This window comes from Taudactylus pleione, unplaced genomic scaffold (assembly GCF_031769625.1).
Source record: "Taudactylus pleione unplaced genomic scaffold, aTauple2 ptg000117l, whole genome shotgun sequence".
In the NCBI taxonomy this organism is placed as follows: domain Eukaryota; kingdom Metazoa; phylum Chordata; class Amphibia; order Anura; family Myobatrachidae; genus Taudactylus; species Taudactylus pleione.
In genome coordinates, this window is record NW_028284519.1 from 17,578,768 (window position 1) to 17,650,856 (window position 72,089).

The 72,089-nt window shown below is 44.6% G+C and overlaps 1 protein-coding gene across 1 annotated transcript; it reads left to right on the top strand.

The window, feature by feature from the left end:
- Positions 1–22,812: 22,812 nt before the first annotated feature.
- On the top strand, positions 22,813–52,332 carry CUNH16orf78 (chromosome unknown C16orf78 homolog). Its single transcript, XM_088471961.1, has 5 exons — positions 22,813–22,917; positions 26,025–26,165; positions 36,248–36,383; positions 43,857–44,223; positions 52,174–52,332. The coding sequence occupies exons 1-5, from the start codon at positions 22,813–22,815 to the stop codon at positions 52,325–52,327; spliced, it is 903 nt and encodes a 300-aa protein (XP_088328087.1). The 3' UTR covers positions 52,328–52,332.
- The last annotated feature ends 19,757 nt before the right edge of the window (positions 52,333–72,089 follow it).

The following is a 72,089-nucleotide window of genomic DNA, read 5'->3' on the forward strand; positions in this document are numbered from 1 at the left end:
GCGTCGGCGCCATTTTCTCACTCGGCTGTGGACAGTGAAGAGGGAGGGTGGGAGTTAGGGCTGGCTGGGCTGTGTAGTGTAGTGTAGTGCTGCTGTTGTCCACTACTTCAAAGTCCATAGGGGCTGGCTGGACTGTGTTGTGCAGTCAGTTCTCCATAGGGGCTGTGTCCACTCCAAAGTCCTGTGCAGTGTCACAGTCCTAAAGGGGTGCTGTAGTGTTGTCCAGGGGGTGCTCTGTCCATCAGGGGTGCTCCCCCCAAGTGCTAAAAAAATAATATATTTTCTGTGTTTGTGAATTGTGTGCGCAGTAGCCGCACGTGCATCAACGAAGTAGTGCCAAGCGTGCGCCTGTGTCATAAGTGAAGGGCCGGCTGGCTTGACCGTTAAAGGGTGCTGTAACCCCCAAAGTACACTCCAGTCCAAACCCAAAAAAATATATTTTCTGTGTTTGTGACTTGTGTGCACTGTGGCTGCACGTGCATCAACAAAGGAGCAGCGCCAAGCGTGCGCCTGTGTCCCATAAGTAAAGAGCCGGCTGGCTCATTTCTTAAAGGGTGGTGTAACCCACAAAGTGCACTACTCTCCAGCATAAATAAAAAAATATTTTCTGTGTTTGTGTGCGCTTTAGCCGCACGTATATATCAATATAACATAAATGGAGGACCAAACTTTCTCCGATAAAAATAAAATAGGGAAAGATCAAGAACCACTTCCTCCTAGTGCTATTGCTGCTGCTGGGAGTTGTTCATCATCCCAGAGAGGAAGTAGGAACATCACTACTTTTACTAAACAATTGACTCTCCAACAGTCCCTAGCGATGAGGATGAAGTACGACAGCAGTCATCCTGAAGCAAAACGTATAACTGAGGCCTTGACTGCTATGTTGGTGTTAGACGTGCGTCCGGTATCCGCCATTGGTGCAGTGGGATTTAGACAATTGATGGAGGTAGTGTGTCCCCGGTTCCAAATCCCGTCTAGATTCCACCTGCATCCTCAAAGCAGCAGCAACAAGCGTGCGTCTGTCTGTTAAAGGGTGGTGTAACCCTCAAAGTGCGCTCCACAAACAATAAAAATATTCTTTTTTTTTTTTTCTGTCTTTGTGAATTGTGTGGGCTGTAGCCGCACTTGCATCCTCAAAGCAGCAGCGACAAGCGTGCATCTGTCTGTTAAAGGATTACATCGGTGACAGCATCCAAGTAGGCATGTCAGACAGTCCGTACCTGTACTGGCAGGAAAAAGAAGCAATTTGGAGGTCCCTGTACAAACTGGCTCTATTTTATGAGTTGCCCCCCCTCCAGTGTGTACTCCGAAAGAGTGTTTAGTGCAGCTGGGAACCTTGTCAGCGAAAGGCGTAGGAGGTTGCTTCCACAAAATGTGGAGAAGATGATGTTCATAAAAATGAATTATCAAGTCTTCCAGGGAGACCAGCCTCCAGAACGTACAGAGGGACCTGTGGTTCCAGCGGGGACAAATTAATACTCTGTGAGGATGAGGATGTACACACTGAAGAGGGTGAGGAATCGGTGGATGAGGAGGATGAGGATGACATCTTGCCTCCGTAGAGCCAGTTTGTGCAGGGACAGATTAATTGCCAGCTTGTTTTGTGGGGGCCCAAACGAACCAATCATTTCAGCCACAGTTGTGTGGCAGACCCTGGCGCTGAAATGATTGGTTTGTTAAAGTGTGCATGTCCTGTTTATACAACATAAGGGTGGGTGGGAGGGCCCAAGGACAATTCCATCTTGCACCTTTTTTTTTCTTTGCATTATGTACAGTTTGGGGCCTAGTTTTTCAAACTGCCATCCTGTCTGCCACTGCAGTTTCACGCCTAGATGGGTCACGTGTTTGTGCCGCCCACTCGTGTCGCTTAGCATAATCATCCAGCTACCTCGGTGCAACCTTTCGGACATAAAAACACTATTGTGAGGTGTGAGGTGTTCAGAATAGACTGGAAATGAGTGGAAATTAAGGTTATTGAGGTTAATAATAGCATAGGAGCAGAAAAACCCACAAATTCTGTGATTTTAGCTGTTTTTATGCTTTTTTTCAAAAAAATACAGATCCAAAACACAAAACCCAGAACCCAAAACACGGAAGGGTGGTTTTGGCAAAACCAATCCAGATCCAAAACACGAAGAAAGATCCAGATCCAAAACCAAAACACGAAAAGTGGCCGGTGCACACCCCTAGTATGAAGAACTAGGGGTGTGCACCGGCCACTTTTCATGTTTTGGTTTTGGATCTGGATCTTTCTTCATGTTTTGGATCTGGATTGGTTTTGCCAAAACCACCTTTCCGTGTTTTGTGTTTTGGATCTGTATTTTTTTTTTTAAAAAGCTTAAAAACAGCTAAAATCACAGAATTTGTGGGTTTTTCTGCTCCTATGCTATTATTAACCTCAATAACCTTAATTTCCACTAATTTCCAGTCTATTCTGAACACCTCACACTAGTGTTTTTATGTCCAAAAGGTTGCACCGAGGTAGCTGGATGACTATGCTAAGCGATACGAGTGGGCGGCAGTAACACGTGGCCCATCTAGGAGTGACACTGCAGTGGCAGACAGGATGGCAGTTTGAAAAACTAGGCCCCAAACAGTACATAATGCAAAGAAAAAAAAGAGGTGCAAGATTGAATTGTCCTTGGGCCCTCCCACCCACCCTTATGTTGTATAAACAGGACATGCGCACTTTAACAAACCAATAATTTCAGTGCCAGGGTCTGCCACACAACTGTGGCTGAAATGATTGGTTCGTTTGGGAACCCACAAAACAAGCTGGCAATTAATCTGTCCCTGCACAAACTGGCTCTACGGAGGCAAGATGTCGTCCTCATCCACCGATTCCTCACCCTCTTCAGTGTTTTGTACATCCTCATCCTCAGAGTATTAATTCGTCCCCGCTGGAATCTACCACCACAGGTTCTTCTGTACGTTCTGGAGGCTGGTCTTCCTGGAAGAGTTGATAATTCATTTTTATGAACATCATCTTCTCCACATTTTGTGGAAGCAACCTCCTACACCTTTCGCTGACAAGGTTCCCGGCTGCACTAAACACTCTTTCGGAGTACACACTGGAGGGGGGGCAACTCAGGTAAAATAAAGCCAGTTTGTACAGGAGCCTCCAAATTGCCTCTTTTTCCTGCTAGTACAGGTACGGACTGTCTGACATGCCTACTTGGATGCTGTCACTGATGTAATCCTTTGAAAGACGCACGCTTGTCGCTGCTGCTTTGAGGATGCAGGTGCGGCTACAGCCCACACAATTCACAAAGACCAAAAAAAAATTAAAAAATTCTTCTTTTTTTTCTGAGTGCACTTTGGGGGTTACAGCACCCTTTAACGGACACGCCAGCCGGCCCTTTACTTATGACACAGGCGCACGCTTGGCGCTGCTTCTTTGTTGATGCACGTGCAGCCACAGTGCACACAATTCACAAACACAGAAAATAATTCCTCCACCATTCTGTCAGTGGTGACAGTATCATATGCAGTGACAGTAGACATGTCAGAAATTGTTGGCACGTCCTTCAGTCCGGACCAGATGTCCAAACCGGCCCTTGACTTATGACACAGGCGCACGCTTGGTGCTACTGCTGTGTTGATGCACGTGCGGCTACTGCGCATACATTTCGCACACAAACACAGCAAAAAAAGAATTGGTTGTTTTTTGTGGAGTGCACTTTGGGGGTTACACCACCCTTTAACAGACTTATGGGACACAGGCGCACGCTTGGCGCTGCTCCTTTGTTGATGCACGTACAGTCACAGTGCACACAATTCACAAACACAGAAAATATTTTTTTATTTTGTTTGGAGTGCACTTTGGGGGTTACAGCACCCTTTAACGGACGAGCCAGCCGGCCCTTTACTTATGACACAGGCGCACACTTGGCGCTACTTTGTTGATGCACGTGTGGCTACTGCGAACACAATTCACAAACACAGAAAATATTTTATATTTTTTTGCACTTGGGGGGGAGCACCCCTGATGGACAGAGCACCCCCTGGACAACACTACAGCAGCCCTTTAGGACTGGGACACTGCACAGGACTTTGGAGTGGACACAGCCCCTATGGACAACTGACTGCACAACACAGCCCAGCCAGCCCCTATGGACCTTGGAGGAGTGGACACAGCCCCTATGGACAACAGCAGCACAGCACTACACTACACTACACAGCCCAGCCAGCCCTAACTCCCACCCTCCCTCTTCACTGTCCACAGCCGAGTGAGAAAATGGCGCAGGCGCGGGTACCTTATATAGAATCCAAAACCTGCGATACCCGGAAGGCGGGATGATGACGTTGTGCCTCGATTTCAGATCCTAGTCAGGCGGGAAAAGTCGAGCCTGACTCGGATTGGCCTCGGCTCGGTGGTTCGGATTTCAGAAATCCGAACCCACTCACCCCTAGTATGAACAGCGCTAGGATACCTATTGGTATAACATAAATCAATAAATTTATCAATGTTGTAATAAACAGATACAAATATAAATATAAAAAATCTACAGCATCAAGATAGAAGGAATAATTTTGTAAAATCTATATAACATCAATACATATTGTAATTAATCATAAATATCTATATGGCTTGATTGAAAATATCAATTTATTAAAATATAAAAATATGTATAATAGGCGTATATTTCATAAATAATGAGCATCACAGTATAAACAATGAGAAAGTGGAGAAATTAACTAATAATACATATTAATATAATGACAACAGTCACAAACTAAATAATAAATTTAAATGATATAGTCAAAAAAAAATCCAACAGAAAATGTGCATATGAGTTTGATGAATGGAATAAAAATACATATTAAAAATAATTGAACATGAGAGTCTTGATTGAGAAATTGATAGATATATAATGTAGCAACAGTCACTGGCCTACATGTGTGGATCCAGAGTATTATCCAGCTAATAGTATTTACCAGACTTTGTTAGGTGCCCACAGCCTAAAAACGATGCAAATGTTCCTGCACTGGCGTGCTGAAGTTTGAAGATAAGGGACTGGAAAGCAGTGAAAGGTGCTGTTCCGGAAACAGGTCCACATAGGAATCCAAGTGCTGTATAGAAGATAATGGGGTGCTAAACGCGTTTCGCTGTGATAGGTCCCACAGCTTCCTCAGTAGCAGAATCCCGATATTTCAATACAGGGCTTTATATACCCTTATGCAAGCATTGATGATGATCAGCTGTGACTCACAACAATATCTAATCAATCAAGTCGTATAGAAAATCTAAACCTTCTAGATCTCAAGTGTTAAAATACAAATTAATACACATTAATATTTCTTAAATAACACAAAAAGTATTAATTAATAAGATTAGAATTTAGAATTACCTGGTCTCGTTAGACACAGGGGATAGCGTCCGATCACGTGATGTCAATAAAGGACACACGTGACCCAGTGTAACTTGTAAAAGCTTTTATTTAGCTTCCGTATCAGATCGTAGTATCTAGTCATGTGATGTAAACACGCATCACGTGACTAGACTCTGTAGCTCTCAATATACTTATATAGCTTGTAAAAGCTTGTAATAAGCATAAGAATAAATAATCACATTTTATTTTATTCAATAACCAGTCTTAGACTGGGTACATATGGTGGTAGTACATCATAAATTTTGATCCACTATATATTCTTTACAACTGTTAAATGGTTGAAGTAGTGATGAGTTCCTATAGATAACTAGAATGGATCAATAGTGAATGTATAGTCCACCATAATATATGAAAAGCCATCTATTAACAAAACCCCAATAATTATTAAGGTTTGCTGATATGACTATAGTCAAATTTAAGTACATAATACACAATGATTAGTAAATTATTAATCATATAAGGATATGTAGATAAAAAAACATCATAAATCCTTCAAACACTGTTGTATGGATATAAAAGTATAGTTGAATACCTAGGATGTTATTGTGAAGATGAGTACATGCATCCCATATTCTGGTGGGGATATAGATGATGGGGACCCTATCTACCTATTCCTAACTAACCAGAACTAGATGAATGCATTTAATTCTAGACTCATTGAGGCCCTCTGGGTGCAAAGAGTTTAGTCTGAACATCCAGAAGACCTGAAGAGAGGTTCAAAACTCTATCTCCACCCCTCTGAGTGTTGTATGTGTTCAAGTCCTATGATATTAAGGGATTGTGTATCACTATTCTGTTTTCTCAAATAATGAGAGGATAAGCTATGTGTAGTGACTCTATTAGTGATGTTACAATGGTGCTCCATAAATCGTCTCTTTAGGGGTCTTGTAGTACGACCCACATACTATAATCCACATGTAAGTAAATAAATTACATAAGTGGAATCACAATTCATAAAATTGGTGATTATATGTAGATCTTTTGTGTCTTTAAGAGTTATAGTGGTTGTTTTTTTATTGGTATAAGAGCACATGGTACACCTGGCCTTCCCACAACGGTGAAAACCTGGTGGTCTATAAGGTAACCAGTGTTCGGAATTAGTAATCGTGTTATCAATAATTTTATTGAATTTGAGATGGCTAGGCGCCAAAATGGATTTTAAGGATTTGTTTTTCCTATAAATTATAAATGATAAACGGTTTGGAGGGTAAGATATTTCTCAAGATATTATCTTGCTGGAGAATACGGTAGTTCCTATAGATAATTTCCCTAATTTGCTTGTGACAGGAACTATACTTGCAAATAAAACCCCGGTACTTACCTTTGGCATGCCAATGCCGGTATTCCGATAAGAGTTATTCCTTGTTGTAGAGTTATGTAGTCATACACCAGTGGATGACACAAACTATGAACAGCCCAGGTACTTACCCAATGGTTAGTTTATTTGGCTATAGCAGGTACAGCAGTACTCAGAGCAGTACACAAACTGGTGATGGAGCGGAGCTTGAGCAGAGTTGGGGAGATATACAGCTCACACTCTACTCGTGTTTGGCTGTGTCAAGCTACCAGATAGTTGCTCCTGGGTTCCACTCAAGGGTCCGCAACCTGCGGGGATACTGCTGCGAAACCAGTACCCCATTAAACTCTGTATCTATGGGTTATTCCTAGTGTGTGATGATGACACAGAATCCTATATAATTCCAGTGAATCCTAACACCTATCAGGCTGGACTACACAGAATCCTATTTGATTCCAATGATCCCAACAACTATCAGGCTGGATAGCTTAGCCAACAAATAAATAGACTGCTAATGGCCTAATTAGTGTGACACTTGTTTGTTAGGGGATCATATATTTATTTCCTGTCACTCTATGGAGCAGTGTATAATGTACAGTATCGCTGTTACCAGGGTGTGGGGAGTAAACACAGGTTGTGCATACTAGGAATTTTTTAGAACCTAATCTCCCTCTCTGCTGAAGTTTAATTGTCCAGAGTCACAGTCAATAGTTTTCAAGGGCATGCACAATTGACTTTTAAAGCTGCACTTCTCAATTTCTGTACCCTCATTAAATATACCCTATTTCGGTTGATTTTAAATCGACACAGAGGACTATACTAATTTTAGGAAGTGGATCATCCAATTTAAACATACATGGCACTTATTAATGTGATATGATGAATGTCTGAGACATCCCTGAATCTGAATGAACAGCCTCACTTTTTCTTTTAGATAGAGGTGGTACTGGGGGTCAATAAATAAGACCTTTGGATACTATTTGCACTTATATCTGTTTATTGGAGTAAGTGTGATAGGTCCTCAGTTCTACAGACACCCAACTGACATTATCAATTATGGAATATTGATTATATCTAAGAAGAAATAAAGCACACAGGAGATAGTGGTCGTTCAACTTTAATTATTTGATTTTCTTTTGGATTAAAATAATTTTTATTGATTTTCATATGATTACACATTATTCTTGTTTATATTTCGGACAACAATTTTATTTCAAATATTAATAAAGGTTCTATTTTAAAATTTGTCATAATCTCCTCAATTTAGTTGACATAATTACTATCATATTGTATGCTTAATTGGTCCGAGCGTGCCCTATAAAGTAATAACCTTTTTTCTTTGTGCTATTTAATACTGTTAACTGTATTTCAGGGTGTACCTCCTTGTTGAATTACTTTATGTCCTATATTCTAAAAGGATACTATTAATATAATTTCCAATAGGAAGGACTTATGATACACTTATCTGTGCAGGTAGTTCAGTTCTTTATGTTCTTCATAATGGCAGAACCTATATATGTTGATAGGTGTCAGCGGTATGCGATGGATGTCAGTCCACGCGATGAGTAACTTAACCAGGTTTTTTTATATTACCTAGACGATTACAGGTGCAGGGTAACAGAGTTAATGTAGCTATAGTATGCAGATACACAATACAGATGCCCAGATGCAGTCTGGAATGTATGAGGTTAGTCATATGTGAACAGTGGTGAAGCACACTTATATACACAGTACAGCCAATGGTGACAGTGGTTTATGTACATGCAGCAGTGGTGACACAGAATATAGCATGGCCTTTATAATATATATATATATATATATATATACAGTCTCCATTACAGGGGGCACATCCTCTTGAGGACAGGGGAGAGTAGACGCACAGGAGAGCACACATACGCTGTAGTGCATTCTCGGTCTGGGCCATAAGTCTAGCTGTGACTCAAACAGTGTCCGGATGTAAACTGAAGGGAGACAGCGTGGAGTGCTCCTCTGTCAACACTACAGCTATTAATCCCTCTTTAAATGCAGCAATGAACCTCTGTAAACCAGTGAAAAAGAGGATGTTGGCAAAAACAGAGAATATATATTTTTAAAAATATGGGGGTTTGGTGCAATATGTTAATTAGAATGGCTGGTAATTTGTCTTTGCAATATGGCTGTCATTGAGTTATGTTACATTGTACTATGACACTGTTCCCTGAGTAATATGGTAAAGATCCTCATTATAGTCCTGCATAAGCAGATTTGTTTATGTTTTTGCTTTCATTATTCTCAATCAGAATTGTTTCACATTTGGCTAAAAAAAAATTCTGTTTTTATGTTGACAGAAAGTAACAAACATGAACCATACCAAAATGATTTTTCCTTCTATCATGAAAGTTTATCCTTTTAATTCAGTTATCGCTTACTGCAATTATTCAATAATAGCAGTTTCCCTATAGAAAGTAATGGATAAAGTGTGGCCTGGGATATCCTTCTGACTGTAGGTCAAAAGGATATCCCAGAGATTGACTTTGATATGGTCTATAGCCAAAAACATAAAGGTTGGGATAAGTTCTGTTAGTGCTTTGGAAGCAGGGATGTGCAGTCAGGGTAGGCAGGGGAAGCAGAGCAACAGTTCAGCCTCACTTCTGTATAGTCAGACACTGCTTGCAGAGCTGGGGGTGGGGCCACACCATGGGCAGGCTCACAGCACTCAGACCCATCTCCATGTGTGCCTCCCCAGCCATTGACCTCACTGCAAGTCACTGTTTGACAGGATTCAGTATGTTTTACCGCCGGCCGCATGGCCCGACAGCGCCATCTCAGCAGTTGTGAAAATCCCGATCGTCAAGAGGTAAGTATTGACTAACCTAATCTACCCCCTAACCCTCCCTTAGGGGTGCCTAACCCTATCCTCCCCCCCCCCCCCCCCAAGTGCCTAAACCTAAGTCTCCTGTGGGGGAGCCTAACCCCTAACCTTTCTCCCGGGGTACCTAACCCTAAGTTCCCCCCCGGGAACCCTAAACCTAACCCCCCCCCTTCCCGCGGCTGCCCGCATCCGGCGCCCGGCTTACCTTTGATCGGTACTCCAGGTGTCGGGCTCCCGGCGTAGGTAAAATGACAGGCATCGGGATTCCGGCGCCTGTTATTTAGCCCTTGCCGGGATTAGACAGTAGGGAAGCCGACGGTCGGGATTCTGTCCATCGGCTTCCCGACTGCTTCCCGTTTGAAAGCACGGTGTAAAAGGCAGATAACATCCAAAACACAACTTAACTGTGTAAAGACAAATGTGATCACAAAGAATGACTAAACAAAATTTTTAAAATTGATCTGTCCTTGTTACTGAGAAATGTCTGGCACTCAAAGGTGGTCATTTATGGAATGAACCTAATGTACCCTGCAGAAAGCCTTTCTATTGCATCAGTTTACCCTGAAGGTCTGTATCGTGCATATAATTTCACGGTACATACCTTTCCTCCACTCATGGGGGACACCTACCTAACTGGAAAAAAGCTAAGTACTTGATCTTTGGAGAGGTGGAAAAATAAAATAAACCTTTCTACATTGCTTGGTTTAGAGCCACTCATGGATTCCAAAAAGCACATGGGTTAGGGGACACCAGGGGGTAAATGCGAACTGTAGGCAATGACGGGTTTGCAGTGAATCTGGCCGATGTTTTAAAGTACCAATAATTTAAAAGTCAAAACCAGGTTGTCTGTTAAATGATTGCTATTTTAAAACATTGGTCAGACTCGCGGCGAACCTGCCAATGCCTGCAGTTCACAGGCTATTACATTTACCCAGAAGTCTTTGTTACATGTGACATCTGTGTGTTTGTAATAAACACTTTGTGACATTTCTTGGGGCCCTGCATAACCACTTCCATCTTGCTCAATGATTCTATTTTCCTCCTTACAACTCTTGGTGCCATTGGAAACACTGAGGGCCTGATTCAGAGCCGGACGCTCTGACCAGAGCGCTCGCTCTGAATCAGGGCCCTCCTCCATGAAAATGGAGCGGCCTCCTGGCCGCTCGCATAGCTGTGGGTGACCACCCAGAGCATATGCAAGCGGCCAAAAAGATGGTCGCGATGGTCTTGACCATCGCGACCATCGGACTTGCAACAGAGACCCTGCGGTAGGGTCTCCCTGCCACAAGCCCAGGAGTGATTTTGGCTCTAGCAGAGCCAAAATCTCTCCCACTGACATCACTAGTGATGTCAGTGGGGCCGGCTTCAGACGGTAGGCGTTCCCATGGGAGCGGGTCTGAATGACCCCCTTAGGCATCTAGTGGGTCCAAAGTCACTGTTGCTCTGCATCCACTTAACCATCCATTAATGATCTCCAAAGTGTTAATGACGTCACAGGGCCTGGTTCAAAGAGGAGCACAATGGCGATTTTTACGCAGATCGCGTGATTGTTTGCTAATGCGCATTCGGGAACGCTGTACTGCACTGGTGCAGTAATTGCATTGTGATTATGCACGCACTGAGTAAGCACCCGCAAAGTGACTGACAAGTAGTTAGCATTTGGGGGTGGTAACAGGAGAATGGTTATATAAACGCAGGCATGTGACCGTTTAAACGCTGTTTCATGCACATGCATAAATTAGCCATTGAGATCGCTTTAGCAGCACCAGAGCTTTCAGCGTGTCAGGAGAGCTGCCGAGTCTGCGGCTGGTCAGACCTGCCACAGATGAAGCATGACTGCCTGCTGTGCGTCGATGGTTCCGATGTTTGCACTGTTGCACATGGTCATACGGATGAGAAGGCAGCAGTAGCAGTAGGCGTCCCTATGCTCGGATGTGTTTTGAAAAGCATAATTTAGCAACTGCGATCCGTGAGAGTATGCAGCTGCGATTGCATTACCGCGTGTCTCTGAATCAGGCCCATAATCTTTAAACTTTTCCTTCTTTTCCTCGTTTGATGTTTTAAAAAAAAAAGTGCTGTAAAAATAATAAATAAATGTAAATACAAATGATATATATACATACAGGTTGAGTCTTCCATATCCAAATATTCTGAAATACGGAATCTCTTTAGCATGGCTGAGAACAATTTTTGATGGTTCAATGAACACAAGCTTTGTTTAAGGCACAAAATTATTAAAACCATTGTATAAAATTACCTTCAGGCTTTAAGGCGTATATGAAACATGAATGAATTTGATGTATGTACATGTACACAAACTTTGTTTGAGCCACAGAGTTATTGAAAATATTGTATAAAATTACCTGCAGGCTGTAGCCCTGATTCAGACCCGCTCGCTGCCGGAGGCAGCTCGCAGGGACTGATGGGCATGGTTTTTTTTTTCTCTGGCCGCTCGCTAAGCTGTGGGAGACCTCCCACAGCTTGTGCGAGCGGCCAGGAGGCCGTCATGATTATCGCGACCATCGACCTTGCGACAAGACCCTGTGGTAGGGTCTTGGCTACCGCAAGGCCGAGTGGACTTCCTGCTCTAATAGAGCAGGAAGTCCACTACTGACATTAGTAATGATGTCAGTAGGGCCTCCCACAAACAGCAGACGTTCCAGCCTACAAAAGGGGGCGAGCTGTCACTCACCATCGACAGCCGCCCCGTCTTGTAGCAAGCCCTGCAGCGACTGAAGTTCAGTCGCTCGGTGGGGCTCAATATGCGCACAACAGATGTGGTGCATGCGCAGGGGTGATACATCTAGCCGTTTGCGAGCGCTGTGCGCTCGCGAGTGGCTCTGAATCAGGCCCTGTGTGTATAAGGTGTATTTAACACATAAATGCATTCAGTGGTTAGATTGGGTTCCCATTTCCAAAATATCTCATTATGGTATACTAATATTGCAAAAAACAGAATATTCCGATATCCAAAATACCCCTGGTCCCAAGCATTTTGGATATGGGAGACTAAATCTGTACATGAGGGAGTGGTGCTGCGAACGCAGGCGTGTCTGGGCGTCAAAATGGAGTTTTATGGGTGTGCATAATTAGCATGGAAGCGTCATTGTACACGTTACTTGGATTTCAGCCTGCAGTGCTTGCGGTGGGGTAGGGGCCCAATGATTATTTTATTTTTGTATATATATATTAGGGATGAGCGGGTTCGGTTCCCTGAGAACCGAACCCACCCGAACTTCGGGGATCCGGGGCGATCCGAGCCCAAGCTCGGATCTCCCTGTCTGCCCCGGATCCCTCTCCCGAGGCAAAACCTCGAGATCTGCTGTCGGATCTCGAGGTTTTGCCTCGAGCGGCCATTTAAAAAAAAATGCCTTTGCCTTTAATGGGCAAAGTGCTGATTGGCTGACAGAGCCGTCTGTCACGGCTCTCAGCCAATCAGCATTATGGTGCTCATTTGCATGTAGCACGGACTCGTGAGATCCGTGCTACATGCATCTGTGTGATTGACAGTGACACAGAGCACAGATGGGTCAGTGAGACCCGTCTGTGCTGCTGTGTATTTCAATGACACAGATGCACGCACGGACCAGGAGATCCGTGCTACTTGCATCTGTGTCATTGACACAGAGCACTAACGGGTCCGTGAGACCCGTCTGTGCTGCTGTGGTAAATAAAAAAAAAAAAAACCTGTGTAAAAAGAGAAAAAAATGGCGTGCCCCCCCCCCAAAAAAAGAGCAACCAGCCCCGGGCATTAGTGACCCAGTGCTGGGTGTGCTTAAATACAGGGGACAAACGACATAGGGGTCCCCTGTACTTAAACACAACCAGCACCGGGCTAGTCAGAACCAGAGCTGGTTGCCAAAATACGGGGGACAAACGACGTAGGGGTCCCCCGTATTCTGCGCAACCAGCTCTGGGCTCTGATCCGGTCCTGGTTCTGGAAATACAGGGGAAAAAAATGAGTAGGGTTCCCCTGTATGTTCCAGAACCAGCACTGGACTTTTTCTAGCGGGGGGCTGATGCCACAGCCAGGGGAGCCCTTTCACCGGGCCCCCCAGCCGCAGCATCAGCCCTGACCGCTAGTCAGCCCAGGCCGGGGATCCCTGGAGAGCTGGGGACCCCCCCAATAAAGGGGTCACCCTCTCCAGGGCACCCCAGGCCCAGGCTGATAGCCCGGGGCTATCCCCGCCACCCCTGGTGGCGGTGGGTGGCGGGTTGATTGTGTGGTGTGGTGTAAATAAAGAATATCAAACATTGTCTTTACAAGTAGAACTGCAAGTCCCAGCAAGCCTGCCCCGCATGCTGGTACTTGGAGAACCACAAGTACCAGCATGCAGGGCATTAAGGGCCCACTAGTACCTGTAGTTCACCTCTAAAAAAATGTTTAAAAAAAACACAGGACACACACACCGTGACAGTATAAGTTTATTAAACATACATACACACACACACACACACACACACACACATGTACACATACTCACCTATGTAACCCTGTAGCATCGGTCCACTTGTCCGGTAAAGTATCCCTAGGGGACCTGTGAAAAAAAACATACTCACCATCTCCTATGCGAGGTTCTGTCCTCTTCGTTCCAAAGTAGGCATCCCCGGACTTGGCAAAAAAAAAAAAAACGAAAACGCGATCCACGAACTTAGTACCGTTCTATAGAACGGTACTTCCCGAATGAGAGCTTAGCGGCGGGGTATCACCATGGAAACCCCGCTGCTAAGCGTTCATTGGCTGAGAGAGGCCATCTCCCGTCTCTCAGCCAATGAACGGCTCCCTCCATTGTAGTCAATGCTGGGAGCCGCAAGGTTATTAAAGTTTACCCTGCGGTTCCCACCATTGACTACAATGGAGGGAGCCGTTCATTGGCTGAGAGACGGGAGATGACCTCTCTCAGCCAATGAACGCTTAGCAGCGGGGTTTCCATGGTGATACCCCGCCGCTAAGCTCTCATTCGGGAAGTACCGTTCTATAGAACGGTACTAAGTTCGTGGATCGCGTTTTCGTTTTTTTTTTTTGCCAAGTCCGGGGATGCCTACTTTGGAACGAAGAGGACAGAACCTCGCATAGGAGATGGTGAGTATGTTTTTTTTCACAGGTCCCCTAGGGATACTTTACCGGACAAGTGGACCGATGCTACAGGTTACATAGGTGAGTATGTGTACATGTGTGTGTGTGTATGTATGTTTAATAAACTTATACTGTCACGGTGTGTGTCCTGTGTTTTTTTAAACATTTTTTTTACAGGTGAACTACAGGTACTAGTGGGCCCTTAATGCCCTGCATGCTGGTACTTGTGGTTCTCCAAGTACCAGCATGCGGGGCAGGCTAGCTGGGACTTGCAGTTCTACTTGTAAAGACAATGTTTGATATTCTTTATTTACACCACACCACACAATCAACCCGCCACCCACCGCCACCAGGGGTGGCGGGGATAGCCCCGGGCTATCAGCCTGGGCCTGGGGTGCCCTGGAGAGGGTGACCCCTTTATTGGGGGGGTCCCCAGCTCTCCAGGGATCCCCGGCCTGGGCTGACTAGCGGTCAGGGTTGATGCTGCGGCTGGGGGGCCCGGTGAAAGGGCTCCCCTGGCTGTGGCATCAGCCCCCCGCTAGAAAAAGTCCAGTGCTGGTTCTGGAACATACAGGGGAACCCTACTCATTTTTTGTCCCCTATATTTCCAGAACCAGGACCGGATCAGAGCCCAGAGCTGGTTGCGCAGAATACAGGGGACCCCTACGTCGTTTGTCCCCCGTATTTTGGCAACCAGCGCTGGTTCTGACTAGCCCGGTGCTGGTTGTGCTTAAGTACAGGGGACCCCTACGTCGTTTGTCCCCTGTATTTAAGCACACCCAGCACTGGGTTACTAATGCCCGGGGCTGGTTGCTCTTTTTTGGGGGGGTGCACGCCATTTTTTTCTTTTTTTACACAGGTTTTTTTTTTTTTTTTTTACCACAGCAGCACAGACGGGTCTCACGGACCTGTCATTGCTCTGTGCCAATCACACAGATGCATGTAGCACGGATCTCCCGGGTTCGTGCTACATGCAAATGGGCACCATAACGCTGATTGGCTTCCTGTCTGCCACTGCAGTGCCACTCCTAGATGGGCCACGTGTTTGTGCCGCCCCCTTGTGTCGCTTAGCATAGTCATCCAGCTTCCTCGGTACAACCTTTTGGCCTAAAAACAATATTGTGAGGTGTGAGGTGTTCAGAATAGAGTGGAAATGAGTGGAAATTAATGTTATTGGGGTTATTAATAGCGTAGGAACAAAAAAAGGCCCATTTATGTGATTTTAGCGTTTTTTTTTTATTTTTTAAGAAAAAATCCAGATCCAAAACACAAAACCCAGAACCCAAAACACGGAAGGGTGGTTTTGGCAAAACCAATCCAGATCCAAAACACGAAGAAAGATCCAGATCCAAAACCAAAACACAAAACACGAAAAGTGTCCGGTGCACACCCCTAATATATATATATATTAGGGGTGAGCGGGTTCGACTTTTCCCGCCTAACTCGGATCTGAAATCAAGGCAAAACGTCATCATCCCGCCTTCCGGGTCTCGCGGGTTTTGGATCCTATATAAGGTACCCGCGTCGGCGCCATTTTCTCACTCGGCTGTGGACAGTGAAGAGGGAGGGTGGAAGTTAGGGCTGTGTAGTGTAGTGTAGTGCAGTGTAGTGTTGTGCTGTGCTGCTGTTGTCCATAAGGGCTGTGTCCACTCCTTCAAAGTCCATAGGGGCTGGCTGGACTGTGTTGTGCAGTCAGTTGTCCATAGGGGCTGTGTCCACTCCAAAGTCCTGTGCAGAGTCCCAGTCCTAAAGGGGTGCTGTAGTGTTGTCCAGGGGGTGCTCTGTCCATCAGGGGTGCTCCCCCCAAGTGCAAAAAAAATAAAATATTTTCTGTTTGTAACTTGTGTGCGCAGTAGCCGCACGTGCATCAACGAAGTAGTGCCAAGTGTGCACCTGTGTCATAAGTAAAGGGCCGGCTGGCTTGATTGTTAAAGGGTGCTGTAACCCCCAAAGTACACTCCAAACAAAATGAAAAAAATATTTTCTGTGTTTGAAATGTGTGCACTGTGGCTGCATGTGCATCAACAAAGGAGCAGCGCCAAGCGTGCGCCTGTGTCCCATAAGTAAAGGGCCGGCTGGCTCATTTCTTAAAGGGTGGTGTAACCCACAAAGTGCACTAGTCTCCAACAAAAATAAAAAATTATTTTCTGTTTGTGTGCGCCTTAGCCGCACGTATATATCAATATAACATAAATGGAGGACCAAACTTTCTCTGATAAAAATAAAATAGGGAAAGATCAAGAACCACTTCCTCCTAGTGCTGAAGCTGCTGCCACTAGTCATGACATAGATGATAACATGCCATCAACGTCGTCTGCCAAGGCTGATGCCCAATGTCATAGTAGAGGGCACATACAATCCCAAATGGCAAAGTTCAGGAAAATTACCTTGAAAAAAACATTTAAATCATCTGAAGAGAAACGTAAACTTGGCAATATGCCATTTACGACACGGAGTGGCAAGGAATGGCTAAGGTCTTTCCCTATGTTCATGACTAGTGGTTCAGCTTCACATGACGATGGAAGCCCTCCTCCCACTAAAAAAATCAAACGAGTTAAGCTGGCAAAAGCACAGCAAAGAACTGTGCGTTCTAAGAAGATATCACAAATCCCCAAGGAGAGTCCAAGTGTGGTGGTGGTTGCGATGCCTGACCTTCCCAGCACTGGACGGGAAGAGGTGGCTCTTTCCACCATTTGCACGCCCCCTGCAAGTGCTGAAAGGAGCACCCACAGTCCACTTGCTGATATGCAAATTGAAGATGTCACTGTTGAAGTACAACAGGATGAGGATACTGGTGTAGCTGGCGCTGAGGAGGAAGTTGGCGAGGAGGATTCTGATGGTGATGTGGTTTGTTTAAATCAGGCTCCGGGGGAGACAGTTGTTGTCCGTGGGATGAAAAAGCCCATCACGGTCATGCCTGGGCAGAAGACCAAACATTCCACCTCTTTGGTCTGGCAATATTTCTATCCAAATCCGGACAACAACTGTCTTGCCATATGTACCATATGTAAAGGTGAAATAAGTAGGGGTAGGGACGTTAACCACCTAGGAACATCCTCCCTTATACGGCACCTGCAGCGCGTTCATAAAAAGTTACTGTCAAGTTCAGAAACTTTGGCTAAGACCGTAAGCAGTCCAGGGACACCTAAATCCCGTTGTCCTGTTGTATCCAAGCGCCTGCAAACCACACCGTCAACTCCCTCCTCGTCAATTTCCTCCTTAGTCAGGATCGGAAGTAGTCCTGCAGGCCATGTCACTGGCATGACTGACTCTCCTATCCGGGATTCCTCCGGAGGATCCTGCATTGCTACGCCTCCTGCTGCCGCTGCTGCTGTTGCTGCTGCTGGGAGTCGTTCATCATCCCAGAGAAGAAGTAGGAACACCACTGCTTTTACTAAACAATTGACCCTCCAACAGTCATTAGCGAGGAGGATGAAGTACGACAGCAGTCATCCTGAAGCAAAACGTATAACTGAGGCCTTGACTGCTATGTTGGTGTTAGACATGCGTCCGGTATCCACCATTAGTGCAGTGGGATTTAGACAATTGATGGAGGTAGTGTCCCCGGTTCCAAATCCCGTCTAGATTCCACTTCACTATGCAGGCGATACCAAGAATGTGTACAGAAACGTCAGAAAAAGTGTCCTCGGTGTCCTGAAAAATGCCGTTGTACCCAATGTCCATTTAACCACGGACATGTGGACAAGTGGAACAGGGCAGACTAAGGACTATATGACTGTGACAGCCCACTGGGTAGATGTATCACCTTACGCAGCAACAGCAGTAGCGTCACCAGTAGCAGCATCTCAGAAATGCCAGCTTGTTCCAAGGCAGGCTACGCTGTGTATCACCGGTTTCAGTAAGAGGCACACCGCCGACAACCTCTTAGAGAAACTGAGGGAAATAATCACCCAGTGGCTTAACCCACTTAGACTCTCCTGGGGATTTGTGATATCTGACAACGCCACCAATATTGTGCGGGCATTACATCTGGGCAAATTCCAGCACGTCCCATGTTTTGCTCGCACAATAAACTTGGTGGTGCAGAATTTTCTGAAAAGCGACAGGGGCGTGCAGGAGATGCTTTGGGTGGCCCGAAAAATTTCTGCCCACTTTCACCATTCAGCGACTGTGTGCCGAAGACTGGAGCGCCAGCAAACACTCTTGAACCTGGCCCGCCATCACCTGAAGCAAGAGGTTGTGACGTGGTGGAACTCAACCCTCTATATGCTTCAGAGGATGGAGGAGCAGCAAAAGGCCATTCAAGCCTATACATCCACCTATGACATAGGCAAAGGAGGGGGTATGCACCTGACTCCGCAGTGGAGAATGATTTCCGTGTTGTGCAAGGTTCTCCAGCCCTTCGAACTTGCCACATGTGAAGTCAGTTCAGACACTGCCAGCTTGAGTCAGGTCATTCCCCTCATCAGGCTTTTGCAGAAGCAGCTGGAGAAAGTGAAGGAGGAGCTAAGACGGAGCGATTCCGCTCGGCACGTGGGACTTGTGGATGAAGCCCTTCATTCGCTTTGCCAGGATTCCAGGGTGGTCAATCTGTTGAAATCAGACCACTACATTTTGGCCACCGTGCTCGATCCTAGGTTTAAATCCTATGTGGTGTCTCTCTTTCTGGCCGACACAAGCCTGCAGAGGTGCAAAGACCTGCTGGTGAAAACACTGTCAGCTCCTTCTTCATTTTCTCCCGCAACTGGGGCTGCCAGGAAAAAACTTAGGTATCCTAAGCAACCCGCTGGCAGTGATGCAGGGCAGGCAGGACCAAGTTTGGACATCTGGTCCGGACTGAAGGACCTGGCAACAATTTCTGACATGTCTACTGTCACTACATATGATACTGTCACCATTGACAGAATGGTGGAGGATTACATCGGTGACAGCATCCAAGTAGGCATGTCAGACAGTCCATACCTGTACTGGCAGGAAAAAGAGGCAATTTGGAGGCCCCTGTACAAACTGGCTCTATTTTACCTGAGTTGCCCCCCCTCCAGTGTGTACTCCGAAAGAGTGTTTAGTGCAGCCGAGAACCTTGTCAGCGAAAGGCGTAGGAGGTTGCTTCCACAAAATGTGGAGAAGATGATGTTCATAAAAATGAATTATCAACTCTTCCAGGGAGACCAGCCTCCAGAACGTACAGAGGGACCTGTGGTGGTGGATTCCAGTGGGGACGAGTTAATACTCTGTGAGGATGTACACAACACTGAAGAGGGTGAGGAATCGGTGGATGAGGACGACATCTTGCCTCCGTAGAGCCAGTTTGTGCAGGGACATATTAATTGCCAGCTTGTTTTGTGGGGGCCCAAACGAACCAATCATTTCAGTCACAGTTGTGTGTCAGACCCTGGCACTGAAATTATTGGTTTGTTAAAGTGTGCATGTCCTGTTTATACAACATAAGGGTGGGTGGGAGGGCCCAAGGACAATTCCATCTTGCACCTCTTTTTTTTCTTTACATTATGTACAGTTTGGGGCCTAGTTTTTCAAACTGCCATCCTGTCTGCCACTGCAGTATCACTCCTAGATGGGTCACGTGTTTGTGCCGCCCACTCGTGTCGCTTAGCATAGTCATCCAGCTACCTCGGTGCAACCTTTTGGACATAAAAACACCATTGTGAGGTGTTCAGAATAGACTGGAAATTAGTGGAAATTAAGGTTATTGAGGTTAATAGCATAGGAGCAAAAAAACCAACACATTCTGTGATTTTAGCTGTTTTTAAGCTTTTTTTAAAAAAAAATACAGATCCAAAACACAAAACCCAGAACCCAAAACATGGAAGGGTGGTTTTGGCAAAACCAATCCAGATCCAAAACACGAAGAAAGATCCTAACACAAAGTGGCCGGTGCACACCCCTAAAATATATATATATATATATATATATATATATATATATATATACGGAACTTCCCTAGTTGAGCAATTTCATGTTACTTGTGTATCTGGACAGAGTATAATATGTTGCATGTGTACAGTATGTAAGCTGTTAGTGGAGAAAAACACTTCTGCTTACAATATCCTTAAAATTAACGTTCATTCTCAACCAAGTCAGTTTAATCAGTAGTATTTGTTAGCATGGCCACCAGTTTCTAAATGAACCTCTGGGCCTGATTCAGAGCCGGACGCTGTTTGCGCTCGCTCGTTCAGAAAAAGGGGCCGAATATTTAAATAGAGCGCTCGCTCTGTGCGTTCTGTTGACGCCTCTATGTCTGAACGAGCGAACGAAACATGCGCTCGCTTTTTTTTAAGAAACACCCCCTGGCTGCTCGCATCCTACGTCATCTCTGCTATTTATTAGATTAATCGAGTACATCGAAAGGTGTATGAACTGCTCGCAGTGCTTGTGGTAGCATTTTCCTACCGCAATCATGCGAGCAGTTCAGGCTAAAAGACAACCAAGTGACGTGGTCGATGACGCTGCTTTGTTAATTATGCACACCCTTAAAATGCCTGTTTTGACTGTTTGGCACGCATGTGTTCGGATCTCCACTCCCCGTTTTCAAGCACCTTCCCCTGTTACCTCCCACAAACGCCTCATTCTTTCACTCAAATTAGCAGGCATTCGCTATTTTGCGAGCACACAATTTCCGACCGCAATGACTGGTTCGCGCATGCGTATTACAACCCATACACATGCGCAGTTGTGCGAACATCACTCGGAGCGAACGAGCGGCCGCTTACAAGCGGTTCTGAATCAGGCCCTCTGTTGTTAGCAAAAGGAACTGTGGAAAGTACTGAGGGCCTGATTCAGAGCCGGACACTCTGAACGAGCGCCCGCTCTGAATCAGGGCTTTTTTTTTTTTTGGTGCATCCTCCTGGACGCTCGCATAGCTGTGGGTTACCACCCACAGCTTATGCGAGCGTCCATGATGATGATCGCGATGGTCAAGACCATCGCGACCATCGGGCTTGCGACGAGACCCTGCGGTAGGGTCTCGCTGCCGCAAGCCCTGGAGTGATTTTGGCTCACTAGTGATGTCAGTGGGGCCGGACCCAGACGGAACGCCTGTCTGGGCAGCCACGCCTCGGCACGCTCACCAAAGGGGGCGTGCTGTCACTCACCATCGACAGCACGCCCCCTTTGGTGCGAGGCCCCGAGCGACTGCTTCCCCGTCGCTCGCCGGGTCTCGCGCACGCGTACGACAGAGCAGCCTCCGTCGTGCGCATGCGCATTTGGGTACCATCGACCCGCTTGCGAGCGTCCTGCAGTTCCATCTGGATATACACAAGTGGACAAATTAAATTGCATTATATATATTGAGGTGCAGATGTACTCAGCCTTGTGGGCCTATTCATCAACACAAGAAAAACTGTTTTAAGGACATTTTCCTTAATTACCATTATCTTAGTATTCATTAACAAACTTAGCACAGGAGATATCACTGATTACTGTGAACATAACTGCGCATGCGCAGCACTGATTACAGCTGTGGTAAGGTAGAGTAGAGAGGGGAAAGTATCTATTTTCGGAAAAGCTGTCATCGCAAAAATGACAGCTTTACAGAATAGATACTTATGGAGAGGAGGAATGATGAAATCCTCCGGTAATTAGGTTTAGAACTCGCATGGAGTTCTACCTAATTACCTCCATCAATTTGTTTAGTAATGATGAATAGGCCCCTTGGAGAGAGAGAAAGTGATCAAGATGATGAAAATCAAGTACCAACCAATCAGCTTCTAACTGACATTTTTCAAACACAGCCTGTAAACTGACAGTTAGGAGCTGATTGGTTGATACATTGGGGTATATGTACTAAGCTGTGGAGAGAGATAAAGTAAAGGCCAATCAACTCCTAACTGTCATTTTACAGCCTGTTTTTGAAAGTGACAGTTAGGAGCTGATTGGTTGATACTTTACCTCTCTCCACTTTATCTATCTCCGAGGCTTAGTACATTTCCCCCTCGCTCCCTCCACTAAACCTCTCTCCAAGGCTTAGTACATCTCCTCCATTGTGAGGTATAAGCTACGAAACAAACACTCTCTGATGTCACAATCCATTGAACAGTATCTGCAGTATGTGTGCATATCAGTTGCCATGGTATCGCATCACTCCACAGCTCGTGTACTAATGTGTCACCTGTGACTCAACTGCTGCACAATGAACAAAACATCAGCAGCCCTTGCCATTAAAATGTGATTACAATATTCATTGTCTGTGCAAATGGCATCTTCAGACAGCTGATAGATGTCTAGTGAAAACAAGACAAAGGTGGGCAGTGCAATTATAGACTGGATAGACAATAAAAGAGCAAGAACTCTAAGGGTCTCCAATGACAGAGAGTCGTTTCAGGTAAGTAATATGCTGTTTCATATTACAATTTTACTGTAGAATAAATCTGTATCTCCAATTACTTTTTTGCAAAATATATATATATATTGATGTAGTCAGCACCCTGGTGTGCAGGATGCCGATGGTCAAAACACTGGTGCCGTTAATCCCGAAGGTAAGTACAATATCAGGGGAGGGTTAGGTTTAGGGGTTAGGGTTAGGCACTAAGGGGGGAGGGTTAGGTTTAGGGTGCAGGGAGGGGGAGGTTATGTTTGGACACTAGGGAGGAGGTTGGGTAGAGGCACTGGGGAGGGTTAGGGTTAGGGTACTTACCTGGTAGTGTCGGGATTCTTACTATTGGGATGTCGCTGTCGGTATTCTCATAGGCAGTATCCCGACCGCCGGGACCCCAAAACCAATCCTACATTTCAACTCGGGTAACGAGCAGGGTTGGACATGTGTTCAACCCGGCTCGAGGTGCAGTGTGAACAAGTAACCCGGGTCGAGGCAACCCGGGTCCTTTTCACTGCATAGGAAGAGGCGGCAATTGGAGATGATCTCATGTCCAAGCGCCGGCTCGGCAGTGATGCCGGGTCGTGAAGCCAGTCTGAAAAGGTTCTCAGCGGGGTCACACTCGGGATGGACGCGTGTAGAAATCCCACGTGCGACCCGGCATTTGCAATGGGAAAGAGGTATCAGACATTTTGAAATGTTACTCCTTTCCTCCACCTTACCCGAATTATGGTGTTTCCTCTTCCAGACTACTTTTCTCTTACTCGTTATTATCTATGATTCTACTGAGTCATTACAACAGAGAGCCCGTGTGAGAGCTGGGTACAAGCCATGCGGTGAGATGGGGTGGAAAACATTTTAAAATATCTATTATTAAGATGAAATTAGCCATTTATGATTATTGGCAAAAATAAAACAATCATTTTAGTAGGGCATGTTAGTAAATAAGGTTGTTTATAGGACAGTGGGCCTGATTCAGACCTGGACCCTAAGTCACGATCGCTCGCGGCCAAAAGGGGCCGGGTATGCAAATTCCGCGATCGCACTGTATTGCGTAAGGACGCCCTCTACATCTTATAGAGCGACGGCAGTGAGCGAAGGCAGGTGTCTAAAGACGCCCACTTTCCTTTATTAGCACACGTCATCTCCAGGAAGTGTGTGATTAATCAGTAACATCGAGAGCCATCGGAGCTGCACGCAGCGCTTGAGGTAGCCCCTACCCCACCGCAATCACTGCGATCACTGCAGGCTGAAATCGAAAGTGACGTGTACAATGACGCTTCCATGCTAATTATGCATACCCATAAAACTCCATTTTGACGCCCAGACAAGCCTGCATTCGCAGCACAACTCCCCCATTCACAAGCACCTTCCCCTGTTACCACCCACAAATGGCACGATCTGTCACTTGTCACTCAAAGTAGCGCTCAGTCTTTCAGCTACGAGCGCACGATTCCCGATTGCAGATACTGGCTCACACACGCGCACTGCAATGCATGCGCAGACGGGCGATGATCGCCCATAGCGAGCGAACGCAGCTTAGCGTCCGGGTCTGAATCAGGCCCAGTGTGCGCCAAGTAGCAAGATGGCTGCATATGTGACCACTTTAGCCAAGTAATCAGCAAAGTTGAATCTACCAATCAACAACAGCCTGGAAAAATAGGGCCTAATTCAGAGATGTACGCTAATGCATTTGCAGCTGCGATACCGCACGCAGCTGGTGTGAGCACATATGCTAATGCTGTAGCCGGCTGGAAATGTATTGAGACACCCACTGTAGGCTTCGTAATCCAAGCAAGTGCGTACGTAGCCATCGGCGTAGACCATTCGATAGTCGCCCATCTGAGTAACCATATTGTCACGCAGAATGGCTGCCTGTAATGAGATGTCGGAACTACTTTATCTGTGTACAGGATTGCAGGCGCAGGTGGAGACATGCCTGAGTTTTTTACCGCCCACTCCACGTTACCTACCCCAAATGGTCCCTGACTATCAATTACTTTGTGAAGAAATCCTCTTTGCAAGTAACATGGTGCACAGTGCGAGCATGACGTATGCGTAGTCGACCAATAATCGCTCAGCTATGTAAATATCGGAATAGTGTACATCTCTGAATCGGGCACTTAGGGCCGTATTCACTTAGAGGCGAAAAGCCGTAATCGGCGAAAAGGTTTCGCCTATTGCCGCTTTTCGCCTGGTCGGAACTTATCTCCAAATTCATGAATAGCAGTTGAAAAGAAGTGCAAAATCTTTATTTTGGGGTGCAAACATGGGGAAACGACCCAGAACCCTTGGCACAGTCCCCCCAAAGGCCAAATCTTGAATAGAAAAAAAAAAACCTAAGAACACCCCAAAAAAGTGCTTTCATTTTTGGGGCGAAAAAGTAAAAAGTGGGGGGGACAAGCATAAAAACAAGCAAAATAGATTTCTGGGGGGTCTGCAAGGATGGGTCAGGTGTTTTGGGGATTGCAGGTGCATGTAGCAGGTGTGTTTTTGACATTTTTTAAAAGTACACTTTAGAAACAATTAAATATGCTAGCACCCATTTTCAAGTAACCCAAATGTGACTGGACTACTTATTTTCACCAAAAAATACTACTTTATGCCATTCTTCACCACTTTTGCATAGACGTTTTAACAAGCAATTTAAACTACTTAAGTACCCCAAACACTTTTATTAGGGCCATGAGTACACTACATTGGTTCCTTATGTTAATGCATCTCTTTTTGGGGTACAGACTGATTTCCCCACTTCTGACAGTACTTTCTGCCTGTTCCGCATTCGCCACTTTACGTTTCCGCGTGGTTTGGAATTGAGTAGGGCGAAAAGCAGGGACGCGCATCAAAAGTTTTCGCCTCTGAAACAGGTGAAGGAGGCTGAAAGTCGGACAGGCGAAACCTTTCCGACTTTTCGCCTCTAATTGAATACGGGCCTTAATCAGAGTTGATCATTCGAAAAAATGTGTTAACAGTAATTTTGACTAGAGATTAATTAATTATTTGATTTTGTTTGGCCAAGTTACCAATACATATAAATTATAGTTGCAGCAGATTTAATTGTCTTTAGGTGCAAGTCATTCTATTTTGTGTGGTAATATACAATGCTTGTTTTCCAGCTTAAGAAGCTTAGTAGCTCTATAGACACCATGAAGTCTGTCAATGATAATCTCCTGATGCACGAACAGAGAAAAGTACAACGGAACCTTGTAAAACTGACGGATGTCTCCTCTGCAGGTACAAGCAGCAACATTTACCAGGTAAATTATAAATTCAGTTTTTTTCACTGCAGCTCAATTTATTTTGCACCAATGCACCTGTTTAGCCACAATACACCCACATTCAGTTTTTTTCTGAAATATAATATGAAACTTTTACTTAGAATAATCCATTGACATAACCATTTTGGTTTTATTCTAAGCCTGACCCAGGTCAGAGTCACTTCTCACATTAATAAGGTGCGTGAGCTGAATGCTGAATGCAATTGTACGTGAACAGAATGTTGGGCCTGATTTATTACGGATCACACAGTCAGCATAGAGACACCCACTACCGCTATCTTACATCCATAATACTGCAGTACTGCGTATACATCAGGAACATCGAGTAACATTGGCCTCTCACACACAATTACAACAGGGCTGACCTTACTCAGAAATGTCGCACACATTGAGTACTCAAGCTGCATATGTTGTCGCTGCGGCTAATTTATGCACTTTCGTGCAGTAGCATAACTAGGGTATTTGGAACCCAGGGCCAGGTGAAAAACGGAGCACCCCCCTTTGTGCGTGTGCCGAAAAGTGGGTGTGGCCACATGTCACAAGGGGTGTGGCTATTGAAAATGAGGATTGTTTCTCTTCTCTCTGGGAACATTCCTTTCCATTCCATATGCACCTTAATGCCCCCAGTTGTAGTGCCCCTCTTGCAATGCCCACTGTAGTAGTGCCCCTTATGCAATGTCCCCAGTAGCAGTGCCCCATGTAGTACTGCCCCAGTAGTGCCATTATACAGTGCCCCAGTAGTGCACCCTTATACAGTGCCCCCAGTAGTGCCCTTTATACAGTGTCCCCAGTAGTGCCCCTTATACATTGCCCCGAGTACTGATCCTCCCTATGCAGTGCCCCTAGTAGTGGTCCCCCCTATGTAGCACCCCAGTGGTGGGCCCCCTTATGCAGTTCCCCCAGTGGTGCCCCTTATACAGTGCCCCTTATATAATCCCCCTATGCAGTGCCCCCAGTAGTGGTCCCCCTTATGCAGTGCCTCCAGTAGTTCCCCTGATAGTGCCCTCAGTAGTGCCCCTTATACAGTGCCCCTATGCAGTTCCCCCAGTAGTGGTCCTTCTTATGTAGTGCACCTTATACAGTCCCCCTTATACAGTTTCCCCAGTAGTGCTCCCCCCTATGCAGTGCCCCCTGTAGAGGTCCCCCCTAACAAGAAACCTAAACACACAAACCACCTGAATCCCCGCGCCCCCCGCTGTCCGCTCTACCGTCCTCCTGCTCAGTACTATGGGAGAGGCATCATAACGTCTTGCCCATCACCCAGTGCGGTAGCCAGAAGGCAGAGCTAATGAGTGAGCAGTGGGTGCAGCAGCCAATGAGAGTCTGTCTGACTCTCACTGGCTACTGAAACACACACCACCGCCGGGTAGTACGAGTGTACTACCCAGCACTGGCGGCGATGTATGCCGCCGGACCACTCTGTCACCACCCCAAACGCTGTCGTCCTGCCCCTTGGTCTGCGATGGCTTTTTTGTCTGAGTAAGTGATCGCAGTGTGATCACACTGGGAACTCGGGCATGCACACTACCCATACGCAGTATGTACCATCAGCCGATCTGCGCACACTGTTGCAGTTGCGATCCGTAATGAATCAGGCCCGTTATTTCTTAATTATTTTTACTGCACAAAGTATAGCAAACACTTTTTCTGTATCTTTCCAGATCCAGAATCTATTTACCTCACAGAAAAGTACTGTAGAAAATACTAGAGATGTGCGCAGACCACTGTGTTTTCATTAGGCAAAACTATCCTCAAATGTTTTGGTTTTGGCAAAACCACCCTCAAGTGCTTTGGTACCATTTTGGTTTTGGATTTCTTTACAATTGAGAAAAACAGCTAAAATCGTGTAACTTGGACCTGTTTACATGCAATCCAAAACCTGAGAGTTTGTTTTAAATCAGAGTTCCAAACTAACAGCAGACCCAAGCAGAGACTCAGTTCTACTCAGACCCCCAAAAAATGATCTGAGTCGAGACTCGATTCGACTTGGAACCCTAAAGTTCGGGTATGCTTGGTTTGAAAACCAAAACGCACATCTCTAGAAAACTCATAATCACCATAGAAAAAAAGCACTTTATTGTACATAAAATAAATGGTCCACTTAACCTACTTGCATCATTTTATTGAGTCCCTACTTCCAAAGAGACACTCTGCTTTCTTCTTTTCATGTAAATCTAAAAAGAAGGGGGAAAAAACGGTATGCGGTCAGGAAGCCGGCGGTCAAAATAGGGTTAGGCACTAGGGGGAGGTTATGGTTAGGCACCCCTAAGGGAGGGGAAAGGGTTAGGTATAGCTTAAGTACTTACCCTGTCAGGATCTTCATTCTTCTGCATTACACACGTGTCCCCGCAATTTGGATGTTCAGAATGCAGGCGGCTGTAGCAGCATTTTTATAAGGGTACATGTGGTTTGGCGATTGTGCTTCCAAATGCGTTTCGGCTGTGGATGGCCTTCCTCTAGGAATATAAGTCAAATTTGCATCACGTGACCAAGACCCAGAAGACACCAGATGTGTGTAACGAGCCTAGCAGAGCCCAAACAAGAGGTCTGTGCCCCGTGGTACAGTCCTGCACTAGAGACAGCCAAGGCGAGCACCACCCGAAAAGTGGACACTCCCACCGGATTGCAGCCCTGACGGTGATCCCCACAAAGAGAACCACCGGCAGAATCTCTGCCTGAGAAGTGAACCCGCTGAAACTCTGCACCAGATGGTACCTACACACCAGATTGGCGACACTGCCATCCACCACTGCATGTCTTGCAGCCCAAGCTGCACCACAGGACCAGGTAGAATGCACAGCAGATAAGCAGGACACCGCTTACTGCACACTATTAAGGTACTGTTTAAACTTTACTCTACCCTCTGGGTAGCGACCACCATTCGTCCACCTAGAGACTACACTTACCACGACACATATACAGAAACTTTAAGGCATAAAGATGCCCAGCAGCTCTGTGAAGATTCAGTGACTTTCTCCTATACGGAAACGGCATGACATACTGCCAGACTAAAACTCGGCGGAAGTAATACCGACGCCGGAAGGCAGAAAAATGAAGATCCCGACAGAGTAAGTATTTAAGCTATCCCTAACTTTCCCCTCCCTAACCCTCCCTTAAGGCTGCCTAACCCTAACCTCCATCCATAGTCAGGGTTGTCTTAACAGCAGTGTGGGCCCTGGGCAAAGCAATGCACCCTACCCACCCATTCACGGGAAAAAAAAACGTAAACGGTCAATAAAATTAAACCCTCCTGCATGCCCATCAGACCTCGCACACATGCAGAGAGACTCTGTCTGAAGCCGGCATATGAAGTGAAACTGGGACTGAGGTGAGTACTCATCACCGGGGGGGAATGGGGTGGAGGAGGTTAGATCAGAATACAGTGCACCAGCGGCCGCCTATAAAAATATCACAAATTTACCAACTGGCTGCGGCTGCAGGGTGTGCGTGGACGGATCATTGGGCAACTGCCCAACAAGCCCAATGGAAGAGATGGCCCTGCCCCTAACCCTAAGTCCCCCCCGGGTGCCCCTAAACCTAACCCTCCACCTCCCCCCCCCCCCCCCCCCCCCCCGTGCGGCTATCTGCTCCCGATGCCCGGCTTACCTTTGTTCGGTATGCCGGGTGTCGGGATTTCGGTATGGAGATAATGATAGGCATCGAAATCCCGACGCCTATCTTTAGTCCCATGCCGGGATTTCACAGTCGGGAAGCCGGCGGTCGGTATTTCGACCGCCGGCTTCCTGACCCCATACCGTCCTATACTACAGGAACTGCTTATACCTCACACCAGAGGTTACCATTGTTTAGTTCTGTATCCACTGTGGAAACTTTTTTACCCCCATTGTTCCTCCCTCACACCCTGCTATGTTTCCATAAAAGTTGTATAACATTACCCAATAAAGATACTATTCAGCTATTCCAGTTCACTTCAGATTTTTGATTACACTCACACATGCCACAGATAGGGGTTGAGTGCAGTGGACTTGCTATACGAATATCTGCATTTAGTTTGGTGCATGCAATGCAAGTGTAATTGCTGCCAACTTGCATTCAACTCTGATCTGCCTCATTATATGGCTGCTAAACAAAAACACAAAAGGCCTAACCTGAAAAATTAATTAGGGTTACAGTACCTCATGGATACTTTCAGGCCAAAACAAAGTAACTGTAGTCTCCCTGTAGGGACGTACCCATATTGGGAAGCAGTCGGGAAGCCGACGGACGGAATCCCGACCGCCGGCTTCCCGACTGTCTAATCCCGGCAAGGGATAAATGACAGGCGTCGAATTCCCGACTTCTGTAATTTTACCTATTCCGGGAGCATGACACCCGGCTTACCGATCGAAGGTAAGCCGGGCGCGGACAGCCGTGGGGGGGAGGGTTAGGTTAGGGGGCTCCTGGGGGGGATTTAGGGTTAGGCACCCCCATGGGAGGTTAGGGTTAGGCTAGGGGAAGGGGGGGTTAGGGTTAGGCACCCCCGGGGGAGGTTAGGGTTAGGCTAGGGGAAGGGGGGGTTAGGCACCCCCAGGGGGGAGGTTAGGGTTAGGCACCCCCCCCCTCGGAGACTTAGGCTTAGCCAGCGGGGAAGTGGGGGGGTTAGGTTTAGGCACTTAGATGGGGGATTAGAGTTAGGCACTGGGGGGGAGGTTAGGGTTAGGCACCCTTAAGGGAGGGTTAGGGGGGAGGGGGTTAGGTTAGTTTATACTTACCTTAGTGCAGTCAGGATTTTCACCCATGTCGGGCTGCCGCTGTCGGGATTTGAACCGACACGGTAAATCATACCGATGCCGACGTGGTTAATCGTACCGATCCTGACGCGTTACACCTAATGAAGGTTGTACATTGAGGCTGGCTAGATATTTAACAATGCCTGTGTAGATTATATGCTGATGGCAGAAAAAGGTAAGTGAATGTTTGTACCCAGTATAATGCCCTAATTTCCTATTACAGACTGCACTTCTCTTGTTGGATGTATTTTCCAGTGTTTGTTCTAATCTTCTATGTATGGAGAACTGCACAGAAACTCTGCTCTTGCTCTGTGATTTGAGTGTAATTCTCTGCATCATTGAAGCCTGGCAGAAGTTTCACATGTGTCACATGGTGTATCAGACCCATAGTGACACATAACTTTATAGGGGGGACAATTCTTGAATCCTTTTAACATGGGGAATGAACCAGTGTAATTGGGCCCTAGTGTCCTTTAAGTGCTTTGCTCTTGCTAAATGATGGATGGGGTATGAAGCATGGGATACAGATTACCTCTGTGCACTTTTGCAGTGACTTTGAGATACAGGTAAACCCAAAGACATGTTTTTAAATTTAACACACATTTAACTGAAATCCAAACCCAGGCGCCCAACGGAGAAATTCAATTGTTTCTTAGTCCGGACACAAATAGCAGCGGCTGCACACATTTCGGCTGGCAAACAGAAATGCGCGATAAGTGGGAACAGTACTTTAGATGGGTTTAGCTGCTTTGCGCGGCTAAGCCCTGTGCTTCTGGGCAAGCGCACGCGGCACTCGCTTCCTAACTGAGAAGCAGTTGATTTTCTCCAATGGGTGCCCAAATAACAATTGAATTGCCGCCTTATAGTCTGAAACAACTATGGATTTCAAACTTTAAACCACATTAAAGTCTGGTAAACACTGTGCAGATCGCTCTGCAGATCAGATAAACGCTCCGATCCATGGAGCATTTACAGTATCTAATCAGTGTGCATCCTGTACACACTGAGCTATTTTTAGCTCAGTGTGTTCCTTCTTCTAAAGCTGGGTACACATTAGACGATGTGTACCCAACATGTGATCGTTAGCAAATAGCAACATCCCCCATCGGCCCTGCAGCAGGGCTGGCGGGGAATGTTTCTAGCGACCTGCGAGAGCGCGCCTGTCATGGGTACACACCAGATGATGTAGCTGAGATCGGAACAACATATCATCTAGTGTGTACCCAGCATAAGGGTTCGGGAGTTTGGGCAGCTAACATTTTAAGAAGCTCATAAAATGTGACCATCCAATCCAACCTTAGGTGCTTTTGAAGCTGTTTATCGGCTAATGCTCCTGCATACACACTTATGCAATTATCGGCCTGATAATCGTATAGGTGTGTACCCATCTTAAGAAATGAATTGTACAGAGATTATGAAACAGTTTGGAGGCAGCCATGTGCTACTGATTTGAGAAACTCATTATGCATGCCCTACCCATAATCCACTGGGACTGGATAGCAACTAGATGAGCGGGTCCGGTTCTCAGAGAACCAGACCCTCCCGAATTTCCAGATCCGAGGTGAGAACTGAGCTAGGCTCAGGTTTTTCCACGTGACTCGGATCTCAAAGCGAGGCAAAACGTCATCCTCCTGCTGTTTGGATTCTCTCTGGTTTTGGATTCTATAAAGGTCCCGGTGGTCGGCACCATTTTCACTTCGGGTGTGGATGGTGAAATGAACAGACATGTTGCTGTCACTCTGTGCCAGTGTGTTGACCAACTTGTCCTGTCAGGGTCTGGGGCTGCAGGCTGCTGCTGTGTTGTCCGTAAAGGGGATGTTGCTGCAGTATATAAAGGGGGGCTTCAGTGGGTGCTGCAGCTGCTGTGTCACTTGTCCTGTCAATCAAGGGGCTGCTGCTGTGTTATTATACATAAGGGCTGCTGTTGTTGTCCTGTCCATCAAGGGGCTAGGGCTGCAGTCCATAAAGGGGTGCAGTGTTGTCCGGAGGGGGGGGGGGGTGCTCTGTCAATCAGGGCTGCTCTTCCCCAGTGTAAAAAAAATAACAGTGCTTTTTTTTTTGTGCGTTAGCAACTTAGCTGCGCTATTATTGTTTGGTGACACTGCCGGCCAGACCACAGTTTATCGTCCACGTATTTGTGACTCTGCAGGAGGTCTGTCCGCATTCGGCAGGGGTGCTTTGTTGTCCATAATGAAGGGGTGCTATCTGTTTTTCATCAAGGAGCTGCTGCCTCATTCAGGGGTGCTAATCCCCAGTATAATAACAATAAAAGTGCTTTTTTAGTCTGTGTGTGAGTTTGCAACTTAGCTGCACTATTATTGTTTGGTGACACTGCCGGCCAGACCGCAGTTTTTTGTCCACGTATATGTGACTCTGCACTGCAGGTGATCTGTCGCACTCAGCAGGGGTGCTTTGTTGTCCATCAAAAAGGGGTGCTGTCTGTGTTGTTCATCTAGGGGCTGCTGCCTCATTCAGGGGTACTCTTCCCCAGTGTGAAAAAATAAGTGATATATATATCTATATATATTTTTTGTGTGTGTGGGCATTAGCAACTTAGCTATTTATCGTCCACGTATTGTGACACTACAAGTCGTTGCGCAGTGTGTTATTCTTATTCATAAATAATCTTGTGACACTAATGGTGGGTACACACTGGGCGATATTACTGAGCGACTGCACGATTATGACATCGTAATCGTGCAATCGCTCAGTAATCGTGCACAAATCGTGCACTTTTATGTCGGAAACGACCAGCGGTGTGCACTCCCGCTGGTCGTTTCCGACATTGTCCATCGCCTGAACATGCAGCACAACCTGACGATAACGACAGATTGGCATGTTCAGGAATGATGGACAGTGCCTGCACTGACCGACTGATCGTTCAGTGCAGACACTACAGGGGATCAGGAACGATGGTGCGATTACGATGTCGTAATCGTACTGTCTTTCCTGATCGCCTAGTCTGTATGCACCTTTAGTGTTAGCACAGTGTGTTATTCTTACTTATAAATAATTAATCTTGTGACACTAAGTGGTAGCGCAATGTGTTATTCTTATTCATAAATAATCTTGTGACAGTGTTATTATTTTCTAACTCATAAAAAATCTTGACACTGTAGGTGTTTGATACCGCAGTGTAATATTTAAAATTGGCACAAATTGATGTGTGCTGTACCCCACTTCATTCGTGTTTGTTGATATGGAGAATGATCAGTTGAGAGGAGAGCAGGAACCACATACTAGTGCTGGAGCTGCTGCCAGTGCCACCAGTCATGATGATACTAGTAAATCTACATAATCTACTAAAGCCGACGCCAAAGGGCATGCAGGGCTTATGCAAGGGCATTTAAAATCAAGAACCAATCTTTTACAGTGTTAAAGAAGAAATTATCAAAGGGAATGTTAGCTGCAGAAAGACATAAAATTGGCAACATGACATGGCAAGGAAAGGCTAAGGCCTTGGCCTTTATTTATGACTGGTAGTTTTACATCTTTTGATGATGTAAGCACAAGTGAACATGCTGACATAGAAATCGAGGATGCTTCTGTGGAAGTGCACCAGGATGAAAAGGATATTTGTGTAGCTGACGCTAATGAGGATGTTGATGATGAGGATGTTGATGAGGAGGTTGTTTGTGTAATTTAGGTACCAGTGGATGAAACAGTTGTTGCCCATGATAAGAAAAAGCCCATTGTCATGCTTGGCCACAAGACAAAAAAACTTGTTTGTATTTACTCATCTGCATCACCAGTGGGGTTTTTTGGGAAAGTTTAGTTTTTTCTCAGCAGATGCACTTGCTGGAGAAACTGAAGGAGAAGCCATCGCTGCATCATGTGCCACTTGAGCTGACAAGTTGCTTACCAACAGCTCTTTGCATCTCTTCAGATCTGTGTCCATTGGGAAGAAACACACATCTTCATCCCTTCTGGGATGAAAATCCACTCCCAGCAGCAGTAGCAGCAGGCATAGTGCTCAAGGATTCTCAAGAAAGACACAACATAAGACTTAAATCTTAAATATTGCATTTGCTCTGTTCGGCTTGTCCACATATCTGTGGTTAAGTGGACAGTGGAAACAACGGCATTTTGGAGGGCAATAAAAACATTTTTTTTTAATTATGTGATTTTAGCAGATTTTATCAATTTTTGAAAAAAAATACAGATCCAAAACCAAAACACACAAGTGGCGGTTTTGGCAAAACCAAATCCAGATCCAAAACACAAGGAGACACAGAGCCAGAACCAAAACACGGGGATCGGCGCACATCTCTAATACAGCCAAACAAAATAAGTGGTAAATGCTTGCACTCATTTAGGGTCATATTCATTAAAGTTTTTTGTGGGGGAAAAAAAAAGCAGTTTTTTTGAGGATTTCTGCATTAGCTAAGTATCCTATGATCGCAAGAGTAAACCCTATAGATTTCAACAGGGAATAAAAAAAATGCCAGAACTCCCAATAGCTACAGTATCGCCATCTTTATATGGCGTTAGACACTGTAGCCTACAGGCTACATTTTTGCAAGTTCTAATTTAAAATTTTCCTATTGTAGCCTATGGGCTACATTTTTGGATTCCTCAACAGTAATTAACACTTTAGCAAACTGGGTCAAAAGTGATTTATCTTCACAGGTACAGGCTCTTAATGGAACCCATGTCCCTGCAAGAATTCCATGATACATTCCACATTCCCTCAATAAATAATTTTATATTGTAGATATAAAAAATGTTACTTACCAGGGCAAAACTGCAAGTCATAATAGGCCCCTTGCAATTGTAAAATCAGGAATCTGTTATTTATTATTGTTAATTACCCAATGTTATTGCATTGTGAATTCATATTTATTAATCACTGTAACTCAAGCTTGTATTATGTGTTAATTGAAAATATCAGAAAGTTTTGTGTATTAAACCATATATGTTACAACAGTTAAAAGACAGCTACATTAATAAGTACATTTGTCCCAATAATTTGAAAATATACATCAACAAAGGGTAAAGGTGGTTTATTTCCAGGTCTGAATGTTTAGGACTGGGGCCCGACCCTGGAAATTAGGGACAGTTGGAAATGATAACAGTAAGTGTGGTCCCTTAATCCTAGTGTCTGTTACCCTGGTTCAGTATCATGTTTACACAACAATTGATCTTGCCTTGGCAGTGCAAATGTGTGTGTCTCTACATCGGACGTCATCTTTCGATTAGACAGATTAGTAAGCCTACAGCTGCCGAATCATAAGTGTTGTACTTGGTATCACTGAAACACATTCATGAAATGATGATTTTGTGTAAGTGATTACTGTGTTTGTACTGTGCATTTTTTTTCTACATTTACAGAATCCAAGCAATTGTGATAGGACAGAACCAGATTCTGCAAAAGCTTCAACTGAAACATCTGCTATGCCGCATTCTGGTCACCTGCTCAGGTTTTCCAGCTTCCTTAAGCAGCCTTTTAGAACGCTAAGCACCACAGGTAAGATATGACTTATAAAACCTAAACCTTTCAAGTTTTTATTGTGAATTATTCCTGATATCAGAGGTCACAAAGGGTTCCACCATCAAATGTAGCAGATGTTGATACTTTCACATATAGGTCATGCTAAGAGTGATGAGTGACCCATCATGTTGTCTCAGCTGTAGCATAGGCGACAAGGTCTATGGTTTTAGTGTGATCACTGACAAAGCTTCTATAATGAAATTTTCAACTGAAGTGTTGCACCAAGAGGAAAATGTAGTAGATGCTAACAAAGTTATTATCCTCTCCTTGAATAAATCCTATATCCAAATAATGGAAACTAACTCTACAGGGTATAGTTACTAAAGTGAGAGTTTTTAGAAGTGGAGATGTTGCCCATAGCAACCAATCAGATTGGTTGCTATGGGCAACATCTCCACTTCTAAAAACTCTCCTCTCACTTTAGTAAATATACCCCTACCAGTAAGGAATGCAACAAGCAACTCAATCTTGGGTACATCTTTGGTACATTCCCACCTCCACACTTTGCAGTCAGAAGAATGTTCACTGCACTCAAAGTAAAAAACTGTTTATTGAAACGGATACAAAGGGTGTTAAAAAGAGGAAAGTAAAGTAGACTGGTGCTAATGCCATGCCTAACACACCCACAGAGCAATGGTACTGTATAGGGCAGTGGTCGCCAACCTTTATTGGGATATGAGTTACTCGAGAAAAATGAAACCTCCTGAAGAGCTACTAACAGTTTTGAAATAAAAAAAAATCTGGCTAATAACCAAAAATGAAAGATCATTTAATGAAAATTAAAAACATGTTTCATAGAAAACAACAATGCATTTAGTTAATACAGTGATATTGTTGCACGTTTCCCTTTTAATTACCGGATCCAAGGAGGTAAGTACAGTATAGTAGAAGAGCAAAAGATATAGGCAGGGCTGCTGTGATTTTTCAGCAGAGCTGGGCAAGAATCACTCGCCCCAAATGCAGTTGACGCCTGTGATGTCAAGATGGTGTTCATCATGTATTGTGTCGCCCTATGGCAATCATTGACATGCTTCACCGTCACTCCACCCACGGCTTTGTCAGAGGTCACTTCCTCCTAATTGACTCTGCAGCTAGGAGAGCTACCAATATTACGGGTTGGAGACCACTGGTATAGGGAATATACTCCCCATACCTAAACAAAATAGACTAACATTACAAGTACATGCAATATCCTTTCCCATCCTACACTATCAAATCCCATTTTGGGTTTCTTCTATTACCAGCCTTCATTTATATTAAGAACCATTAAAAGAAAAAAAATATATATATTATACTACACCGGTTGTAGCGGCACTCCTGGCTCCAGGTTCAGAATAATCACAGACTCATCAACGTGAGAGACAACGTTTCAGTGCCTATTGATTATAATTTGTGGCACTCTCATCAGGTCTAATGCGTACAAACAAAATCTCAACTTGCAGGCACCCAGCCTATTGCTGCTGTAAAGGGAGAGCCAGACCTCTGCGAACTTGTAAATATATATATATGTAAATATATATATATATAGATATATATATATATATATATATACATATATACATATATACACAATCCAATAATCCCAGCCCTCTGGAGCCCCAAAAGGGGTAACTCGCTCTGGTGCCTTCCTTGAGGGGACCTAAACCTCCAAATACAGCATACCAAAAAGGCGTCACTCAGGGTCTTTTGTTTCCAAAGTTTTAGTGAAAAAAATACATAACAGTATATATGTATTTTTTTATTAAAACTTTGTAAACAAAAGACTCTTAGTGATGCCTTTTTGGTATGATATATATATATATATATATATATATATATAGCAATGCCGCACTCATCTGGATATTGGTAGATATGTATCTTATGAGTTCCTACTAAATAACTGATTACCACACCACAATTGTCATAGGTCATAGGTATCCTCAAAGTCACAAAAGTATTCCTCGGTATCTCTCCAACTTATTCAAGAATAGTCTCTACTTATGTTGTCAAATGACAGTCTCATAGATTCTTCAAATTACATAGTCCCGATCCAGGATATTCATTAATACACTGTATTTTGATCCAGCACTGTGATACACCATACAACAGTTCCTCCAGGTACTTTAAACACCAGGTCCACCTTTAAAACCTCATTCAGGAATCCACTCCATAAACCAGCACCTTTCAAGTTTAAGGACAGTATCACTATCCAATAGACACTATGTAGCACAGAGTGGTGGTTGGAAGTTACTCACCCTATTCAGTCCATCTCTGCTGGTCTCTCCTTCTGTCCAGTTTGGCTGTGGAGTGAGTGGGGGTAGGTGGCCCTCTATATGTGTCTGTGTTACCTTATCCTTGTAATAATGGTATCACTGCTAAATATTGTATTTGATTTTATTGTGTAATAAAAAAAGGATTGTACAAATCAATATTGTGGTTCAAATATAAAATACAATAGTATGTGGTATCTATATGACCCCAACACGTTTCATTATGTTTGCAGAACTTTTTCAAGGGTAGTAGCTACTACGTTTGAAAAAGTTCTGCAAACAGAATGAAACGGTAGGGTAGTAGATACTACCCTTGAAAAAGTTCTGCAAACAGAATGAAACGCGATGGAATCACATAGATACCACATACTATTGTATTTTATATTTGAACCACAATATTGATTTGTACAATCCTGTTTAAGAGAAAGTCACTGCTTGCATAATTACTATGGATGGCACCCTGGCATCATAAACTTTTACTACAAGTGCCTCTCCACACGGAATGCTATATATATATATGTATATATACAGTATTAGTATATATTTCTATGTTGACAATTTAAGAATAATGTATGTACAGGTATGTAATGTAGCCCCCATACAGACATTGGGAACACCTTACAGAAATGTTCCATAAATACAAACTATACAAAATTGGCCTGAATCAGATGTGGATGCAGTTAGCATTGCTGCTGCGTCTTTGGATGCAGCATCAATGCTAACATATAGTAATACAGCAGGAGGCGTCTGTAGGAAAAAGACGCCTTCTGCCAGCATCTGCGATCCAATTGTTGCGTCTAAAGATCACCATTGCAACCATCAGCTGCAGTAATCGCTCATCTGAGTGGGCAATGGAACTGCTCAGCTGCGGTCAGGAAGTCTGCATCAGAAGGCGCAGGCCCTGGCCCCAGCACTTCCAGAAAACGGGGGCAACATGCCCCCATTTCCAGGAATCCAGGCCGGCTCCACCCACTTCCCACCCCCAAACAGTAGGCTGTGGCTCTGGGGAACTGCAAGAGATCATGCAGTAGAAGATCAGCACATGCGCAGTACAGATCCTGCACATGCGCTAATCTTCAAACCATCGGGTTTGCGTACATCTCTGAATGAGGCCCTGTTTACATTAGCACACATTTTAGCTTTCAATACAGATACACATGTGCAAATGTTCCCATAAGTATGTGAAGAATAAACCAAACTTCAAGTTAACAAATGAAAGATTGTATGCATAAATCCATGTGTCACAGAGAAGAGGTTATTATTAATAACATAAGCTGGATGGTAGCGGAAGACATTATTATCATTATTACTATTATTAGGATCAAAAAATTTTTTAAAAAACAAGCCAATTTTAAAGAGCCTCCTCTGCCAGACCTCTGCACTCTTTTCTCTCTGTGCGACCTTCATCAGTGGCGCACAGTGCTGCATTGTGTCACAGTTCATGTACTTTGCGTGGAGTTATCCGGTGACATAAGCATGACAACAATACATAACAACAAAGACGATTGCACACATCCTAACTATGCACTATAAAACATTACATACCTTAAATATACTGTATGCAGCTGTGTAGCTTTTATTGTACTAAACATTTAATAAAGATGAAACCTTCAGATTCTTTGTACAAAAGGTTATTTACCAACAAGGCTACTTCATACTGATTCAACTAACTTTATTAAATAGCTTTGTTATGTGTTCTCAATGTTTTAAAGGGTATTACAAATATGTAACTATTTTAAGATGAAACTTTGATGCTTTTTCTGTTATTTTAAGGTACTGTAGGAAGGAATTTATATTCCCTGTACTGCCCATTATCAATATCTCTAACACTAAAGATGATATCCACCCAAATTATTTGTAACTCCATTCCCCAAGTGGTTGAGCAGCAGGGGTTGGATGTCCAAAATCAATTCTGCAATTCTGGAGGCAATCGCCCTAAATCCAGCTTCTCCATAAGGGATAATTCTGCTGCAGCGGCCGGCAGGAGACTGTTGAATACCATGCTTATTACACATTGGGTTGGCTTTAGTCGGTAATGCTCTCTGGGCCTGATTCAGCAGTGGACAGAATTGCAAAGCTGCACGAAAGCAGCTTTACAATTCCATCATTGCAATTATGTTAATGCAGTAGGAGGCATCAGGCCTCCTGCATGCATTAATGATCCGACCTGCATCCATGGACGCAGCGTCTGCTTATCTGCGTGATCCTTGGCCGGCTGAGTGACCATGGGGTCATAAAGATCGGCCATCTCAGATGATGGAAAGAGGCCAGGAAATCTATGTCAGCCGACCTGCATGCACTGCTGAATGAGGGCCTCAATACACAAAAAGCCCTCATGTGTCAGAAGAAATATAACTAAACATTCTCCTGTCAGCGGCGTTAAGAGAATTAGCCATTACAGTGGTTGTAGAGTAAGGGAAATATCTCTCAAATGGCAGACTTCAAATGTATGCTTCTATTCAAATTAGAGGGAGGAGGAGTTTAGCCTTTCATACATAGGAGTCTATTTACTAAGCAGTGTTAGGAGACAGAGTGAAAAGTGATAAGAAAGTGATTAGGTGCCAGCCAATCACCACCCAACTGTCATTTTCAAACACAGCCTGTGAAATGACAGTTGGAAGCTGATTGGCTGGCACCTTATCACTTTCTTATCACTTTTCACTCTGGGGTCTATTTACTAAGCAGTGTTAGGAGACAGAGTGAAAAGTGATAAGAAAGTGATTAGGTGCCAGCCAATCGGCTCCCAACTGTCATCTCACAGGCTGTATTTGGAAAAATGACAGATGGGAGCTGATTGGATAGTACCTTATCACTTTCTTATCACTTTTCACTCTGGGCTTCATTCAGAGCCGCTCGTAAGCGGCCGCTCATTCGTTGCGAGCGATATTCGCACATCTGCGCATGCGTACGGATAGTAATACGCATGCGCGAACCAGTGTGTGCTCGCTAAATAGCAAATGCCTGCTATTTTGAGTGACAGGAGGAGGCGTATGTGGGTGGTAACAGGGGAAGGTGCTTGAAAACGGGGAGTGGAGATCAGAACGCAGGCGTGTTTAAAGGTCAAAACGGGTGTTTTAAGGGTGTACATAATTAATACAGCAGCATCATTGACCACGTCACTTGGTTATTTTATAGTCAGAACTGCTCGCAAGATTGCGGTAGGAAAAACCAACCACAAGAATAGCGAGCAGTTCAGATGCCATTCGATGTACTCGATTAATCTATTAAATAGCGGACATGACGTATGACGCGAGCGGCCAGGGGGCATTTTTTCCAAAATTACGACCGCAAGTTTTGTTCGCTCGTTCAGACATAGAGGCGTGAACAGACCGCAAAGAGCGAACGGTTCATTTAAATAGCCACCCCCTTGTTCTGAACGAGCGAGGGCAAATAGCGTCCGGCTCTGAATCAGACCCTCTGTCTCCTAACACTGCTTAGTAAATAGACCCCATAGTTTGCATAAATGTCTTCTGCAAGTGCAAGTGAGTTGGAAGCAGGGGTGTTGGATTGATTTTATGTGTGGGGGCAACATAAAATCGATCCAGCATTGCCCGCCGCCCACCCACCCTCCCCTGCCATACTTTATCCCCTCCCTTCCCATCCCCTCCATCTTACCTAAGCGGCAGCCGCAGACAGTCTGGGCTGTGCTTTATAGTAATAGGCTGCACAGACCCTGCACTGCATGGATGAGCCACACCCTTCTCTCCCCCAAAAAGTGAGCAAATTTGCCCCTTGGCAAAACCAAGTTGCACTGCAGGTGGGGCAGATTTAAAATGTGCAGAGAGATTTAGAGTTGGGAGGGGCATGTCCTAGTTGAAATCTAAAGTGCAGTGTACAAATAAAGCTGTCCAATACTTGAGTGCTACATGCAAAAGCTGACAATATTTACCCTGTATGTAAATAAATAAAAATGTACAGTGTACCTGCGCCCCTCACACTGTAACATAGTTTGTCCAGGTGCAAAGTTGCTGATATTTTTGTATTGTTTGGCTCCCATCCTTGAATCAACTCCATAATGCATCAATATCCTACACTTCTCCTTTAAGCACTTGCCTGGCGCGTGGTCACATCGTCTGTGACTACACCAGGCAGTATATTAACTGACATTGGCCCTCATTCAGAGCCGTACGCTCTGAGCAGAGCGCACGCTCTGAATGAGGGCCGCCCTCCATAATTCTGGAGCGTCCTCCTGGACGCTCGTATAGCTGTGGGTCACCACCCACAGCCTATACGAGCGTGCAGTTTGATGGCCGCGATGGTCGTGACCATCACGACCATCGAAACTGCGAGCCGGAGCCTGCGGTTGAGGTTTTCAACCGCAAGGCCCGGAGTGATTTTGGCTCTATCAGAGCCAAAATCACTCCCACTGACATCACTAATGATGTCAGTGGGCCGGCTTATGACGGTAGGCGTTCCCTTGGGAACGCCCCCGGCACGCCTACCAAAGAGGGCGTGCTGTCAATCAACATCGACAGCACGCCCCCTTTGATCAGACACAACGAGCTAAGGACTTTCCTTCGCTCGTCGCGTCTGGCGCATGCGCACGACGGAGCTCCCGCCGTCGTGCGCATGCGCAGTGCACAACATCGACCCACTTGCGAGAGGACAGCCGCTTGCGAGTGGGTCTGAATCAGGCCCATAGTCAGAAACAATGTGACCTGTCAGTAACACACAGTGGGGTGTTGCCGGAAAAAATCTTTTAACAGCCACCAATAGCAGAGTGGCCACCCAGTCCATTTGCATCCCTGCACCCTCCCCCAGTATCTGCCATGCTGCCAATCACTGCTTATAGGTCTGCACGGCAGAACCCCCCACCCGGCGGCTGCAGAGATGTGCAGACACTGGGGAAATGTAAATTAACTACCCCTGAGCCCCACAGCCTATACCTGGTAGCTGCTCAGAGGAGCAGCAACTGCGGAAATCAAAGGGGTCATGATTTTCTGAATATTAATGGCTCGATATATCGATGACTAACATAATAAAAATTGATGTTACTTATGTGTTTTAAAAAAAATATTATTTTTGTAATTAAATTGTGTTTGATAAGTTTTAAATAGATGTGTTTGACCCAATTCAATCATAAAAAAATGACCATTTCTGAGCAGCTTTTGAAAAAACAATTGGCAATTAAAAGGTTAAACCTTTACAGCATTCACATCCTACTATTTATGCAGCTTCCAACCAATTTGCTCTTTTCTAGAAAAAAAGAAAAGTAAAGGCTATGTACCTTTCAGCGGTGGGGCTTCTTCCATGGGTATAAACACTACAAGGCCTCAGAATGACTTAAGACTTGCAAACTTGCTGAAGAGTTCAAGTTTACACAGCAGAACCAGTCCATCCCAATGCTTATGCCAACAATCAAGATCCGTCAACATTTCAGATTCAAAAGCAATGTTTTCATCCCATCATAAGTTATCTGGAGAAAGGTTTCCACGTGACAGTAAAACTGGTAATTTAGTCTTTGAGAGGAGACTGAAGGAACTGTTGCTAAAAGATTGCCAAGAAGGAAAATGTAAGAGAGCCTCAGATCTCCCACACATACAGCCAGATGACGCATTAAGATGCAGGTATATTTTGCAATTATCTCTTCCAAATATACAGTATATCTTAAAATAGAACTCCACATTAAGCTAATTTTAAACAGTCCCCTCATACCAACAATTACTCGCTGACTGTCATTGTCCTTTAGTGGCCATTCTTTTTTGCATATTTTTTTTCTCTTAAGATTTTCATTAACACCTTATGATAAAAGCAGAGGAAAAGTTGTAAATGGGAGCTATGTGTGCCCTAGGTACCTGGCTTCTGTTTGGTGGAGGGAAGTTAATTGGCAACACTGATTGCCAGAGCACCTGTGAGTGGCTGTTATAAGGCATGTCAGTTGCTAGTCTCAGTCTCTCGCTACCTGGGGAACAGGCAGCAGGCAGGTTGAGAGACACTGTGCTTACTGGCTGTAAGTACTGTGCTAATACTCCCATTTTTGTGATAGTGATGTAAGGTCCTCTCACCCTGACAGACGGAAATTATTTTGTATAGTTAATGCTGGACTGACCAGGTTTTACTTTTATGTTTTGTTTATGTTTTATGCTGCTAATGAAACTAGCTGTGGATATTTGTACCAAGGCTCTGGACTGGTGTGAAATCGACTGGCTGCTGCATGAAACATACTACTTTTTACCTCAGGAGACAGCACCCTTACCCTGATCTTGATAGCTAAAGAGTGACATAGTTGTTTAGTGATTATGGACTTACTCAAAGAACAAAAAAAAAAAATGTTGGGAAGTTGGGCCTAAAGTTTCTACAAAAACCATATATATATATATATATATATATATATATATATATATATATATTACTGTAGGTGTGTGGTGTGATGCACATATGCTATTCATTATTGATGTTGTACCTCCTGATGAAGAACCTGTAAGGTCCAAAAACATTTGAGAGAAGTAGAGCACTTGTATTTGTGACATGCAACAAGTAACAAATAAATGGCAGTTATTTATCTGCAAAGGAACCCGGTGAGTGCCCCATTCTTAGAACTTTCTACATGTGGGAGATACCCCAGTTGTTGATCTAATATACAAGTAATAAGTGGCACTCCCAGACGGGGGGCTGAAACCGAAATGTTGCACAGTAAAGCACTGTTTTTTTCTCTGATTATTTGGACTGGGAGTGCCACTTATTTCTTGTATATGTAAGTGGAGGGGTTCCAAGGTGAGCACCCCAGCAAGCATTTGGAAGGCTCTGCAACAAAGTGAGTGCCGCTACTTTTATGTTATATATATATATATATATATATATATATATATATATATATATATATATATATATACACACACACACACAGTTTTTAGCTATATATTCTATGGTTACCATAACAGACACTTCTTGATCAAAGAATCCCTTATGGCAATTCCAGTGTGGTTATCAGTGCACAGTAATTGCAATAGTCTCAGTAAAGTCTTAATTTAGGAGAGAAAGTCTAAGATCAAAATTAAAAATGTGTTCATGGGCTCTTGAATATATTTGTAGATAATTTATCTTATTAAATTAAGTGGATAGCTTTATTATTTGTGAACTCTGTATTGTATTCTTCTGAAAGGAACTTGCCAGTTGCATCTGATCTTATCTTGACAATCATGCCTTTTTAATAATTTGCTTGCTCTATCTCTCTCACGGTGGGATGCTAGTATGTGGTCAATGACCACATGTCTTAAGGACCCCATCGGATGTCCTCATTCTAAAAAGTGACGGGGCTACCGGTTGTTCCGATGTTCTCCGACTAATAGTCAATTTGATTGCAGACCGATACAATGCCATCCTTTCTCTGATGGTACGAATAGTTTTACCGACATAGTAATGTCCGCATGGGCAGATGATCACATATATAGCAAAGGTCGACAAGCAATTTAGAATATATATATATATATATATATATATATCCTTACAAATATGGTGCGCTCTGGGGTATTAGTTAATGGATTGTGGTTATCAGTGTAGCAATGTTATAGTAATATACACTGAATCCAAATAACTTTGCTGATGTTACTTGGGTCGTGCTCTTAATAGGAATGTGTGGGCCTATATCTGTAGGTTGGATGTCCTTAAATGTCCCAGGTGTCTGGGTGATGCTCCGGATGCTGTTTCTTCTTTATAGTATCAGTTCCTGAAAAACAAACAAACAGCCACATATCTAGGGTGGGTGTTCTTAAAAATTCCCAAAACCAAGGTTGTGATGTGAATCTGCAGGGAGGTTGTTCCTTATAGTATATATTTCCATGGACTAACCTTTGCATAGTAAAAAGGTAAAACATGCTCTATAAACCCCTTAATGTAGTATAATGCAAAGAAATGGATAATACTAGAATGTAGTGTGAAAATATAGATGAGTGAGGCTGATATAATATGAAACATATGTTTACTAAAGGACTCAAAAAACGATTTGTACATATAGACAACCAAAAATAATTTCAAGTTCCTACTATGAGATGCCTGTATAAACAAAAAATACAGACAAAACTGACATAAATACAAAGAATCATATATAAATGGTATTGTTGATGATTAGAGTCAATGTGCATCACATAGTGATGGGCAGGGCCGCCATCAGGGGGGGACTGCCACACCTGTAGTCTCGGGCCCAGAGAGAGAGGGGGCCCGGATGTCGGAATTAATGTATTGGTCATTATTATATTGGAAGCCAGGGAGAAGACCTAGCACTGCGCAGGCAGCATTCCAAATAAGTTGCCAGCCGTGACGCCAATTAAAGCTCGTGGAATGACAGCCAATCAGGAGCGGCCGCTCCTGATTGGCTGCTTGCAGAACGACAACCAATCAGGAGCGGCTGCTCCTGATTGGTTGTCCTGCGAGCAGCCAATCAGCAGCGCCCGCTTCTGATTGGCTACTGGTCCGCAAGCTGTGATTGGCTCGCGGTCAGTGCCATATTTGAAGTGCCACCGACACCAACGCTTTCTAGCTGGCTGCCGGTGCATAACTGCACTGCTGCGGCCCTGCAACCCAGGTCCCCACTCTCTTCGGACCAGCTGAAGTCAGTAAACAGGTAAGTACATAAGTCCTCCAAGTGCGGTAGCCCTTCACTGCACGTCCGCCCCCCCCCCAAGTCCAGACAGCCTCCCCTGCTCTCTGCCAGAGTCTGCCTCTTCCCTACTCCTAACAGCCCTCCCTCCCCTGTGCCTCCCCCCTACTCTATCCTTTCCTATCCTGCCCCCCCTCCCCTCCCCTCCCCTCCCAATAAGGTTCAGCATTCCCTGCCCTATGCTCTCCTCCAAGGGGCCCTGCCTATTTTATTAGTACCGGGCCCCACAATTTCTGTTGGCAGCCCTGGTGATGGGAGCAGGCTCTCCACATCGAAACAAGTACTAAAATGTCTAGTGTCACTTGGGCAGCAGAGATAAATTAGTCAGCGGTCTAATAAAGCAATAAAAGAACAAAATGAAAGATCGCAACTGATCAGGTTGCACTATTGTACATATCCTCTTATGACTGATGATTTGCTGGATGTTGAGTACATGCAGGTGTACTTGTAGACGAGCAGCTGTGAATATAATTGTAAATAAAGTATAATCCACAAAAACGTGATGCGCTGCAGAGAATAATTGTTTATAGTTAGTGGCGTCCCGCTAATGGATGATTGATCGTGCCCAGGGTGTAGATCTTCCTGGGGTAGGAGTACGGGAGTGTGGAGGAAGCAGGACAGCAAGTCTCAGGGCTGTGCTGCCCATCTCTGAACTCTGCGCCAGCACAGGTCCAAATGAATGGACGTGCGCCGCCAGCAATGACTGGGTGGGCTGCGTGAGCCTGGGGAGGAGATCTGATGGCGGCGGCTCGATGGGGAACCAGGCGCCGTGACCCCCTCCGGTGTGAGATTTACCTCCTGGGGCTCGAACAGGATCCCGCTCTACCCCTGCCGGCTTAGTTGATTGAAGTCCTGGTGTGTCTCCCAGCAGCCAATGCAGCTCTGCATAGTATGTTAGTTGACGGTGCACAATAAACTGTAGGTACCCTCTTCACCTTTTGCTTCACCGCAAACAAAATCAATATGCACAGTATCAGGAACTAGGCAGTACAGTAGAGGGCACCAAAATATATATTCACATTCCAAAACAATTGAGCTTGGGCCGGCCCTGTATACTGGTGTTCTGGATATAATGCATTCTTGAGTAATAGAAATTCCCAGAGGAATACTGACAGCAACAGTAACAGCAAATAGAATAATCCAGCCATAGAAAATAATAACATAAAAAATAACAACCTTAGCTAAAGTTAAAAAGTGGGTTTGTTGAAGAATGAACAATAAAATCTAAAGTAAAAATAGAAATCTAAAATATTGAAGCTACACTACAGCGATAATGAGGTATCACAACAATCAATAATAAAAGTATATCTACAATAGCTCAAATGTACTCAGGAATGTCAGTGCATCAATAAATAATGAAACCAACATCAATCATATTCCCTAAATGCTTTTCATATGATATTAAAAGGTATTGGTGCCAGAAATCCAACATAACATTTTTGAACATGTTTTGAACATTCTAGTTTGAATTTTAATATATACTCAAAGTCCCACATTGTTAGTATTTGATGCTGTCTATATCTATATAGGAATCATTGAATAGTTTCAAAAAGATAAGATTCACCAAACATATATTGTTTCAATGCTTCATCATATCAGATTAATTTCTCCTGTAATAATGTGTAGCTCATCTAGACACTGCAAATAGTTTAGAAACAACATGTATGATAAATATTATCTGATACAAACAGATTCATCTATTTAGTCTACATGCATCTTATGCGTTTTGTGGGAGAAGGAACTAAAGAAACGCGTAGGTAAATTCCTGCTGAGTGGACAGAGCTACTTTTGTTTCAAATAGAATGCAGCAAACTAAAATCAAATCATTTTGGCATTGCTACAATGGCCGTAACAGAAGTCAAATTTATGTTCGTATTTTAAAGTGTTGAGAGCAGAACATAGAAAATTGAGCTGTACTGAGCCCCACCATGCATGCTCCATCTATTCCCTTAGAACCCATACAGTAAAGAATAAGCAATCAATTATCAAATGCTAGCAGTCAGGTCAGTTAATCTTAGTCAGGAAGTGCCATAGCTGCTTTCCTTATCTTCATTTATGACCTACACATAATGAAGCTTGACTTTTAGTAATATCTGTGAAGCATTCACGCCCTTGGCTCATCCAAGTAATACGTTTTGGACTCCTGTGCCCGCATCAGTAATCATGGCTGGAGGCCAAGTTGAGATATTGTATGAGAGAACACTCAACTCGGGAGTCATTCACAAATTGGGGCTCATTTGAAATTTTTATAAAAAACTTTGGCCTCCATTTACTAACGAGTTTTATCACAAAACGAGTGATACATTTCACTGTGTATGATAAATGGTGCTCCAGCCAATCCGCTCCAGACTGTCATTTTTCTGACAGTTGGGAGCTGATTGGCCCCATATCATTCTTAACTGTTTTAAAAATAACAATTATAACTATCTGGCTTTTTGTACAATGGAGATTTTTACAAGTTGGTAGACATGCATTCATCCTAAGAGGGGTTGGGTACGTGATCCCGGCACTGATAATGCTGGTGTCCAGAATCCTGGCAGCGTAATCCCCATGGTGAAAATCCCAATGCATGCAGGTAAGTATTCTAACCCTTCCCCTAACCCACCTTTCCCACAGCCTATCCCTAACCCTCCCCCTAGTGCCTATCCCTAACCCTCCCCCTAGTGCCTACCTTTAACCCACCTATACCCCAGGGCCTAACCATAACCCTCCCCTGGCAGCCTAAACCTAATCCTCCCCCCACAGCCTATCCCTAACCCTCCCCCTAGTGCCTATCCCTAACCCTCCCCCTAGTGCCTACCTTTAACCCACCTATACCCCAGAGCCTAACCATAACCCTCCCCTGGCAGCCTAAACCTAATCCTCCCCCCACAGCCTAACCCTAAGCCTCCCCTAGTGCCTACTTTTAACCCACCTTTCCCACAGCCTAACCATAACCCTCACCCCACAGCCTAACCCTAATCCTACCCTCTGCAGCCTAACCCTAACCCTCCCCCAACAGTCTAACCCTCCCCCTGCAGTCTAACCCTCCCCCTAGTGCCTACCCCTAAACCTAACCCTAATACTCACCATTGCAATCACAGCCATTGGCATTCTGGAGCCAGGATGCTGACCGCTGGCATTGTGTGCACTGGAATGGCGAATAGATCCTCTTCAGAGACCCTCAAAAAGTCAGTTTTTTAAATTTTCTATTATCTTTTTTTTGATTTACAAAGCGTGTTTCGCCTTTAAACTTGTTCAAAACCTGCAGAATATTGGTGTATGGTAAAATTGCCGATAAATAAATCCCTGTAATAGAGCAATATCTGTTTACTCCTTCTTGCAAATTTCCCAAGCTTGGTAAGTTAGTTGTAGAACAGATTTTGGATGGGGTTGACCTTACCATGCACTGGGGGGTCAAGAACATATATGTTCTTAATTTTATCCATTCCCATTCATTTTGACAAGATTACCAGTCCCTCTTACTGAAAAGCTCCTCCATAATCATTGGTGTGGCAGGTACAGAATGCCCGGGCTCGGGATTGTCCCCCTTAGCACAAAAAAATCTTAAAATAGGGCTCCCATTTTTAAAAACAGGATCTGGCCCCACTCCCTTGTCTCCTCCCCCTTTGGTATGATCCGATGTCTTGGCGGCCTTGTACATTACATGATCACCATAGTTATGGGGTTAGGAATGGGGGATGTCTTGGCGGCGTCCAATAGGGTACCATTACTTCTGCATCTTACATACATCTTAGCATACAGGTGTATGTTGAGTATAGTTAAAGGCATGTTTATACGTTCCATGTATATATGGTCCACAACAGAAACACCTATCATGAGGCATATATGTTGAATTTGCTCTACCTGTCAGCTGCTTCTGGTTGGTTGAGTGTATTTTGATCTTTTCTACTAATACTATATAAAGTATAACATGGTTGTTTTCAAATATTTACATTATTTAATTGATATTTGTAATTAGTCCGCAAAGGATAGAAGAGTCACGTTTTGATTTTTTAAAAGGTATAACAATGGATGTTTGTATTTATTTGAACTTAATTAGTATTTCTGTTTTGTGTTGATGTCTGTATTAATTATATTTTACATTGTAAATTTGTCACACTGTTTTATGTACATACTACAGTGCCTTAAAGTACTATATTGTGCACAAATCAGGTACTGTAACTTTAGCAAGTACAGTACTACTAATACTCTCTACAGTTCTGGAGAAAACCAGTAACATATGCTACTGTTTAATCCTAGTGTCAGCATGGTGCAAATACTGTTTTCTCCTGACATAAAACCGGTGCATACGTGATTTTTTTTTTTTACTCCTGGTGTAAAACCAGTCAAAATTAGAGATTTGCGGGTCAGGTTCTCAGAGAACCGACAACAACCAAATTTAGGGGTTCTGAGTTGAACCGAATAGGAGTTCGGAATCACTTTTGGATACAGAGTCGAACCGAGTCCAGGTTCAGCTTTTTCTGTGGTTCGGAAGTCTGATCTAAAAAGCAAATTCAGGTTTTGGATTACACGCTAACAGGTCAAAATTACGTCATTTTAGCTGCTTTTTTTATTTAAAAAAAAAAAACAGATCCACAGCCAAAACATGTGAGGGTGGTTTTGCAAAATCAAAACTAAGGCATGAAGATGAATCAGGATCCAAAACCTAAATATGGGGGTCGGCGCACATCACTAGCTGAAATGCTTGTTTTTTTAATTTCATTTTTTTTAAGGCGCATTTACTTCTGCTTTTTTCTGTTCAACTTTAGCCCTCCATGTTGAATTCTTTGTAGAGTGTTTACCCATGCATATTATCCAGCATATTTACCCTTTTCTTTTTCGTTTGCTCTAAATGTACCCACTTACCTTACTTAATGCTACTGTACTTTACTAAAACTAACAACACTGTTTTGGCTTTTTTTTTTTTTATTACGCACAGATATCTACGTTTGTCACAGAGCAACATAGCTACATTGTTACAGAAGTGTGAAGATTGCGGGATGCATGTGGACATTCACCCACATATGAAAGAATCTGACATCGGCATTAACACTCTGACGCCTTCAGAAAACATTAACACTGTGTCACTGTAACAGATGCCAGACTCCCAGCTATAAGTTACTGCTTAGGGTTCAATAGTGAAAAAGCAGAATAAACAACGTGAGTAGTGTTATGCACTAATACCGTGATTACCTATAGCCATAGTAGCCTGGTGAGTAAAATAAAGTTCAATTGGTTCAAACAATCATTTGAATTGTTAAGATAAAACTGCCTATATGAATTACTTATTTGCCTCTCATTATAAAGCCTTTGGGTAAAGTGACACAGGTGTGTCTCTAATCTGCTATATTTTAAGATTGAAAGATTATTAGGACTGTGCCCTGTATTGGCTCGCATGACCAAATATAACAACACATAACAATTTACACTTTAGTTCGTGTATTTAGTGCTACCATCGGATCACTTGTGTGAACATCGGCCACCTTAGTGACCCTCATGCTACTTGCTGTGAAATTCAGATTTCTAAACCAGTGAAGCTGCACTAGAAGATGCAGAGCCTGGCCTCTGTACACCCAGAAAACGGGGCCAACACTTTCCCATTTTATGGGATTCTGGCCATCGCCATCCGCAACATGTCAATCATGCTGCGGATTAGGGGGCACTGCAACCGGCGTCACAGACACAGATCGGTACAGATCCTTCGCATGCCTCAATTGGGAACCATCTGAGTTGTACGTAAACTATCGGGTTTGTGTAAAATTCTGATGCTTCATCAAACCGATCAGTCCGTGTCCTATTGGAGTTTACAGTCTAAATTGCCTACTACAAACACACACACACACATGCACGGACACTCTCACACACAGGTCCATTTTAATCAGTAGCCAATGTCTTTTTGGTGTGGGTGAGGAAAAGGAAACACCTGGAGCTACTCAATGCAACCACAGAGAGAACATACAAACTGTACACATATAGGGTACTATTAGTGATGCCTAAATATCTACATGAAGAGGGTTTATAAATATTCGACAGTAAGTCAAATATTATGTAAAGTAATTAGTAAGACACTTGTGTTTATAGAGGTGGACACTATAAAACAAAAGTGGACCCATCTATAATATGTCCTATACGGTATCTCTGAACCTATCTTACACCCCTCGGTTGCCAGTTCTTATATTCGACATGCAAGATTTCGATCTATGGTCCGTATTCAATTCGATGCCAAAAACCGAGATCCGCGAAAAAGTTTTGCCGATTGCAAGTTTTAGCCAGGCGGAAACTTATCTCCATATTCAATTGCAAACACTTTTCGCGTATGCAAAAATGCAATGCAGTGTAATTGGACGAAAAAGATTTGCCTATGAATAGGTGGAGAAAAAAGTGCAAAATCGCACCCTTGGGACAGCCCCCCCAAAGGATAACTGCGTCAAAAAAAAAAAAGTGAGGGACACCCTAAAAAAGCACTTTGCACTTTTTGCCAACCTTTTTCAAAGTGGGGGTATAAACATAAAAAGTAGCGAATTTGACTTTGGTGTCTGCAAGTATGGGGGAGGTGTTTTTTTCATTGCAGGTGTTTGCTGAAGGTGCGTTTTTTACGTTTCTTATAGCTTCACTTTAGCAACTTTTAAATATGCTTACACCTATTTTCAAGAACCCCAAATCTGACAGGAATACTTATTTTCTCCTAATAATACAGCTTTATGCCATTCTTCACCACTTGTGCAAAGATGCTAATTAGTGGCAATTGTGCAAACTTAAGTACCCCAAACTGTTCCGTTAGGGCTAATCGGGCACTACTACATTGATCCCCAATGCTTCCACATCTTTTTGGGGGTTCAGGCTGATTTCCCCGATTCTGACACCACTTTTCGCCTGTTCTGACTTCGCGTATCTCCATTTTCGCATCTTTTGGAATTGAATAGGGTGAATCGCGGGTACATGCTTGACAAGTTTCCGTGGCTAAAATACGTGATGTAGACGAAAAGTCTGGCAGGCGAAAAAGTATTGCGGGTGTGAAACTAATTAAATATGGGACTCTGTGTGTGACCAAATTGATGAAAGTTTTATTTTATAACACAAAGCTCTGTAACAGGCAGTAGGTTTATTTTATAACAAAGCTCTGTAACAGGCAGTAGGTATATTTTGTAATAGGTGATTTAAACCTCTTTTGTCCTTACACCACAACTTTAAAACAAGGACCCAGAGCCGGCCCTAGCCAAATTAGTGCCCTAGGCAAGATTTTGGGTGGTGCCCCCTTCCCTCGGATCCTGAAAAAGGGTGTGGCCAGCACAGCACGGTATCAGTATCCACCCTCACCCACCACCACTATCCCAGCAGAGCACCCCTCGCCCAGAAGTGAGCACCACAGCACCCCAGCCCTCTCCCAGTTCCAAACTTACTTTACTTGAGCGCATCCTGCAGAGCTGTCTGACTCAAGGTACAGCAAGCCACAGACGGCAGACCCGCTTTTTCCATCTCTGACTTGCAGGCCGCAGCTGTGTGTGATGATTGCTGGAGGTGGAACACAGAGACGTGAGGTGTGACTCACTACGAGCGCTGCAAAGGCCCATGGTGCAGCAGCCCTCCCGCGACCATTTACTTACAGTCCTGAATGAGCCTCTGCCCATGCGCAGAAGCTCATTCTGATTGTGTGACGCCTCAGAGCTGGTCTGGCTCTAACCACTAATCGCCGTCCAGTTGCTCCACCCCTGCAAACTGCTGCCGGCTGTTCCGCTGCTGCCCGCTCACTGTTTGCTGCTGCCAGGCCCAATCAGATCTGTCAGCTGAGCTCCAATCGTGGACGCTACACAGCTGCTGTAGCAGCTGCCAGAGTCTCTGCCCAGCCGGCAGCAGGTGCCCGCACCAAACCTCCACCGGCCCTAGGCAGGCTTGGGTGCCCCTAGGCATTTGCTTAGTTTGTCTATGCCTAGGGCCGGCTCTGCAAGGACCAGTGCTCTAGTACAATTTGTCTTTAAACTAAAGTAGGAATACTAATAGTTGGTTGTAGGATAAATGAGAGTGTGTACTAAAGAATAGTTAAGTAGTGGACCTGCGCACTTTGTGTTAGTGATAGGGACTTTCTATTGTGTGCTGCTGCACTTAGGGATGACTGACTTCATCCAATAGACAATATAATAGAGAAATAAGTGCTGCACACAACTGATCTATAAATAGTAAAGGTAATGTTTTCTGTATGTGACAGAGGATTTTATTTTATGGATATTGCAACCCTTGTATGTTCTAGTATAGACAGTTAATGGTTAAGAATCAGTGGTGGGTAAAAAGGTTATCTTTTATTTAAATCATGAAAAACAGGTGTGTACATAACTAAGTGGTAAATCATAAGGAATACCAATATGTAGACATAGATGTTTAATACAATAAAAATACAATAAATGAACATGCAGTAACATTGATTGTTAGTATTGTGGATACGATCCACCTAATGCTGGCCATACATGCTACAATTATCGGGGCGATCCGCCTAATATCGGCGGATCGCCCCGATAATTGTAGCGTGTGTGCGGGCGACCGAGGGTTAAATATTGCTCGGTCGGGCATGCAGGATTGTCCAGCATGCCCGTCCGATGCGATATTTACCCGGTAACTGTCGGCCGCATCGGGCAGTGTAGGCCCAGCGCGGCCGACAGACAGACATTTCCTGTGTTCCTTCCTACGGAAGGAACAGGGAAATGTCTCCTCCCCCGGGGGCGGAGCGCGGATGTCGGGCTATACACTGTGAGATTTCTCTCATACTGTATGCCGGCGACATCTGCGGCTCGCAGCCGGCCAGATAAACTGTCTGTCAGTAATTTTATCTGGCTGTGTATGCCCAGCATAAGTATGGTCTGCCCGCCTTGTCCTCTATGCACCTATGCTGGAATGGTGTAAAGTCAGAAATCACTATTGTGGAAAGGTACTGCTGACTGCGGCGTCCCGACAGTCTCATGGTGAGAGAGTTATAGGGGTATGCAGTGTGTTACCCAAATCCTTTGCTTGTCTGTTGCCCGGGATGTCTTCTCGGGGTCCGGGGGGTGGCTAGTGTAAGCAGACGTCGGGGATCTCTCTGGACTGTGGCGCTCTGCTGGACTGCGGGTAGTGAGCAATGTTCCTGAGCCCAGGCACACACCCACTCCGGCGTCGTGTGCACCACCGGTCATGGGAGGGGGCACCAGCGGTCGGGGTTCCTAGGAACCGAGGCCGCTGTCACCTCTCCACTACAGAGAATACTTACCCGGGTGCTCGGCTGCTGTTCCTCCGGAGTCCCCTTGCCGGCTGCTGTGTAGGCGCGCTGGTCCTGTTACTTGCTGTTTTACATTATTTAAGTAAAAGATAACCTTTTTACCCACCACTGATTCTTAACCATTAACTGTCTATACTAGAACATACAAGGGTTGCAATATCCATAAAATACAATCTTCTGTCACATACAGAAAACATTACCTTTACTATTTATAGATCAGTCGTGTGCAGCACTTATTTCTCTATTATATTATGTACTAAAGAAACTTAGGGCCTGATTCAGAGCCGCTCGCTCTGACAGAGCGCTTGCTCTGAATCAGGGTCAGGCTTTTTTTTTTTTTTTTTGGAGCGGCCTCCTGGCCGCTCGCATAGCTGTGGGTAACCACCCACAGCTATAGCGAGCGGCCATGATTATGGTCGCGATGGTCAACACCATCACGACCATTGGGCTTGCGACGAGACCCTTGTGGTAGGATCTCATGGCCGCAAGCCCCAGAGAGCTTTCGGCTCTAACAGAACCGGAAGCTCTCCACGTTTGGCCAGCCACCCCCCCGGCCCGCCCACCAAAGGGGGCGAGCTGTCACGCAACATCGACAGCTCGCCCCCTTTGGAGCGAGACCCGGAGTGATGGAGTGCCCGTCGCTAGCCGGGTCTCGCGCATGCGCACGACGGAGCCGGCTCCGTCGTGCGCATATGCTGTGGGCCACCATCGACCCGGTTGCGAACGCTCAGCGCTTGTGACTGGGTCTGAATCAGGCCCTTAGTGTCCTCTACCTAGTAAAAGGTTTACTTATCCATACATTCTGTATTTGTAGAACACTATACATGATTTATTTTCTGTCCTCTAAATAAATTTCATATGAATGTCTTACTAAAACATAGTATTCAAATCATTGTATACTTTAAAACGTTTTTAAAACTAGCAATTGAGAACAGAGTGTACTTTACTGCCACCTGCTGGCTACAAGTGATACTGTAGCAACAATAGTTATTTTTCTTTCCCAAACAGCATTATTTATTTAGAACAACCCCATACACAAGTAGTCTGTCCATAAGGTCTCTCCTTAAGGGACCTATGTATCAAGATTTTTTTTTTCCATAAAATTATGTAGAAGCTGCAGTTTCAGTATAATTTTATGAACTGTTGCTAACTTGCTATGTACTAATAGAACTATTTAGGAGATTTCACATAAATTTCCGGCAGAGTGCTAATTGTCACTGCAGATCTCAGTTCTTATTATTATCAATTGGGACTGTGATCTCAACCCTATGTATCGAACTCCAAAAATCTGAAGCTTACGAACAGGAGAGAGAACTTCTGCTCTCTCTCCCAGAGCCTCCGGCCGACAACGGAAGCTGACATTGTGCGCATGCGCTGATCTGACCTCACCACGCCCCTGTCTGGAGGCACTGATCTCTCCATATGCTTCAGGCTCAGCAGGTGACCTGCTCCCCGTCGAATGATCTGCTGCGCCCTGGGCCGCAGTAGGCACTTGGACCATGAGCTCACCGGGTCCACCCTCGGTATGCCCCTACTTACCCTCCACAGATGTAAGCATGTATGCTCTGAGTAAGAATGTGGGGCTGGTAGCATGTTGGACACATTTATTCATTTATGGTAGACAAATATACAACAGTAGCTGTACAATGTCTTAGGGCAACTAGGAGTCCATAAGACCAGAAGAATAACTTTTATATCTCTGTGAACGGGCGTTCCTGAGAGGTTACTGGGAGGTGGCCTGAAATGAACACTGAGGCAGCCATAGGCTGTCATAAGTGACGGTGCGCCAATGGTGGAGTGTTTACAGCTGCCAACGGGGTTGCACCCGCACAGGAACATTAAAAGTGGGTGTCTCAGAGCTTGCTCAGTCTGGCACTTGTAAGTACACAAGGGGGAGGCTGAGACTGATACTAGCATTTACATATTATCTCATCTGTGCATGCACCAGCGTCCACCTCTGTATCAGGACCAAGGTCTCTGCACTCATCTCAACAACTCAGTCTACGATCTGATCCATCAACCCTAGTCCCTCGCACCTCCTCTACTCCCTCTCCCCAATTCCATGCCTACTGTCCCTCCTCATCCCATCTCTTTTGCTTGCACATTACCATTCCCTTTTAAGCACACTTTCATTTGACAAATCCTAAAGAAACCATCTTTTAAACAAGCAACTCTCCTAACGTTTGCCTCCAAACTACTTGAGTACAAATGCTTATCCCATGTTCTCAATCCTCATTCAACATTCCACTGAGATTGCCCTCATAACAGTGATCAAAGATCTAATTTCAGCAAAGACAGATCACTTCCCACAGGGGCAAGACTTTGTGTCGCCCAGGGCAAACACTTGGTGCCCCCCCCCTTTGCCCATATTCTTCGCCTGTACATAGTAGTCACCATGGCTTGCTTGAATACATACATTGTAAAGATTGCAATGTGTGTAGTGTGAAGGCAAAACCCATTTTTAGTCATGAAGGTGCTGCAGCCTAAAGGAGGAGGTTTGGTTTACCTGGGCTAAGGATTGTTGGAGGGGCTCAGCAAGGGGGCGGGTCAGCATGGGTTAGCTCTTCGCAGCGCTGCTGTGGCTTGGGCCCACCTCTTCCCTCCTCCCCATTGTGTGACCAGAGTACACCCAGCCACCTTCATGTCTTCCACTCAACCCTGAGTGAAGCGTGGCTCTGACTCTCCTCTCAACAGCAACTCCACCTCCTGCTGCCCATCCGTGCCACCCAGTGATGTGCGGTGAGGTAAATGGCTGGGGAGACACTGGCTAGTATCAGAGCCAGATTACAGATACATATATGAACTTGAGGGTTCAGGTGGGCATTATGCAAAGGAGCAGCAGCATGTATTGCTGGAAATTTAGTGTGTTTTAATCAGGGATGTGCAGTACATACTAACAGTCCAGGATTTAGGGATAGCCATACTTGAGCACAAGTGACTTAATTAGTACCTCAGTTATTTTGAATGAACCATCTGTGTACAGTCATGGATATCACTAATACCAGGACTGTTAGTGTGCCTTGAGGACTGACTGAGGTTGGGAATCACTGAGCTATAATATCATGTAGAACACATGATGGCAGTTACAAAAAAAAAACACCTTTTTATGAATCCATTATTCTATTGTATGTAAGTAATATTGCTACATATAAGAGTTATTTGCTTATATAACCATAGCAAATATACAGTTACACACTCAAAAAAAAATTTAAAACATTAAAAATTAAGTAAAAAATAGAATTAGGCAGACCTGTTGTTGAACACACACTCCTATAGGTGATAGGTTATACTATAAATCATGGTGAAAAGTAAACAAAAAGCAATATAAGAGCTACAATAATATAAAACCGGCTGCTGCAGCACTGCACTACACATGTTTTACAGATGCATACTGAGTTACATGCCCACCTGTCATAGGATCAGGCAGCTCTGTCAGACCGGCAGGGGCAGAACTATGGGAGACAATGGAGGCACCTGCAGCCGGGCTCCAGCACTGAAGGGGCACATCCTCCATTGTCCACAATATATTCACCCCACTTAGGGCTGTAACTATATACCCGGAGTGTACCGTCGCGGCCACACAATACATGGCACCTTTTCCTGGCACCTGAGAAGACACCATACACTAGTGCAGAGCTCCGTGTCAGACCATCAGCTGCCGCCTCCGCCTATCTATAGCCTGTCCCTACTCATTGGTGTTGCTGCTCCTCAGCAGCTTCTATTGTTAGTGTGACACGTCCGGTGCCCCCCTCACCCACAACTCTCTGTCTCACTCCTCCATGGCATGCCTATATTCTGTGTGCAACTGTGGGTGTATCTGCTTGCAAAATTCTACATTATAGTGTCGGCAGCAAATTATAACTTGCCTCCGGGCACCTGGGATGAATGGCAGGCTGATGGGCAGAAGAGCGGGAAGCGAGGACCAGCAATTCCAGAGTGTATCTCCTACTTACCAACAGCCATAAGTTGCTCTCCGGGAGGGGGCAGCTAGGTCAGCACAGCAAGGGGAGGTTTGGGGGTTGTGATGTGGCACAGGGGGTGGTTTGGGAGCATGGCACAGCATAGGAGGCGGTGCTGTGGGGATCTGTTCATGTTATCATGGCCACATTGCCAATGTTTAGTGGGGGTGTGGCTACGATGACATAATTCAGAGCAAATCATGTCATCTGTTGGCTGGCCCGCCCACTTCACTCGGTAAGTGAGCGGTTGGGGGCGAGAGGTGGCTGGCTCTGAGAGACTCGCCCACTCTTCTGGGCGGCCAGGAAAGCCACTCGATTTTCGGGAGCCTTCCGAGTGTTTCAGGAATGTAGGCAAGTATGGTGTATCTTGGTTGCTGGGAGGACACTGCAACTGTCATAGGTAAAAGAGATGATGACAGGACTGCCAGATATTTAACAGGCTATTGCAACAGCCAGAGGCTCTTAATTAATCTATGCAGCTACCTCCTCCCTCAGTGTCCCTCCCTCTGGCACAAATCTTGGTAACTGCAGTAAAACCCGACACACAAAACTAGCTCTCCTCCACTGAATTATCCCCTTCTGTACTATCTCATGTAACCAACTCTTTAACTACATAGACGTTTCAACACTACCTAAAGCTATGCCCAGGTCGGCACCATTCTCCGACGCAGGTGAGCAGAGCTTCTTAGCCTCCCTCCCCCTCTGCAACCCCCTTACCTTACTCTGAAGCGGTACGGAGGGCAGGTGGGGTGCGCTGCTCCATTCTGGTCGGGCCGGCAGTGGACGCTTGGAGATGTCTTCTCCAAGCGCCACTGAAGTCGGCCAATCGGGCCATTTACACTGCAGGGTGACACGGGAATGACCCGTGCTCAACCCTGCAATCCAGCCGTGCCGGATCCCCGGGTCACTGGACCTGGGTTGATCCGTTTACACCGACCAAAATCCCGGTTGATGGGCGTTCGCGTGCATCAACCTGGGTTTTTTAAGTCGGTGTAAAAGGGGTATGAGATCTACCCTGATCTGTGCCACACCATGCCTCTCATTATCACCTCTTACTGCTGTCTATAAGAGTTCTCCCATGTCACTACCCATATATGAAATTCACTAACATGTTCAATTATGCCCACACTTCAAACCTTTATTTCTCTTTTAAAACCCAGAATTTATTAGAGCTTACCCTACTCCCACCTATACTACTCACATTCATTCATTCTCACAACTCTCCCAATATTCACATTAGCTCCTTTTCTTTCAGCTGTGCCCTTTTAAAGATTATAAGCTCTTTCATGATCACTCTGCGGTATGTTTTCCTTTCGTTACCATTGTTTTCATTGGATATACTTTTGCCTACCTTGCCTGGCCCAATTATACGAGTGTATGCTCTGATTTATTAACTTGTGACAGCTCCAGAGGTGAGGCTGCAGCGCAGTCCATGATACATAATTCAAATAGGGGAGCCACACCCACTGCCAGTGAGTCCCAGCCAGAGATGTTTGGGGCGGCACTTGGTGTGGCTCCTCTATTTGAATTTTGGACTTTTGCGGCAGCCCCACCTCTGGAGTAACACTTTGCTGCAACCACTCAGCACTGGGCAACACTGTGGTGTCTTATACATCAATATATATGTACTAATAATAATAGCAGCATGGGGGAGATCTATCAAACTTTCTAAGGAGAACATGTAGAGAAGTTCCCATAGCAACCAATCAGATTCTACCCATCATTTTATAGAATGTACTAGATAAATTATAGCTACAGTAGAAGCTGATTGGTTGTTATGGGCAATTTCACTACTTCCCTTCTTTAGAAAGTTTGATACATCTCACCCCTAAGAAGCCATCACAAGTCCTGGACACCTGATCAATTCCTGAGCGCACAGAGAGCGTGATTCAGAGGTGGACTCTGCATGCGTATGTTGCCAGAGTCGCAGCTGCGAGAATATGCCAATGATAGTTTCAGCCCTCTCCTGGTGTAACACCACCAGTGATAGTTGACATGCCACCATCGGCGCACCATCACACACTCTATAAACACTTGCATCATCGAAATGGCTTAATTCAGGAATTGTTACCATTGATCAAAAGCAAATACTGTGTTACAAGAATTTTTTTTAAATACTGTAATGCGTTTTTTTTACATATTTACAAAAAGACACCAACAACATTAGAATGCGTTATTATACACATCTTTTATTAAGATGCACCTAAATAAGCTCTGTTGTCTTTAGATCATATAAATAACTGCTTGTAATTCACATGTGTATAATCAAAGTAACCTAATTGATTTAAAAATAAATATAACGCTCTGTGAGATTCCACAATTGATTAATGAATTTCAGAGCAATACCATGAACGGGACCAATTGGATGAGAAATTATAATCAGGTGAGCTAAAGATACTTTGGAATATTAAATGGACACTGTAGGAGGGCAGAGTGTCTATCATTGTGTTATTGAGTTGATAAATGCTGTTCACCAATGATCCTTATAAAACCTGTTGCAACTCCAGCAGTATTTTAAAAAAGATTGAGGAAATATCGTGGCCTAGAGGTATAGTATGATCTAGAGTCAGACACAAACCTCAGACAGACTTAGCGCACTGTGTAAGCTTCCGAGGCCATACAAGGCATAGATTTGCATCTTTGCGGATTTGTAGGACTATGCAGAGTAACACGGAAGTCAACTGAATCTCCACTTATGGCTAAATGACTGAGCAGCATTTAGCATATGTTTGCTGTAGGTGTGTAGATGGAATTGCAGGCTTTCTAGAGGGAAGCATACACAGACATCTAGGGATTTCAGATGGATCTTGTCCACCAAGGGAAGGACTTGTGCAAATGTGGGCTGATAGTGATGGCGACTTCTCTCACAAGCAGATAGATGCAGCTAACCGTGAATACAGGTAAATATAGTCAGAGATCCGCAACTTGATTTCATTCATGTAAAGTAGAGATGTGCTGTTCGGTTCTCCAGAAATCTGAATCCACCAGAATTACGTGAATCCAGACAGATCCGAGTCACGTTCTAATCTCCGGAGGAGATCTGGATAAATCAGAGTCGCGGTTCTGATATTCCAGCGGTTCGGAATTCGGATTTTAAATCTGAATTTCAGGTTTTGAATTGCAAAAATTACATGATTTTAGCTGTTTTTAAACTTTTTATCATTTATTTTTTAATCCAGAAGCAAAACCAAAACACTTGAGGGTGGTTTTGCAAAACCAAAATACGAAGTTGAATTCAGATACAAAACCAAAACACGGGGGTCAGGGCACTTGGAAAGTGTATATAAATGCTGAGTCACTTTGTGCGTAACTCTGAACCAGGCCATAGATGTGTAAAGTTGGTTGTGACTTAAAACGGGCATATATTATGCAATTATCAGATTATCGGCATATAAAGCATGTTATTGCATAGTGTATGGCTGTGACTCATCAGCAATGATCGGACAGTTGGGCATGAGAAATCTTCCAACATGCCCGACTGATCCGATCAGTGGTCGGCATTTGGCAGTGTACTGAACGCGCTGCTGCAGCTGACAGCTTGACGTTTCCCCTGTTCGTTCACAGAGGTTGAATGCAGATATTGTGTGGCCATACACTGTGATATATCTCACAGTATCTGATGGTTTCAGGCTGTCAGATAAGTGTTTGTCGGTCTGATAGACATTTTATCTGACAATATATGTCCAGCATTAGTTAAACCTCCTAGATGTAATATTAAAGTGCGTATCCACTAGGCGATTAAAATGAGCGATTGAACGATAACGACATCGTTATCGATCAATCGCTCATTAATCGTTCAGAAATCGTGCATTAAAATGTCGAAAACGACCAGCGACACCAGTCATCGCCTGAACATGCTGGTCAACCTGCCGATAACGACAGGTTGTGTATGCTCGGGGATGAGGGAGGGTGCTTGCGCTGAACGACATATTGTTCAGTGTAGGCACATTATCACTGCACAAGATGGAGAACGATTGCACGATTACAATGTTGTAATCGTGCAGTTGTTCCACTCTCGTGTAGTGGATAATGTGCCTTTAGTCAAAGGTGCATCTGCCAAGTACAGTATTAGAATGACGATGAGACCATACCCCAGTATGCCAATATCCTGCAAGGGGATGGGTACAGGATGCTGGCGCTCAGGATCCTGGTGGTCAGAATCCCGATGCCAGCATTCCAACCATGTTACAATGCCTATGCCTACAGTTAAGTACTCTTAACCTAATCCCTGACCCTAATCTTCCCTCCCCTCAGCCTAAACCTAGGAGAATGGTCTGGCATGCATCCCACTCAAGCACATGGAGAGCTAACTCTGTTTGCATCTTGGTTGTTACCTTGCACCACTGAATTGTCCCATGTAACTGTCCCCTCCAATCTGTCTGCATGTTGCATCCATAACATTTTTGATGATAGGCAAAGACCTCCCACAATGGCACGGCAAGTAAGCAGGCAGAGGTGCCGATCAGTCTGGCTAAACTGGAAGCTCAGCAATCGAGCCTCCCAAAGCGTGGCCTTTCACGTGGCCCACAGCATCTCCTGCAGCTGCCCTCACCTGAAAAAGAATACAGAATGGGGATTAAAGTGTCGGGATTCTCTGTATGTTGGTGTTTGCAAAGAGAAGTGGAGATGATGCGGGACAGCCCCACAATGTATTTACTCCAATTGTTCTATTCAAAGACAGGGGGCTACAAGTGTCTGTTGTCAGGGAAGAGTTCTTCCACAAATGCCTTTCTCAGACAGTTGCGAGGAACAAACAAGAAGCAAACACCCCATTGACCAGTTATACTCACTGGAAAAATATATATTTCATCCTATATACTTCATCCTTGTCTCCCTGATCAGCTAGAAGCCAAGAGACACAGTACAGCTCACCCACAATATTCTATCCTAGCTCTATCATGTACCACCTACACTAAGAAGCCAACAGGCCCGATGACACAGCATCATGTGGTGTACTACCTTATGTCACTAGACAAAACAAGACACAGAAAACAGCAATACAATACATACAGAAACACAGCAAAAGCCTACATTTAATGACGTCTGGTCTTCTCTGGTGTCTTCGTGCTTGATCACACTGTATGATTTTCTCCCACCAAGTATTCTGGCATTCTACTTCCTCAGTAGCTCTTCATCTGTTTCTCTCTGCCAATAGACTTTACTTGTCCACCCAGTTGGCCAAGTATACGGCCACTGTGAGTAGGAGAGGCCATGACATAGGGGAACCCATGGTGGCCTCCCATTGGCTCATTTTAAAACATACAAATCTGGAAGTCACTGTTAATTTACCTATCCGAGCTCTGTAGATGGCGGTTTCTTTAAGACTAAACTCTGAAAAGTGATAAATTGGAGAGTGATAAACCACCAGCCAATCAGCTGCTAACTGTCATTTTTCAAACACAGCCTGTAACATAACAGTTTAGGAGCTGATTGGCTGGTGGTTTATCACTCTCCAGTTTATCACTTTCCAGAGCTTAGCACATCTCCCCCCTGGTGACTTCCCCTGGAAGGGGATTGGCTCATTTTTCTCCCAAATAAGACCTTTCTTCTCCCAGGGGTGCTCCAGTGGTGACTGACAGTAATATGCCTTGAAGGTTTTCTGTGAAATTATTATTCTTACCAAGTTAGTGTGATATTTACTTAATCCCAGTGCAGTATTGTATGTACGTAACATGTCCTGTTCTTTGTCTTAAGGTGCCTACACACTTGGCGTGTGGTCACGATGCAATATTTTGTCCAATTTCCCCTTGAACTCTCCCCAGCAGCTGCATGATTTGGTGTTAAAAACTGTCCAATGTGACAAACGATGATTCGTGCCTCCTAACTATTCCAGTGCATCATGACTGAGATTGTCAGATCTTGCCTACAGCATGGCAGATCTGAAGATGCGATGTACGAGCTGCGGGGACGCGCATCGGCTTCATGATCATGAGTGGACACTCACGATTTGGGCATATTTTACACAATTTGTCATCACAATGCGTCGGAATTGGGCAAATTGTGTAAAATATTGCTAAGTGTGTAGGCACCTTTACTTTAATATCGTGTTTATTGTACAATATTTTCACTCTTAAAATAAAGAGATATTTTAAAAAATGTATGTTAGTTTGTAAAAGCAGTAAGAAGGGCACTATTTAAGTTGTGACCTCAACCAGAAGTATGATTATTCCCACCCCTGAATGTTTCTACTTGTATTTTGGTAATCAGTATGTATTACCGCTGGCCGCATGGTTCAAATCCCAATGCTAGAAACCCGGCAGAGGTGAAGATCCCATCAGCGGATTTCGGTAAGTAACCCTAACCCTACTCCCCCCCCCACTAACCCTAACTCTCCCTTAGGGGTGCCTTGATTCCTTTGTGCTTGAGCATCCAAATATTTGTGGCTTTAAAACAATGCCATGGGGTTCATAGATTCAGTAGAAATGTATTTAAAAAAATAGAAAAGATAAATACATTTGTAAATCAGAAAACAAATATATATATATATATATATATATATATATATACACACACACACTCTTCTCTTCCCATCACTCTGGTACAAGTTGATCTTTGTTGTCTCATCTGTCCATAGGATGTTGTTCCAGAACGGTAATGGCTTTTTTAGATGTTGTTTGGCAAACTCTAATCTGGTCTTCCTGTTTTTGAGGCTCACCCATGGTTTACATCTTGTGGTGAACCCTCTATATTCACTCTTGTGAAGTCTTCTCTTGATTGTTGACTTTGACACATATACACCTACCTCCTGGAGAGTGTTCTTGATTTGGCCAACTGTTGTGAAGGGGTTTTTCTTCACCAGGGAAATTATTCTTCTGTCATCCACCACAGTTGTTTTCCGTGGTCTTCCGGGTCTTTTGGTGTTGCTGAGCTCTCCGGTGCATTCTTTCTTTTTAAGAATGTTCCAAACAGTTGATTTGGCCACACCTAATGTTTTTACTATCTCTCTGATGGGTTTGTTTTGATTTTTCAGCCTAATGATGGCTTGCTTCACTGATAGTGACAGCTCTTTGGATCTCATATTGAGAGTCGACAGCAACTGATTCCAAATGCAATGTCACACCTAGAATCAACTCCAGACCTTTTACCTCCTTAATTGATAATGAAATAATGAGGGAATAGCCCACACCTGTCCATGAAATAGCTTTTGAGTTGATAGTCCCATTACTTTTGGCCCCTTAAAAAGTGGGAGGCACATATAGAAACCGTTGTAATTCCTACACCATTCACCTGATGTGGATGTAATTACCCTCAAATTAAATCTGAAAGTCTGCAGTTAAAGCACATCTTGTTTGTTTCACTTCAAAACCATTGTGGTGGTGAATAGAGGCCAAAATCTGAAAATTCTGTCAATGTCCCAATATTTATGCACCTGACTGTATATAATGGGAGGTGCTACCTGATGAGACTAATTGCAGGCACAGAAACAGACAAATCTCAGGTGCACAACTCCAGTCGCCTGCAATTAGTCTCATCAGGTAGCACCTCCAATTATATATATATATATATATATATATATGTCAGGTTGTGCAGTCCAGAAATCTTTCCCATATACTCCATTTAATGTGCTTTATTGCACTTCTGAGGGAAAGTGATACCCTTATTCTGGATTAGCACCCTTCCTTATTGGTTTAAATGCATGGAGTATGGTAATGTATATGCACATTGTATTAGGCACAATTCTAGGTAAGTCCTACAAGTTATATACTGTAGTGCAACTTTGGTTCATTTTTGGGGCGTAGGTCCCCCTGGATTGCATTGGTTGATCTGTCTCAGGGCACCACATTATAACACATTTTCCTTTATAACACATTTTAACCCTTCACTGTGTGTTTAATATATATGTACTCCACTCTTTTATTTTCATTCTTTATATGCAGCTGCTCCTAACTATCTCTTTACACTGCGTGAATTTCAACCATGTGACGTGTACTATGACACTGCATCTTAATTATGCACGACTCTGAAACGGCGTTAAGATGCTCAGGCACACCTGCGTTTTCATGATTACTCCCCCATTTTCATCGACCATCCCCTGTCACCACCCACAAATGGCTCGTCCTGTCACTCGTTCTAGCAAGGTGGCTATGCGCAGCAAGCTTACGCTTCCCGATCGCATGGACTAGTTTGCGCACGTGCACTGCGATGCATGCGCACATTGTAAACATCGGCAAGCTGCGTGCGAACGCATCCTAGTGAGCGGGTCTGAATCAGGCTTCCTGTTCCAACCTCGGAATTCAAATATTCAATTGTAGGATGTGCTTGCCCTATACTCCCAAATTTAGGAGAGTTCTCCCTGGCTAATGGGAGAGTAGATAACCCCCCTGGATCCCGCTAAGGTTGAGTGTGACATGATGATGCAGTCTGCTCTGGATCCCATCCTGTAATGAACTATATCATGGTATTAAGATATGGGGAGGGGAGACCAAGATGACACAATTTGTTTCATCCCCCCACCCCTCAAAACACACACACCTATGGATATCCCTGAGAGGAACCATTAAAAAGTAGGTAAGTATGTGGTTTCACAAGTGTGTAATCTGCACTCCAGGCACTTGCAGGGACCTGTAACTGCGGTGCTCTTTTTCATGAGATATGTATACTCAGGTTGGTAGGATAAAAATGTAAAACGTTTTGACAGTGCATCGGCCTATCTAATCTGAAATGACCATGTTAATGAACACTTCCCTGACCCGTAATCGAACCCGGGTCTCGGCAGAGAGATGCCGGGTCGTACCCATTAGATCACCAGGGACGTCGGTGTTGAAAACAAGTTGTTATGTGCAATCAGAGGAGAGTGTGGCAGTAGATTGATCAGGCTGATACTGGATTAATAGTGTAGATATATAATAAAACACTCTTACTGTAACCGGAATGCTGGAGTGGTAGATCTTGGCAATGTATTCACCAGGCTGAAAATGGGTTGTCGCTGTAGTCCAGGATCCAGGAACACTCAGATGGTAGCAGGACCGGATGCAGACAAAACACCGGAATGGATAGTAGGTGATGATACCAGGAGCGGCATCAATGACGCAGGAACCAGGAACACTCACCATGCAATGAGAATGGTATAGACAGGCGAATTGCAGGTTTGGATAGCTGGAACAGGTTGAGATTCTCTGTGCAGTCAGTGGAATAGCTGCCCCAGGTGTAGATCACTTGCAGGAATCCGTATAGCAGAAGGAAGCAAAACTGACCAAACTGGATACAAGTAAGCAACATGAGCTCAGTATAGTTCACTCAGTAGGAACTGAGGTTAGACATTGTACTGGCAATTAGGTAGAGACAGCAGCTGGGATATATACCCCTGGCCTATCTGGGATAGGCTGAGCAGAGACAGGTGGTATGGTGAGGCTCAGGCTATCACTTGATTGACTGTTGCAGACAGGTGACCAGGACTTGTCACTGCAGTACTCTGTAGCAGGCTTGCTTGAGACCTTGCACTGAAGCTTGTGCGTCTGGGATGTGATAAAGAATGCTGGCAGAATCAGTAAGTGATCCGGCGGCAGGGGAAACGGACCCAGTTGTGACAGTGAATGTATTGAAGTAATGTACTTGTGAAGTGGAGAGCAGCTGTTATACAGAGAGGAGGTTAGGATACAGTAGCATAGGGCCGAATTAAGGGCCACATGAGCTTGAAGCTGAAAAGGTCCTATACTAGGTGGTGGAGGAGCGACCAGTGCTGTGTGGGTGTGGCCAGTACCACATGGGGGTGTGTATACCCCAGGCTTGTCTACCCTCCCGAATAATAGGTGCCGCTCCCGACCCCCCGGAAAGGTAGGCAAGCCTCCCGACTGCCGTTCCCCCCCCCCCCAACTACAACTAGAAAACCCCCAGCAGCGGGGTGGCTCGATGACGCGATTCGCGATAAATCGCGTCTTAGTGGCTCCGCTGCCCGCTTCACAATGCCTTTATTTATGGCAATGTGAAGAGGGGCGTGACAGCGCGATCGTGTCATCATGGCCCCGCCCCCATGCAGATTCAATGCCCAGCCACGCCCCCCGGAAGGAGGGAGCTGAATGTCGGCAACTATGGTATAACCCCTTACACTATCATCCCTAAAGTCTCCCTAAATGTGTAAAAATAGCAAAATTGCACAATTTGGTGAGTCACGGCACATGCAAGGACACTTTTTGCAAAAAATACAATGAGAAGACGGCAGAGGGGATTCGCAGGGACAGAGCTTTAACACAAGCTTAGGTGAATTTAGGCAAAAATATCACACCACAACCGCATTTGAAATGCGGATTGTAGTAAATAGGGCACCTAGAGCCTATCAGTAATGCTTTGCTGCAGGTGTGTGCTCACTCTTTTTGCCAGAACCGAAAAGTATTCCTATGCCTTACTCAAAGTTATGTAAACATTTTAATACAAGCAGTGTACTTTATTCATTGGCATTGTCACTTATTAACACCTACTCACCTGGAAGTTGCGGGAGGCCTCTGAAGTTTTGGGTAGTCCTCCGAAACCCCCCAGAAGGGTGTCTGGATTCTCCCACATCCCACACACTTCCTAGTGAAGTGGGCAGGATGGGGAGATAATTGTTGGGAATCGTGGCTCTGTATGGAGGGGGTGGGGCTAAGTGTCACAAAAATGTGTAATTCAGTCCCACCGTCTCCTCACGGGCCTGTGATATGCGGCAGGGGCCTCATAACATAAGAGCCCCCTGAAGTGGCCAACTACGTCTGGTTTACAAAGTCAGCAAGTAGTATTTACATTTACCAACTAGTAGAAGCCCAGACCCTCCGAGAAGCCCGGGGAGGAGAAGCAGGTGGGAGGTGTTGGGGGCGGAGCTGGTTGGATTGTGACATTAAGCCCCGCCCCTCGTGGAAATTTGCAGTGAACAGCACATATTTAATTAAAGGGGCGTGGCCAAATGACACAATTCTCAAAAAAGCGTCATTAGGTCACGCCTCCTACTCGCAGACCCACCAGACTGCAAGAACATTCTCCTTATTTTGCCCACTTCACTAGGAAGTGAGCAGAATGCGGGAGAAGTTGCAACCCTTCCAGGGGTGTGGGGGGTTACCTGAAAAATCGGGAGCCTCCCGCAACTTCCGGGAGGGTAGGCATGTATGCTGTAATCATAAATTATGAGGGAAGTTCAGGAGCAGAGCATTTTGTACCTGGTGGAAGGGGTCATGTTGTAGTTTCTGGAAATCACCCCAGCAGATGACAACTCCAAGTGGGAAGAGAACAAGGTAATATACTGACTGCACTTCTTAAGTAAAAAATTTTTTTTTCTAATTTCTGTTTGAGAATATTGCAGTTACAGTGTCACATGATGGGAATATTTTGAGCCTGACTAAATGAGCAGTTGTTTTGATACCATTGTATGGGATAAATCTTCGGACATAACTTTTTTAAATGAGTGGTTATACATTACTCCCTCCGGACTTACGACAGAAATATGCCATGCATGGACATGGATAGTAGTTGCGGCAGCAGAAATATTGGGGTGCTGAAGCACGCTCAGCCCCTCCCGAGCTGCCTCCTATGGGATCAATCACATTATACAGTATGCAGAATGTGCAGCTAAAATAAGCATGTGACATAACACACTTTTTGTTGCCCTATAGTGAGATTGTCTGATCGCACCAGTTGCATCCATGGTAATTGTATGTGTTAAGCAACAATCAAAAAAAAAAAGGTAAA

Bases quoted from the DNA above. Each gene is read 5' to 3' on its own strand.
- CUNH16orf78 (XM_088471961.1), top strand. From the start codon at position 22,813: ATGTCTAGTGAAAACAAGACAAAGGTGGGCAGTGCAATTATAGACTGG. The intron at 26,166-36,247 runs GTAAATTATAAA...CTACATTTACAG, and splicing joins CAAGCAGCAACATTTACCAG to AATCCAAGCAATTGTGATAG. The intron at 36,384-43,856 runs GTAAGATATGAC...GCTCTTTTCTAG, and splicing joins TAGAACGCTAAGCACCACAG to AAAAAAAGAAAAGTAAAGGC.